General features: G+C 43.9%; 3 protein-coding genes across 6 annotated transcripts in view; 2 read left to right on the forward strand and 1 right to left on the reverse strand.

The window, feature by feature from the left end:
• Nucleotides 1–585: 585 nt before the first annotated feature.
• Nucleotides 586–30678, forward strand: EED (embryonic ectoderm development). Of its 2 annotated transcripts, XM_039520595.1 has the most exons (13): nucleotides 586–726; nucleotides 7295–7447; nucleotides 15116–15208; nucleotides 16189–16254; nucleotides 17014–17139; nucleotides 17248–17329; nucleotides 19815–19906; nucleotides 22896–23029; nucleotides 26768–26873; nucleotides 27627–27785; nucleotides 28436–28509; nucleotides 28746–28889; nucleotides 29429–30677. In XM_039520595.1, exons 1-13 carry the CDS (start codon nucleotides 610–612, stop codon nucleotides 29553–29555), a joined length of 1473 nt encoding a protein of 490 aa, XP_039376529.1. In that variant the 5' UTR covers nucleotides 586–609; the 3' UTR covers nucleotides 29556–30677. The 2 variants fall into 2 exon arrangements, with proteins under 2 accessions (XP_039376529.1, XP_039376530.1); XM_039520596.1 differs by lacking the exon at nucleotides 28746–28889 and having other exon boundaries at nucleotides 29429–30678.
• A 6167-nt stretch (nucleotides 30679–36845) lies between these two features.
• On the reverse strand, nucleotides 36846–48433 carry LOC120382990 (endogenous retrovirus group 3 member 1 Env polyprotein-like). Its single transcript, XM_039500535.1, has 2 exons — nucleotides 48195–48433; nucleotides 36846–39352 (listed from the first exon to the last, which is right to left on the reverse strand). Exon 2 carries the CDS (start codon nucleotides 38907–38909, stop codon nucleotides 37206–37208), a length of 1704 nt encoding a protein of 567 aa, XP_039356469.1. The 5' UTR covers nucleotides 38910–39352; nucleotides 48195–48433; the 3' UTR covers nucleotides 36846–37205.
• Nucleotides 48434–48660: 227 nt separating this feature from the next.
• HIKESHI (heat shock protein nuclear import factor hikeshi) overlaps nucleotides 48661–71273 on the forward strand; it is a 28730-nt gene continuing 6117 nt past the window's right edge. Inside the window, exons 1-3 of one of the 3 annotated variants that reach the window (XM_039544728.1) lie at nucleotides 48661–48818; nucleotides 50229–50466; nucleotides 61536–61687. In XM_039544728.1, the coding sequence (XP_039400662.1) occupies nucleotides 48789–48818; nucleotides 50229–50466; nucleotides 61536–61687 (420 nt within the window). In that variant the 5' untranslated portion in view covers nucleotides 48661–48788. Of the gene's footprint in view, nucleotides 48819–48934; nucleotides 49010–50228; nucleotides 50467–61535; nucleotides 61688–71273 lie in introns of those variants that run through there. The other 2 variants (XM_039544730.1, XM_039544731.1) reach the window with 2 other exon arrangements.

Consider the following 71273-nt stretch of genomic DNA (forward strand, 5'->3'; position numbering starts at 1 on the left):
CCGTGAAGGAGTGAGGAATTCCAGTTTGTGGCAGCTATAGGCCATTCAGTGAAGACTAGTATCAGAGGGGTAGCCATGTTAGTCTGGATCCGTAAAAAGCAACAATGAGTCCCGTGGCACCTTAAAGACTAACAGATGTATTGGAGCATGAGCTTTCATGGGTGAATACCCACAAAAGCTTATGGTCCCAATACATCTGTTAGTCTTTAAGGTGCCACAGGACTCAGTGAGACTGATTGGCATAAAAATGAGAAGATGGGGAGAGGGAAAAAAAAAAAAGCTTTGCCACTAAAGCCCAAACCCTAAAAGGTATTTAGGCTCCTGCAAGCCATTGAAATCAATGGATGATGAGAAACTAAAAAAGACCCCTGAGATTATCTGAGCCTGTCTACAGCACCCACCTCCCCCCCACTTCTCTCTCTCTCTCTCTCTCTCTCTTCCCCCCGCCCGCCAGCTCTAGCAGCCGCAGGGTGGCTGGATTTTTCAGCAGTGTGGCAGCTCCCGTCACTAGGCTGTCAATCTGCTTTGCGGCGTGAGGCGGACTCTTTACGGCGGTGCGTCGGCCCTGGTCCGGGCGCGCTTTACGCTCCGCGGCGGGGGGCGGGGAAGATGTCTGAGCGGGCTGATCCCGCGGCGGCGGGAGCAGGGAGCGAGATGCCGGCCAAGAAGCAGAAGCTGAGCAGCGACGAGAACAGCAACCCCGGGGACCTGTCCGGGGACGAGAACGTGAGTCGGGAGCGGGGCCCCCGGGGGAGCCCGTTACTGGGGGGTTCCCCGCCCTTAACACGGGGAAGCCCCTGCCCCTGGGGCCTTCTCCTCCCCGGGGGGATCCCCCATCCCTCCCAGCAGGCGGGGTCACCCCACTACCGGGAGTTGCCCCAATGTCTCCCCCGACCCTGGGGCCTTCTCCTTCCAGGGGGGATCCCCCATCCCTCCCAGCAGGCCGGGTCACCCCATTGCCGGGAATTGCCCCAATGTCTCCCCCGACCCTGGGGCCTTCTCCTTCCAGGGGGGATCCCCCATCCCTCCCAGCAGGCATGGCGGGGTCACCCCATTACGGGGAGTTGCCCCAATGTCTCCCCCGACCCTGGGGCCTTCTCCTTCCAGGGGGGATCCCCCATCCCTCCCAACAGGCCGGGTCACCCCATTGCCGGGAATTACCCCAATGTCCCTTCCGACCCTGGGGCCTTCTCCTTCCTGGGGGGATCTCCCATCCCTCCCAGCAGGCATGGCGGGGTCACCCCATTATGGGGAGTTGTCCCAATGTCTCTAATCCTGGGGCCTTTCCCTTCCTAGGGGGGATCTCCACATCCCTCCCAGCAGGCATGACTGGGGTCACCCCCATTAGCCTGTATCTTGGAGCCTTCCCCAAGGGGATACACACATCCCTCACAGCAGGCTGGGCGGAGAGAACCCCCTTAACTGGAAAATCTCCTCAAGTAGCTTGGGATCTTGCCCTTAACTGAAGGGCCCCACCATAATATATGGGCATGGAGAGGTGGGGGACCCTCCAGCAGTGCGGAGGTTCTGGGATTTGTGTCTTAGGCTGCATCCACTGTGGTGGTGGGGGAAGGAGAAGGCCCTACAGGGCTGTAGGACCAGAGCCCTTCTTCATCTCAAAATAGCGATGGGGAAATTTCTGTTTGATGTTCCCTCCACTCTAAATAGGGAGAAGGTATTTTAGGTCTGAGGGGGCTAATTAAGTAAGGTGAGGCTGGGAGATAGGCAGGCACCTCAGAGGTAAGGTGTGCGAGGTGTAGAGGTAGAGATTGTATCATTTTATAGTCTAAATGGTTAATCAGTTTCTAGTAAAACATCTTAAAGTGAAAAAATAAAACACTGTGTGTGTGCGCGCATGTGTGCTGTGTCTCGTTTTAAATTGTGTACTGTGAAACAATATGTTTTACAATATTCCTATGTACATGTAGTTTTTTGGTGAAAGGAGACTCTATTTGAGAATGTTTTTAAATTAAAGTTATTATAGTGGAAGAAAACTCCACTTCTGTGGCAAAAATTTATCACCAAATATGTGCCTCTAAAGAGACTGTCCTAATATAAGAACAAAACAAAAGCAAATGATTGGCTGTAACAGAACTGTTGTATAATACCAAAAGGATGTGCTTAAAATGATTATGCAAACCAATGAGGTTCATACCTAACTTGTTAGAAATTGTTTTTTTCTTTTGCTTTTGTACCATAAGTTACATTCTGGTTGGTCATTCACACAATACAGTTGGCAAGTCTTTTCTGTTACTGTTAAAATTAAATTATGAGGTCCCAGTTCTGCAATGAGCTGTGTTGTTAGATTTCTGCAGCTAAGTGTAATCCATTGCAGATAGGCTTAGTAATATAGTCTTCTAGAAATGTGAAGTCCGTATTTATTGTAACGCATATATAATATTTGTATAGTGATTTAAGTACCAACCATTAAAATCTCTGGTCATATTTATGTAGTTTAAACTCTGAAATAATAGAATACAATACTAAAAAGTCCTGTGTGTAACCCTGGTCAGTCACTTCTGCTTTGCCCCTTTTTCTCTCTACATACAGGCTCCTGCCATGTCAAAACAGTAGTTAAAATAATAAGTCATACTAAGAATATGTGGGCAGATGGCTTTGGGGAAAGTAGCAGTGAAAGACTTAAATGAAAGAGATCTTGGGGCAGAAAGAGAGAGGAATCCTTTCCAAGAGGTAGAAGCAAAGTAAGGGAAGGCAAAATTTTGTGGGAGGAAAAAAGACAAAGGGAGTAGTTGGGAGAGAAGATTGGGTGGAGCATGGGAGGCAACAAGAAATGTGGAAACAAGCAGGAGCAGAGCTAATCAGACCCCTGAAGGTAAAGATAAAGAGATTGAAACCTGAACAGATGAAGAGAATAACTGCATCAATCCCCCATCCCCCCACAAACTTCACTACTTTTCATCCACTCAGATTTCAAGCACCTTATCTTCACCTTCAGGGGTCTGAATAGCTCTGCTCCTGCTTTTGTCTTCACATTCTTGTTGCCTCCAGTGCTCCACTCAGTCCTCTATCCCAACTGCTCCCTTTGTCTTTCTCCCACCTTTGCCTACTTTTCATTCTGCTTCCAAACCAGCTTTTTAAGGGTATGTCTACACTGTCCATGTTATGGCAGCAGCAGCACTGTGAGCTGGGCAGTGTAGACATGCTTTATTGCTGGGGGAGAGCTCTCCTAGTGCTAGTGCTCTTCCCCCCCCCCCCTTGCAAACGAGCAGCGATAAAGTTTTAATGCTGAAAGTGGCAGTGTAGACACAGCCTAAATAGGCTTAGGTATGTCTGTGCTTGAACTGCGGCAGCTGACTAGCACAGTAGTAGTATAGACACTTAGGGCTTGTCTACACTGGCAATTAATAGCGCTGTGACTTTCTTGCTCGGGTGTGAAAAAACACCCCCCTGAGCGCAGCAAGTTGCAGCGCTGTAAAGCGCCAATGTAAACAGTGCCTCAAGCGCTGGGAGCTATGGCCTGGTGGAGGTGGGTTTTTTTTTGTTTTTTTTTAAGAGCACTGGGAGAGCTCTCTCCCAGCACTGCGCCACGACCACACAAGCCACATTAAAGCACTGCCGCGGCAGCACTTTAGCGTTGCCAGTGTAGACCAGCCCTTACTAAAGTGACAGAAGGGGTTTTTCCATTGCTGTACTAAATCCGCTTCCTTGTGAGGCGGTAGGTAGGTCAACAGAAGAATTCTTCCATTGACCCAGTGTTGTAGACACTGCACCTTAGGTTGGCTTTGTGTCTCAGGGGAGTGAATTTTTCACACCCCTGAGTGGCGTAGGAAGGTCAACCTATCTGTAGTTTAGGCCAGCTCTAGTTTACACTTAAAATGTAGGCTGTGTCTACACTGTGGACCTTACAGTGGCACAACTGTACCATCACAGCTGTACCGCTGTAAGGTCTCCTGTGTAGCTGCTCTATGCTGACAGGAGAGAGCTCTCCTGCTAGCATAATTAACTCACCCGCCATGAGCAGCAGTAGCTGTGCCAGCAGGAGAGTGTCTCCTGCTGACATAGCGCTGTCCACAGTGGCCCTTTTATTGGTGAAACTTATGTCAGGCAACAGTGTATTTTTTTCACACCCCTGACTGACAAACATTTTGCCGACAAAAGTACTAATGTAGACAAAGCCTTAGATTGACAAAGCTCTGGCACTCAAAAAAATCCACACTTCTGGCACCGCACTTAAGAATGGCCATACTGTGTCAGACCAGTGGTCCATCTAGCCCAGTGTCCTGTCTTCCAACAGTGGCCAATGAGAGGTGTTTCAAAGGGAATGAACAGAACAGGCAATCATCAAATGATCCATCCCCTGTTGTACTCTCCCAGCTTCTGGCAAACAGAGGCTTGGGACACTCAGAACATGGTGTTGAATTCCTGCGCATCCTGGCTAATAGCCATTGATGGTCCTATCCTCCAGGAACTTATCTAGTTCTTTTTTGAATCCTGTTAGTTTTGGCCATCATAACATTCCCTGGTGAGAAGTTCCACAGGTCGACTGTGCGCTGTATGAAGAAATACTTCCTTTTGTTTGTTCTAAATCTGCTGGCTATTAATTTCATTGGGTGACCCCTAGTTCTTGTGTTATGTGAAGGAGTAAATAACACTTACTTACTTCACACCAGTCAAGATTTTATAGACCTGTATCATATCCCACCTTAGTCGTCTCTTTTCCAAGCTGAAAAGTCCCAGACTTTTTAATCTCTCCTTAAATGGAAGCTGTTCTATACCCCTAATAATTTTTGTTGCCCTTCTCTGTACTGTAGCTGTGCTGTCTGGAAGATCAGTGGAAGAATCACTTGAGATGGAGTTCCTACAGCAATGCAAAACCCCCTTCTGTCACTGTAGTCTGTGATTTCTCTATGGGGTTATAGCAACATAGGCCGTAACTATGTTATAGCATAGATGTGGCCACAGCTTTCTCCCTTTCTGCCCCAAACCCACTTTGCTTTCTCCAAGCCCATCTGCCCACACGTTCTTAGTATGAATTAATGTTGTAATTATTTTTTTTTAAGGTCTAGAGTCAAATCTTGCAGTATCTGTTAAGTTAACTCTCACTGATTCCAGGTATCTGTATGGTTGCAGAGTGCTTCCTAGCATCAAAAAGCAGGCAGACAAAACTGACATGTAATGAAGTGCTGTTCCTCCACTGTTTTGGATATGTATTGTTTAGCAAACATTTCTCAAGTTGTTGGGGTGTGTTCTTTTCATTGATATTTTCAAAAGGAATGCCAGTCTGTAGCCTCAAGAACAGAGCCTCAGGTGTTGAAGGGTAATTGTAACTAGCTTCTGTGTTTACTTCAGAATTTTTTTGTAGTCTTTAAGGATATTGGACCTCTGCAGTAATAGGAAATTTAAAATTTGATGCTATTTGTGATACATGTTTTAAAAGTAGTATTTTCTGCAGAATCATCAGTCTGTGTGATGACATTTAAGAGATTACTGTCTGGAGTTACTGCTGGCTGTAATATCGTTTGTCTAATTACATTTGTCCTGAAATATGACTCAGAATAAATGTGCATTTAAAAAAAAAAGTGTGCTGAGAGCCTGTGTACTACAGCAAGTGAAGATGGTACTGTATCTAACTACTTCGCAGGGAGTCTTGCCTGAGTGAAGATTGTGGGATTTAGTCTCTGTAGTGTAAACTCATTGTGTGTGGGGGGGGACTTTCTTTCGTGATTGTAAAGAACCAGGTATACTACATAAATCCAATGAGAATACTAGTGAAAGCTGCGCATAAGACTATCTACATTGTCTTGACTCAGATATACTATCTTTGCTTGCTACTGTACCTTGGCTCTGAAAGCACCTGTGTGTAAGTTTTGCTTGCTTGCTTTCAGATGTTACCAGGATTATTGCGTATTACAGAAAACATCATTTTGAAGTATCTGTAAAATGTATGCTCATAAAGTCTGTTAAAATTTTAACACTTGTGTGTGAGGTATAGATGGGGGAGGAGGAAAAGCCTCCATTTAGTGTTTTTTTTTCAGTTGATCATTCAGGGAACTAGCAAGTGTGTGTTTGTTTCATACAACACATACTTTTAGTGGTTAGTTTAACAGTGTGCTGTGGTGTCAGCTTGAGGGTAAGGAATAACCTGAGGATTTGGGCCCTCTGGCTTACTGAAGAATAGGCTCACGATGGAGAAGAGAGGAGGAGACAACTTTATCCAAGAATCACAAAAGAGGCTTCTTGAGGGACCTACACTTAAAAATTGTACTGACCCAGCTCTGCCAAGTAGATTGTGATCATGTAATATTCCATAAACTATACTGGAGTAAGCATTTTTATACCGATATAACTACATCCACATCATGCTGACCAAATCCTACTAATGCAGATGAGGCCTATTTTTTTGACAAATCTACTGAAACTAGAATTTCCTTAAGTTTAGAGGGGGTAGGAAGAGAGATGGAATTAAAGACTACAAACTTCCTATGGCTCGGAGCCTGTGAGGGCTGTCAGCCTTCCCCTGGGAAGCTGTCCTTCAGTGACAGAGATTGCAAGCACATGCAGTATTTTTGGGTACCATATTGAATTTGTTAATGTTCTGTATATCTGCTGGGCCAGGGACTTTATTCAGCTCCATGGAGGGGAGGGTTACCAGGAAGTAAAAACTGTGGAGGGTGATTACTGCAGTCGCAGGGATTGTAAACAATTCAAGAGGAGTACCACTCCCTGGGTTGGCTTGTATATACTGGTTCAAATGGGTATCAGAAAACCAAAGAATTTCTGGCATAAAAGGTTGAGTTTAACCTAATATGGGTGGGGCAGGGGAGGGAGATTTCTTTCCATCTCAACAAATGGACCTGATCTTTGATCCGAGGGGGACCTGAACACTACTACATGTTGGTAAACTCCATTGAAAGGTCACTGTGCAGAGAGAGATGAAGCTCTCAGGCCTCTAGGTAAAAAAGGTGCAGTTACCCTGAAACTGTGCCCCATTCTGGGGCGGGAACATGGAGGGGAAGATTCTCTCTGACTTAGGTGATTCACTTATGATGTTTCTGTCTTTAGAAAGATGACAAGTAACGTAATATTTCCTGGAAAAAAAACTTTACTACTGCACTGGACACAACTGTCTGACCTTTCAATATCTCTACAGACGAATGCTGTTTTTATTTAGAAAATCTATAATATTATTTTTTTCCCTTTGGGAACTTTTTTTTTTAAAGTCCGTATGCAGAGAGTATTCCTATTGGTGGAAAAAAAAATGTTAAAGCAGCTAGTTTTCCATTATTTGGGTTTAAGTAAGGTACTGATATCTACCCATTTTGTATATTTTCAGGATGATGCTGTTAGTATAGAAAGTGGTACTAACACTGAACGCCCTGACACCCCAACAAACACTCCCAATGCACCAGGAAGAAAAAGCTGGGGAAAAGGAAAATGGAAATCCAAGAAGTGCAAATACTCCTTTAAATGTGTAAATAGTCTGAAGGTAAGGCACAAATAGATGAGGTTGGAAACTAGACACTAGTTGTGGTGACCACTTTGATTTAGAGACACTATCTGATATCTCAGCTTTGCTCATGCTTCAGAGGAAGGTGATCCTCTTTCTCCCTTTCTCTGTCCTTCTGAGCTAATTATGCAATATCGTGCAGATACTATCATGATGAACACCACAGAAATAACCATAAATGCTATATAGGGAGTGGAGATGTCGTTCATGATCCCTAGGGAAATAGCTTATGCCATGTAGTATGAAATATATTTTACCCATCTTTGACCTATACAAAAGTGTAACAAGACTACACTTAAGAGTGAAAAATCACCAAAACAACTTAAAGGAATGGAATTTCACGTTATCTTGTAGAGATGTGTGGAGCAGGATATTTCTACCTTCCTAGACTTGCTTTCCATTACTTTTACTGTTTTTACACATTTGCCCTCAAGGAAACCATGAAATGTGTCTATTACTCAGTGCTGTAAATTTTAAACACTGTTATGACTGAGTCTGAAAAACCACTCTAAAAATATTTTTTAAACACTTGTGTAGGAGCTCCCTTAGGTGTAGTTTAAATGCCAAGAAAACAAAAGTATAACTTTCCAAATAAAGCAAACCTTTATTTCCTGTTTTTGCGAGATATATATATGTAATATTTTTTTACAAATTAGTTGTCAAAGTCCCTTAAAAGTGAAGTAAAATGTCTTTTTTGGGGGTAACTATTTTGAGAGCTCAAATCAGTAACTGAATATGTATAGACGTAAAGGTTAAGTAGTAAATAAGTGTGTGTGCTGGGATGATTTACAGCATATAGATTTTTCTGAGAAAACAGTAGTTTCTTGATGTAAGTTGTCTGTCTGAGCTGTTTTGACACCTTGCCTTTTTAAAACAAAATAGTATATTTATTTACCTTCCAAGACCTCAGCTGAGCATTGCATGATTTTCCTTGTAAGAGTTAATATCATTGCAGATGCATTTCTGCTTTTCCTAAACTCAAATTCAGATTTGGACAGAGAGGTAAATTTTTATTTTTATTTTTTTTAAATTTTTGTTTAAATACATTGTCATGATTACAGGGCGAGCTGCACCCTCTGTCCTGGTGTCTGAATGACCTGAGTTCTCCGGTCTTGTGCCTTTAACTCCTACCTGCGTCAGAGTGGTATTTCACAGTTCTCCCACTCTTTCCCTGGGGGGATAGCTCAGCGGTTTGAGCATTGCCCTGCTAAACCCAGGGTTGTGAGTTCAATCTTTGAGGGGGGGCACTTAGGGATTTGGGGCAAAATCAGTACTTGGTCCTGGTAGGGAAGGCAGGGGGCTGGACTCAATGACCTCTCAGGGTCCCTTCCAGTTCCATGAGATAGGTATATCTCCATATATTTATTTATATTTTTTAATTTATTTCAGAAGGACCAGGGCCAAACTGCCCTGTGTGTACCATCCATTTCTCACCATGCTGAGATCTGGGCACCTATTTTCTCTCCATGGTAATCTGTGACTGGTGATATTGACCAGTAGCCTTCTTAAAAAGAGAATATTTTCTATAGCAGTTGGAGCAAAGTTTTAGAAAGAAAAAACTGATTTTAAAACAACCAGCTTTTATGCTGTATCCCATTATGGTGACCTAGGCAGGATTAACAACTTCAGAGGTGAGTTTCTGTGGAGGTCTTCGGATGTTTCTCTCTCCTCCCCCGAGAGTGTCTATTAGCCCTTTTTATTGTACCATCTTCTATTGGTGAAAGGGACAAGCTTTCGAACTACAAAAGCTCTTCAGGACCTGAGGAAGAGCTCTGTGTAGCTTTAAAACGTGTCTCCTTCACCAACAGAAGTCGGTTCAATAAAAGATAGTGCCTCACTGGGGGACCAACACTGCTACAACAAAGCTGCAAACTAAACAGTGTCAGCTTTCTTTGTTCTCCAGGAAGCTATGGCCTTGGCTACACTTGCAAATGTGCAGCGCTGCAGCAGGGTGTGAAAACACACCCTCTCCAGCGCTGCAAATTGCGGCGCTGCAAAGCGCCTGTCTGGTCAAAGCCCCAGCGCTGGGAGCACGGCTCCCAGCGCTGTCCGTTATTCCCCACAGGGAGGTGGAGTACGGACAGCGCTGGGAGAGCTCTCTCCCAGCGCTGGCGCTTTGACTACACTTAGCACTTTGAAGTGCAAGTGTAGCCAAAGCCTATTTCAAGTGTTGGTGGCCTTTGGCCTCCCCCCTTCCTCTACACTGGTCAAACCAGTTCAGGGGCTGGACTACAGTTGTCAGCACTAATTGTTCTGGTATTATCCCTTAATACCTTCCATTTGAAGGTCATGAGACGACCAGCATGACGCCTCTCTTGCCTGCCTGGGCTGTTCCAGATGGTCTCTGAACACCATGGCAGTGGCAGGCCAAAATACAGTGTTAATTAGTAAAGAGCACCCCCATGTTTGTCACCAAAAAGAAGATACTTGTATAATTACAGGCCTATCTTAGTAATATTAAAATCGTTTTTCTAACTTCTATACTACCTGTCATTGGAAGATTTTAATCCACTTTGTAAGTGCTAACTTCCTAGGCATATTGTGATCTAGGTTAGTATTGAAGTCATTTGTGGCATGGCTTAACTAAGGGTATGTCTGCACTTGCACAGTTTTTTGTGCTGTAAGTTTCACTGGTGATAGGGAACCAGTGAAAGTAAAGCACTGGTTTGTGTGCTCAATTTCTCAGGCATCAGAGAGTTCCATCACAGATGAGAGCAGCGCTCTTGGGCAGCTATCCCACGGTGTAGTGCTCTCCATTTTGACGATAGGTCTTGTGGGAAGGGGGGGAGGGGAGGAGTGGAAGGCATGCTGGGTCCCTGCTCAGTGCCCCATGATGCACTGCTTCATGTCCCAGGAGCCCTATTACTTCCTTGTCTCTTTCATGGCATTTTTTAACACTCCTGGCTGTTTGGCTGCTTTCCCTACCACATCTACAAGCAGGAATGGATCCTGCACTGCTGTCCACTACTCTGATAGCTGTCACTTGCACATCACGTGTAGCACTGAACCTGGGAGGAGGGATAGCTCAGTGGTTTGAGCATTGGCCTGCTAAGCCCACGGTTGAGAGTTCAGTCCTTGAGGGGGCCACTTAGGGATCTGGGGCAAAATCAATACTTGCTAGTGAAGGCAGGGGGTTGGACTCAGTGACCTTTCAGGGTCCCTTCCACTATGAGTTAGGTATATCTCCATATATTTTTATTATTTGGTCTTAAACTTGCAAAGAGAACTGCAGTCAGAGATGCCTGATGAGCTGCCTGAAATGGAAATAAGGCCTTGTGCTCTAACTTGCAAGTGTAGCCATTAAATCAGCCCTGGTCACCCTAATTCCTGAGGTGTCCACACTGGCAAGGCACTTAGAGTGCCTGGACTCTGCAGCTGGAGCGTTCCTGGTAATCCACCTCCACGAGAAGCATAGCGCTTGCTGTGCCCCGGCTGAAAAACTGCACTGGGATTGGCCTCTTGAAACATCCCATAATCCCTTGAAGTCAAGTGGCCACTCTTGTCATTGATATGCCCTTTCAAAGCTCTGTTTCTGACAGCAGCATGCTTTTCTGGGACAAAGCAAACAATATGAAATGCTGCTGCCTTGAGACAGGGGTGTGTGTGTGGGGGGCTAATGTCGGGGTTCCTCTGCTGCTGTCTAAACTTACAAGACAGCATGCTGACACACTCTCTGCCCCCCAAAGTATACTGTCTCTCCCCCCACATACACACAACACACTCCGTGTCAGACTCCACCACCCTACCCCCATTTGAAAAGCACGCTGCAGCCACTTGCACACTGGGATAGCTATCACAATGCACTGCTCTCTGTGGCATTGCAAGAGCTGCTAATGTGGCCATGCCACTGTGCTTGCAGCTGACAGTGTAAACACACAGTAGTGCTTTCCCTGCTGCTGTTTCCGAGGGCTGGTTTAACTCTCGGCGCTCTAAATCTGCAAGTGTAGCCACACCCTAAGTAACATTCAGTTGCTTTTGGCATTAACTGAGGAGCTGAGCACTGTGGAACGTCGTTTTTGGGGCTAGGGAAAGTAGCTCAGAGTGGTGGGATCATATTGTTATGCATGTCTGGGATGACGACCAGTGGCTTCAAAACTTTCGGATGTGGTAAGCCAACTTCATGGAACTGTGCTGAGCTTTCCCCAGACTAGTCAGTTGCGAACCAGTTTGGAGTGGGGATATCAACCATTGGTGCTGTGGTAACTCAAGTATGCAAGGCCATTAATTGGCTCCTACTGCGCAAGACCGTGCCTCTTGGTAATGTGCGTGATGTTTTGGATGGCTTTGCAGAAATGGGCTTCCCTAACTGTGGTGGGACCCACCTTGGCACCATGTACATAAATGTAAGGGGTACTTCTCCATGGTTTTGCAGGCGCTAGTGGATCACCATGGGCATTTCACTGATATTAATGCTGGATGGTCCCAGAAGGGGCATGACGCACGTATCTTTAAAAACACTGGCATTTACAGAAAGCTGCAAGTAGGGACTTGCTTTCCAGGCCAACGGATCACCATTGGGGAAGTGGAAATGCCCATTGAGACCCAGCTTGCCCATTGATGCCATGACTCATGAAGCCATGCACTGGAAACCTAGATGTCAGTAAGGAACATTTCAACAACAGGCTGAGTAGGTGCAGAATGGCTGTGGAATGTGCTGTTAGAGGGCTTATTCCTTCACCCATTCACTTCCCTGGTCCTTCTCACATGGACAGAAAGCAACAATACCTGAAGTCCGAAGGTGCAAACAATTAGATGTTTATTGGGGTGAACTTCCAGCAAACAATGATTTCAATTTCCTTCCTTAGTGTCCCCTTCCCAGCTCTGACACCGCAGAGCCTTGCCTTTGTCCCTGTTCCCATTCCCCCCTCCCTTACTTTCTGATTGACTGCAGACTAGATAGTAAAACTTGAAGTCTGCTTAGCTATACCTTAACCAATCATTTTACTGAAATTTTACTAACCAATCCTAACATTGTAACATGATTATCTAACCAATTATATCCCACCACCTTAATTGGTTTGCACCCAACAAAATTAATTATACAGCAGACAGAAACCATCACAAAACCAGACAGGGAAATGAGGACTACAGTAATTGAACAACAAAGAAATGAGGATTTCACATCCCAGCTATTGATAAGTGAGTTCTTGCCAGACAGGATGCTACCAAACTAAGTTTCCTTTAAATCTTCTAGGCACTTCCCTTTCTCTGGAGGTGAAAGATGTTATCAGGACTGGATTGTATTCCTAACAGCCCAATACCACCTTATTTCAATGTGACTAGTTTTGAATGTAAGGATGTGACCATACTCTTCCCAGCTTATGGCTGCCTCTGCTGCTTAGCCAGAGGCCTTACCCTAAGAACAGGGCTTCAGACTGTCACAGTAAGAGAAGGCCCTTACATTGGCAGACCGTGATTTTGATTCTTTCTTTTATACCTCTATAACTAGCTAAGTGATAAGAATACACCTACATTCTTAAAGTATAGGCCTTTGCAAACAGGCCTGAATATCTATATCCTAACGTGCATTTGGCCATTTGAAAGCACGCTGGAGATGTTTGTACAGTAGACTGGAAATGAGTGAGGAAAATATTCCCATGATTATTGTGGCGTGCTGTACTGTACATAACATTTGTGAGGGGAAGGGCGAAAGGTTTACTCGTATGTGGAGTGGAGGCTGAATGCCTGGCTGCTGAGTTTCAGCAGCCAGATACCAGGGCTATTAGAGGGGCACAACGTGTGGCAGTTAGGATCCGGGATGCCTTGAGGGAAAAGTTTTTGAAAATGAAAATCATTAAACTTTGCTGCTGGGCTTGGGAAAGGAAGTGTTAACAGCATGTGCTGTGCAACATGGTGGCTCTGTCTGTAATTTCAGTGAAGTTGTCTTGTAGCTGTGATGACATGTACAGAAACATGAACACACAAATAAAGCTTGCTTCTTTTTGAAAATTTTGTGCTTTTATTTTTAAAAAAGAAAACATCACATATATCCATCCTCAATAATGGTGGGGGGGCTGGTATACCTCACAGCTGTATATAACTCCAGCTGTTTGACAAGCTGTCCTGGGGCTTTACAGGGGGAGGGGCAGACATTCATTTATCTGGCATCAGAACAGTGGAGGTGCTGGCCAGAGTGGTCACATTTGGCACTGCGGGATATCCTCCAGAGGCCAAAAGGCGTTTACACAGGAAGAATGTCTTCTCTTTCACATCACCGCAAAAAGAACAGCGGTAAGAATTGTTTGCCTCTTGTGAAGGTGGTTTTCTTTTTACGGTGAAACTTCTGAGTTTCATCACAAAAAGTCATTAACAAGTATAGATGCTCCTGCGGATTTTGTGCAAAAAAGGGGACATTTTCCGCTTTAAATGGCAAATGTAGACATGCCCATAGGCTTTATTTTAGAGCAGTGGTTCCCAAACTTTAACAACCCGCAAACCCCTTTCACAAAAATATCAACTCTTGTGAACCCCCTCTTAAAAATGAATATTTCTAGGGATTTTCTCCCTTACCTGAGCATAAATGATAGAAGCAGTGATCTTGGAAATATATTTTTTTAATGACACTATTATTCCATTATTATTTATCATTACATTATTAATGTTATTACTTTATGAAAATGGCAACACTCTTCCAAGATTTCACCTCTGTAGCTCATATCACTTCGATTAAGCCGCCTACATGTTTCATCAAGGAGTACCAGACGTGAAACAGCAGGACGGCTCAAATAAAGAGTTCCTCCCACAAGCATTTGGGTCTTGAGCATTCCAGGCAAAAAATACACGACTACAACAAAGCTTAAACTTGTTGTGCCAGAAAGTCATGGTTACTGGGCTTGGGCTGCTGGCCTCTGTGCCCCACAGGGCTTCTGCTGCCAGACCCCACAGGGGTTGGGATCCCTAGGGATGGCTCTGTCTACCATTACATTGGAGGTTCTCAGAAAAGACTTCTGTATTTCACGAACCCCAGTTTGGGAACCACTGCACTAACGTAGAGGAATAAGAGAGTTGTACCACCTTAACTATACTTGTCTAGTTAACGTGGTAACACTCTGTGCCCCCCCCCCCCCCCCGCCCAAGTCGCCGTCGCCAATATGGACACAGTTATTCCAGGGCTTTTTGTCTATCTCCATAAGGAATAAGGTATGCTGATAAGGCCCTTTATACTGATATAACTGTATGCCAACTAGGGGTTATATTAGGATAACTATTGTGATTTTTTTTAAAAAAAAATCACACCCCTAACTGAAATAGTTTATACTGGTACAAAATGTGTGTGGACCAGCCTTTAGACCCAGAGGTTACCTTGTCCAGGATCACAAAACAAGCAAGTAGTCAAGCTGCGAATAGAACCAGTACATAAGAGGTGGTGTTTTTTTCACTTCGCCTTTAAAGCTTTGAGCAGAGGAACACATTTTTATCTCCCTGAAGATGAACAAGTTAATGTGCTGTGCTACTCTTTTTTTTTTTTTTTTTAAGAGCGAATATATTGTGTCAGAATATATAAATGGCTATAAATGCAGTGCCCTTTTATATGGGAAGAGGTTGTACAAAAATAGGCCCCTTTTGCCACAAATCATGAGTTTCTGAGAAATAATGTCCGGTCTCCTTTCTCTCACGTGTTTCCTTGACCTTGTTTTTCCTTTACAGGAGGACCACAGTCAGCCATTGTTTGGAGTCCAGTTTAACTGGCACAGTAAGGAAGGAGATCCATTAGTGTTTGCCACTGTAGGCAGCAACAGAGTGAGTAATATGCTCAGTTTTTGTCTAATCATGTTGTCGCTAAACGTGGTTCTGTGTCTGTGTGCCAGTTTCTTCCTCCTCCAATCCGGTTACCAGTGTTCAATATTTACAGTACTGTGGTGGTGGTTTGTATTCCATTTTTCAAGGCTGTAGATGCCTGCAATTTTAAGATGAGTGAATCCAGTGCATTGTAGTGTGATGGTACGCTTCAGCGGTTTGAGAATAAGGCTCATATTTTACTAAAATTCCTTCAGTTGTGTAGAAGTTGGAATATCTATGAAAGGGAGACACTAAAATTCTTTTCAGGTAAAGTGTTGGTTCTCAGATATAACATGTTTAAAGGGCTAAGTGATGAACAACGGGATGAAAGAAGCATCTTTATTGGTGTCAATGTGCCAAGTACTGATAGTAAGTAAAGATTAGTGGCCTATGAGATGAGTTGATGATTCTTGGTGAACAGACCTTCACTTACCAGCAGCCTTAAGAAATAGTTAGCAGAGAGCATTCAGAGCAACCCATGCAGTATCTGTTTTATGAATAAATAAGAGAACTTCATTTTCTCCAAGGTTGTCAGCTTTTCCAAGGTTATCACAAGCACTAACTAATGTAGAGGAATAAGTAACAAGGGCCATGGTTCTTTGCAAAGAAATTAATACAATTAGCACAAACCTAACTTGTTACTTCTATTCAATATTGACAAGCCATTCTATTGTCTGCTTTAATTTCAGGGTATGGTATAGCCTGTCAGCAGCTTTCATACCTGGGAAGTGCCACCATTAGGAATGTTTAAATAAGTCATTAGTCTGATAAGACACATGAATGCTTTTGCATCGAACCACTTACACATTCAGCTAAGGAACAGATAGTAGATGGGACTTGTGTAGTAAAAGAACAAGACACCCTTCAATTTGCACAGATGAATGTGAAAATCATATGCCATATTGCCTGAAACTAATAATCCATTAAACCTTTTTTTCCAGGTTACTTTATATGAGTGTCATTCCCAAGGAGAAATCCGTTTATTGCAGTCTTACGTGGATGCTGATGTATCCTTCTAAAGCAGCTGGTCATAAAATGTTGGTTTTTTTTTAAATAGGACTAATATGAGAAACATTTGTTTACTCTCTTGATGTGTAACAATTGAATTACTGTCTGTGATAAAATACTGTAAACACCTGTTGATAAGGAACATTCTTCACTTCAGATCCAAACTCCTGCCTCTATCCCACAAATTTTAGCTTTACTTTTCTAATATTACAAATGCAGAATCACGAAACATGTTAAAATGATTCTACATAATCTTATGCCTCCCAGCACTAACACCTATATAACAGGTTTCATGTTTGTAGCTTCTACAGTCTTCTAGCACCCCTATGTAGTAGGTAGCATTCCTATTTTACTGCTGAGGCCAGGATTGGAAATGGGAATTCCTGGCTCCCAGTCCTGAGCTTAGACCACTTACGTGGTTAATAAATTATTGTTTCACCTTCATTTTAGTCATTTAGTCCCACCATTTGAGTCCTTTTGAAGAAGAAGAAAGAGCTGATAGATCAGAGAGCATTTCAGGTGTATGGTGCAGCTTGAGGAAGCAAAAAGAGCAGCGAGGAGAGAAACAAGCACAGGGAAGGGAGTGGAGTTGTAGAAAGCTTAGAAATCAGAATAAAAATCTGCTTATCTTTGGTCATAACATTAGTGAGCTCTTTTACAAAACGGCAACTGTGCTTCTAAACAAATGTATGAATACCGTATTCTCTTGAAGGAAACTCTGCAGCTGCTTCTGTAGTCCTTAACGTGGCACCTATTAGGCAGATGAGAACTTTTATACTTGTGCATGGACCTATGATAGCAATACAAGTCACCCTCTTCTGGCTGTGGCTGGGTCAAGGGGTATTATTAGGATAATTAATCCCATTACAATGCAGTGCATAAAGGTAAGTGGTCACCGCTTCGAACTGCAGATTGCAGTTCTCTGTAAAATACTTTGTAAATTATCTCAATGTGAGAGGGGGAAATAATTTTATGTTTGAAATCTGTTCTAGCACTATGTGGGTCATGGAAATGCAATCAACGAACTGAAATTTCATCCAAGGGATCCAAATCTTCTCTTGTCTGTAAGCAAAGGTATGAAAGTTTAGCTTATTTTTTAGTTTAGGAACCATCTACTTAATTTTTCTTTTTTAAATACCATGCAGGTGGTCTTGGGTGTGAATGAGTAGCTAAACCTCATCAGAACACAAAGATTAACATATGACACTTTAAGAATTGAGGTGGACAGGGTGGGTGAGGTAATATCTTTTATTGGATCAGTTTCTGTTGGTGGAAGGGACAAGCTTTTGAGCTTCACAAAGCTATTCTTCAAGTCTGGAAGAGGTAACCAGAGTGTGTCAGCTCTTTTTCCAGACCTGAAGAAGAGCTCTGTGAAGCGCGAAAGCTTGTCCCTTCCACCAATAGAAGTTGATCCAATAAAAGATGTTACCTCACCCACTTTGTGTCTCTCATATCCTGAAACCAACTTTAAGTATTGAAACTCTAGAACAAATTTACTCTGTTAATTTGGATTTGTGTGGATGAAATCCACTGCCTGTATTAGACATAATTGCATCCATTGGTGCCAAAGGACTGCAAACGGTGTCTCTAGATAGAAAGAAAACATCCATGGTTAAGTGTGACAGTTGTGCAAACCATTGGGCATTGATGGAGCTTTGTGATTTATCATTTAAACTTGTTTTTATATGTTGAGTTGTCCTGCCACCTAATGGTGGTGGTTACATGGTGCACACTACTTTCAGTATGGAAAAAAATTCTGAGCTTGATTCTTCTGTCACTTACGAGTATAAATTAGGAGGAAGTGAAAGGAGAGAGAGTTTGTATGGTCTTGATTAGACTATCCAACCACTCATAACCTCTTAAACTTGACTGACTAACTTTAAAGCAAGACTGTGTGCTCACAAGAGTGAAGTTTTTCAAGTGCTAGAGTTAAAAACTTATTTTGTTCTAAATACAGAACACCCTACAGTTGTGCAGATTTGTGGATGAGACTTCACAAGAACAAGAACAGGAATCTAGATTCCTGCAGCTTTGTGTATAGTGTGATGTAGCTGTGCAAACCAAACCATAATTTTCTGAGTTTATTTTACTTTAAAGAAGGGAAAATCATGCAGTTGCGCTATTGTATGATCGTTGGATCAAATTTTGCCTCCCAGAAAATGATTTGACAGTGGTAGCGATGGAGGGCCAAGAACTCTCAGCCACTTCCAATATAGATAAGGAGAGAATCGGGGGGAGAAAGAGGAAACACAATGCAAATAGTCTGACACATCCATCTTATATTGTACAGTACTTCAGTGGAACCATAAAATCTTCTTTCGGTTCTTTCTAAACCTGATGTTTTTAAATGTCAGTGGCTCTTCATTGAAAATTGGCACCAAATTCTGTCTTATGAAATAGCTAGACATGTCCTGCTGACTTCAGTGGAAGTTGTACGTAATTTATGGCCCATTCCTGCCCTCAGTCCACAGTGTATTAAAAAACTTTTTTTGGCTTATAAGAGCACAAAATAATAGCTGAATACTTTAACGAGTGAAAAGCACCCTTTTTCCTGCATACTTGGATAACTCAAATGACTGAAGGGATTTTTAGCACACTCTCCAAAATATAAAATCATCATTGAGCTGAGAATGAATGAGACATTAACTTTTGACTGAAATGTATGTTTCCTTTCCCTCCCCCGGGAAATGACTTAAGGTAGGGCTGGGAAAACTATTTGGCTCCAGGGCCACATCGGGGTTGCGAAACTGTATGGAGGGCTGGGTAAGGAAGGTTGTGCCTCCCCAAACAGCCTGCCCCCCGACTGTCTCCCCGCCCCCGACTCATCCAACCCCCTTGCTCCTTGTCCCCTGACTGCCCCTTCCTGGGACCCCCTGGACCTAACCATGCCCTGGGGCCCCACCCCCTATCTAACCTCCCCCCCCCCCGTCCCCTGACTGCCCTGACCCCTACCCACACCCCCGCCCCCTGACAGGCCCCTCGGGACTCCCATGCCTATTTAATCCCCCTGCCTATCCAACCACCCCTCTGTCCCCTGACCGACCCCCCCCCCCCACCTCTGCCCCATCCAACCGTTTCCTGTCCCCTGACTGCCCCCCAGGACACCCTGCTCCTTATCCAATCCCCTCACTCCCCACCCCCTTACCATGCCACTCAGAGCAGCAGGAGCTTGCAGCCTGGCCAGAGCCAGCCACATTGCCCAGCAGGAGTGACGCTGGCGGCGCGGCGAACTGAGGCTGCAGGGGAGGGGGAACGGCCTCTCTGGCCAGGAGCTCAAGGGCCGGGTTTGCCCACCTCTGACTTAAGACCTGAAAATAGGCTTGGTAGGAATTCATCATTAGAATGAAAACTTTCTCAACCGTGCCTAGAGTAGTGTTAAAATGATTGTAACATTCAACTGAAAACAATTTTTTCTTATAGTAATGGAAGAACATACTTTTCATGCATTATAAATGCTACCGTGGGATTCCTGTTCTTGAAAGAGGTGGCTACGTTAACGTTATTCAGGTACAAATGGATGATAAAAGTTAACCTGTCAGCTTCTGTGTTTTTATTCTAGATCATGCACTGAGACTGTGGAACATCCAAACAGATACATTGGTTGCAATATTTGGAGGAGTAGAAGGGCACAGGGATGAGGTCTTAAGTGCAGTAAGTGGAAAATCATAGGGGCAGTGCCTTCAGCCTTATGTATGGGAATCCCAATATCTCTCTTTTTGAATCATGTTTAGGCTTAAATATTGTGTCTAGCAAACCCAAAGTACATGAATTGAACACTTTTAAAACACATTTAGGCTAATATAATTCTAAGATTACACAACATCAGCACTAAAATACTTGCAAGTCCATAAGAACTGGACACCTGCGTCACTCAAACGCTAGAGAAACTGGATATTTTTCAACATATCCTGAAGGTAAATAAACTAGGACTCTGTGGGATTGAAGAGTGGTGCTGGAGGGAAATGGGAAGGAACTGTTCAGAGCCCTTCACTATGAACACCTTGTTCTAATGAATGCCTCTAGGAACTGTAAGTATCCCAGTTTGCCTCACCCTGTGATGAGTTCTCTCAGCTAAGAGAAACGGGTCAATTGCTACGCTAATGTTTAAAAGGTTTAGTTTTAGTAGGTGGTTGGATGAAACAACCAAAGTTTAAAATAGCTTTATCCTTCAGTTTTTGCATTTATAACTTATAGCTTAAAGTGTGAAAGATTGCATAGCTTTTCGTGGAATAAAGACGCAATCCCTACCCTGAAGAGCTTGCAGTCTAAGGCCCTTATCCTACCTGTGTTTAATTTTACAGATGTGAGTGATTCCTTTTGGCTTCTGGTGGTAGGCAGGATACAAATATCTTAAGTAGGCTGAAGATGAAAGAAAAACAAACATGCCATAGTGCCAATTAAATATTTTAAATCTCTAAAATATTTAAATGTTTTCTGTAAATTTGCAACCATATTTAGAATAGACTTCCCACCATCTTATAGTTTAACAGTGGATAAAATTGATTATATAAAAATGTAATTAATTTTTAAGCTATTTAAAACTTGAAATTATTACATGTTTTAAGGCCTAAATGTAGTATAATCTATTAAAAAAGGATTAATATTAAGCAATACATGTTTGCAGCTGCAGCTTTAAAGAAAGTCATAGCCAGTGACTTCCACCAGTTCAGCGCTAAGCACCTAGAACCGGAATTTGTTGAAGTACTACACCAGCTTTTGACAGCAGTAGCTTTTTCAGGTGTAGAGAGCATGTTTTCTTCATGTCAATTTGTTCAGCTAATGCAAAACATGTTTTGTTTTGAAAAACTTTTATTCTTGTGTAACCAGAACATTTAAGGTAGTTTTATTTAATTAACAGAAATCATTTTGAAATGTTCTTTCATGCATTTAATTTGAATTTTAACTTCCATCCAAATAGAACTTGACACAATTCACAAGTAAAACTTAATCATCTTCTAGTAAATAAGAAATGCATTATTTATCATTTCTTATTATTTATTTATTTATTTATTTATTTAAGAAACATAATACCTTAAATAAATGTGTGTAGATTCACCATATCTTTCCGGTCAACAAAAAGCACCAAATTTAGTGTAAAGGCTAAATTTAGTTGTGAATCAATGTTTTAACAGTTACAAACAGTGAAAATCAACCCTTCTCTACGAAAATCACTAAAAAGTACAAATGCAAAATGAGATTAAAATCAATTATTTAAATTGCTTTGATTTTAAAGCAATCCCTCCTGGGTCTCTTTTTTTTTTTTTTTTGACACTTGTTTAGAATGGCTTACAGTACACACTCTCCCGTAGATTCACCACTAAAGTGATGCAGTTATTGCTTCATGCCACCAAAACCTATATACCTATTTCTGTCTTGTATTTTTGGTGTATACAAATAACCTATCTTTGATTACATAAATGTTTCTTGGACACTTGTACAAACTTTTATTTGGGAGACCTAACAAACTTTGCATAATCCAAGCGTCGCATAACTGTGGAGTTTACTTGTCTGTCTATAAAACAACTTTCAAAGGTGACTTAGTGTTGAAAGACTTTGCACAAGTGAGCTTTAAGGATGACTAGAACAAAAAACCTGGTGCTTTCATCCACAAGAGAATATAGTCACACTTACCTCAATTCTTGTTTCGGCCTACAGTTGTATACAATTAATTCAGTACTATTTCTTTAGCAATTAAGGACTTGACACAAATTTCACATTCAACATGGTTTACATCTAAGATGAGCTTTCAGTACTGCCCTGGCCTCATATATCTTAGTCAAATTGTACACACAACACAAAGGAAAGCAACAAAAAATATGAAGGGAGAGGAATGGATAAGGAAGGAAAAGCTTTACATTAATAAGGGAAACAGTGACTTCAGTTTGTTATGCCTTATTGTTTATGGCTCTGTTTATGTACAGATATTCAAATTTTATTGGTATGTAACAAATACCTAGATAGAATATTTGTGGTAGAAACAATCATTTGTCTTTGGTCTTTCTTCACATAGAAACATCCGTAATGCCATAATGAATCAGATAAGCGGTTCTTCTAGCCCAGAAATGTTGCTGATATTGGCCAATACTAGATACTTCGGAAGATGATGCGAGAAACCACGTAGTGGACAATTAAGGAATAATCTGCCCATATAAAAACATTTTCTTAACGCCTGCCACTTGCTGGCTTATGCTGTGAAGTATAAGGGTTTATATCCTCTTAAAATAGCTTTTTGTTCTGTATATTGTAATGGTGGATGACCCTAATTTGTGTCCAATCCTTTTCCAAATTCTACTATAGTCTTTGCCTCAATTAAATCACGTGGCAGTGAATTTCACAGGTTCTATTTTGGGGAAAATACTAGTCTTCAATTTGTTGTCTTTCAGCTTCATTGAATGTTCTCTTGTTTTTGCATTCAAGAGAGTAAAATAGGCGTGCCAAGATATATCTTTTACAGGAAGCAGGCTTAAGTTATATTTAATACTTTTCTAACTTGAAATATACTTATTTAGCTTGCTCTCTAGACTGAAAATACGACTTGAACATATTATGTGCCTAGTGTAAATAAAGAAGAAAATAGAATCAGTGTGTTAGTATGCTGAAACTTAACATTGAGAGCTTAAAGCGGACTCTTTTTGTGTAGGATTATGACCTTCTTGGTGAGAAAATAATGTCCTGTGGTATGGATCACTCTCTGAAACTCTGGAGAATCAATTCAAAGAGAATGATGAATGCCATTAAGGAGTCTTATGAGTACAATCCAAACAAAACCAACAGGTAAACACAATCTTGATATCTATTCTTGGATATATCTACTAAATCTGCATCTTCTCACCAAGGGCGCATATCAGCTCCTGCTGTAATGAGGGAGTTTTTCCGTTGACTTGGGAATTGTGGGTCCCTAAATTGCTCTGGAAGAAGGCTTCTCTACGGATATGTGGTGGCAATAGTGTTCTGTTTAATTACAGGTCCTGAAACTTTATTTAAATAGTCTGACTTCTTCCATTTATGTGTAACTATAAGGTGTTTGGAATTGGTATTTTAATACAGTTCTAATTTCTGAAGCATCTATATAAATATATATCAGCAGCCTTCCCTGTCCCCTCAAAGGTTCATAGTAGGGTAACAAATACACATCAGAATTGACTAGATCATAGTAAATAGTTCCTTAAATTCTAAAAGTGAAAATAATACAAGTTATTGTAATCAGTAGTTTATTTAGGGGATATAGGGGAAAAAATGCTTACACAGTTAGAATGACACTTGACATTTTCAATTCTTCAGTGATCCAATCTCTCAGAAATACGTTGATTTGAAAAGACAGTTACCTTTCAGTTACACTGCTAGCAAAATTTGTCCTTAATTTTAAGGGAAACCAATTCATGTAATTACCTGTTTGTACCAATCCTAGAGTTGAGTAGCCTCGAATTTGTGAAATAAAATGAGAAGGATCTAAAACATACTAAACACATTTTACAATGGGACTAATGTTAGAAATGTGCCTACTTCTTAATGTTACCAAATCTTAAATGGCACTTCAGACAAAACAAGATGCTTAGTGTGTTCTTACACATACCTTGTCAAAACATTTTAGATTTTGCTTGAAGAGTGTTGGGGGGCTGAAGGAATCCCAGAAGTTGCTTCTGTTTTAACACGACTTGAAGTGTTTGACAAAGGGATTGCTGAATTCCTTCAGAGCTAACGTTTTGTCTTTCCAGTGCCTCCAGCCCTTCCTCTCCCTTCCCACCTCCCCACACATATGTTGGGACCTCAACTATTTCACTGATGATAGTCTTGTGGTATTTACCTGTAACTTTAGCGCTCTTGTGGCCAAGATGGAGTCTGCTCTGCAGGCAGCTCTGGACAAGAGAAGGCGCGCACGGGAATGCAGCAGGAAAAATCCCTTCCACCCCAGGGGCACCTGTTCCAACCCCCCCAGAGGGAACACACCCACCCACAGGAAAAGTACAGTGGATATAAGAAAAGGGAAATATTTATTTATGGAGGGATGAGAGGAGAAAAACAACAAGGGGAAGTATGGGGGAGGGGGGCAGTAAAACAGGGCTGCATCCAAACCAAGGCCCCACAGGCCCAGTGGTAGCACAGTCTGGAAGGGCAGACACTGATCAATGTGTCTGCACACACAGTTCAGGAGTCCTGAGCAAAGTTCCAGTCCAGTGCTGATCTTGGGGGCTCCTGGTCGTCTTCGGCACCAGTGAACTTTCATAAGAACACAAGAACGGCCGTACCGGATCAGACTAAAGGTCCATCTTGCCCAGTATCCCGTCTTATTCTCTATCCCCTTTTTAATGATTCCTAACATCTTGTTTGCTTTTTTGACCGCACACTGCGTGGACATCTTCAGAGAACTATCCACGATGACTCCAAGATCTTTTTCCTGACTCGTTGTAGCTAAATTAGCCCCCATCATATTGTATGTATAGTTGGGGTTATTTTTTCCAATGTGCATTACTTTACATTTATCCACATTAAATTTCATTTGCCATTTTATTGCCCAATCACTTAGTTTTGTGAGATCTTTTTGAAGTTCTTCACAGTCTGCTTTGGTCTTAACTATCTTGAGCAGTTTAGTATCAAACTTTGCCACTTCACTGTTTACTCCTTTCTCCAGATCATTTATGAATAAGTTGAATAGGATTGGTCCTAGGACTGACCCTTGGGGAACACCGCTAATTACCCCTCTCCATTCTGAGAATTTACCATCAATTCCTACCCTTTGTTCCTTGTCTTTTAACCAGTTCTCAATCAATGAAAGGACCTTCCCTTTTATCCCATGACAACTTAATTTACGTAAGAACCTTTGCTGAGGGACCTTGTCAAAGGCTTTCTGGAAATCTAAGTACACTATGTCCACTGGCTCCCCCTTGTCCACATGTTTGTTGACCCCTTCAAAGAACTCTAATAGATTAGTAAGACACAATTTCCCTTTAAAGAAACCATGTTAACTTTTCCAGTTGTTGGGTACAGAAGCTGATTTAAAGGACAGGTTACAAACCCTAGTTAATAGTTTGCAGTTTAACATTTGAGTTCTTTCAGAACTCTTGGGTGAATGCGATCTGGTGTTGGTAACGTGTTAATGTTAAGTTTATCAATTAATTCCAAAACCACCTCTAGTGACACTTCAATCTGTAACAGTTCCTCAGATTTGTCACCTACAAAAACCGGCTCAGGTTTGGGAATTTCCCTAACATCCTCAGCCGCGAAGACTGAAGCAAAGACTCCATTTAGTTTCTCCGCAATGACTTTATCGTCTTTAAGCGCTCCTTTTGTATCTTGATCGTCAAGGGGCCCCACTGGTTGTTTAGCAGGCTTCCTGCTTCTGATGTACTGAAAAAACATTTTATTATTACCTTTGGAGTTTTTGGCTAGCCGTTCTTCAAACTCCTCTTTGGCTTTTCTTATTACATTTTTACGCTTAATTTGGCAGTGTTTATGCTCCTTTCTATTTACCTCGCTAGGATTTGACTTCCACTTTTTAAAGGAAGTATTTTATCTCTCACTGCTTCTTTTATATGGTTGTTAAGCCACGGTGACTCTTTTTTACTTCTTTTACCGTGTTTCTTAATTTGAGGTATACATTGAAGTTGGGCCTCTATTATGGTGTCTTTAAAAAGCATCCATGCAGCTTTCAGGGATTTCACTTTAGTCACTGTACCTTTTAATTTCTGTTTAACTAACCCTCTCATTTTTGCATAGTTCCCCCTTTTGAAATTAAATGCCACAGTGTTGGGCTGTTGAGGTGTTCTTCCCACCACAGGGATGTTAAATGTTGTTATATTATGGTCACTATTTCCAAGCGGTCTTGTTATTATTACCTCTTGGACCAGCTCCTGCGCTCCACTCAGGACTAAATCTAGAGTTGCCTCTCCCCTTGTGGGTTCCCGTACCAGCTGCTCCAAGAAACCCCTCCGGTGCCCTCTTCTGCCACTCTCTGCAAAGCCACACAGAACAACCACCTCCCCACTTAACTAGCTAGCAGCCTCCCTCCTTGTTCCCAATGCAGTCACAAGCCCCAGTACTCTCAGCCCCATGCAGCTCTGGGTAGTAGTGATACTGGGTCCAGCTCCGGCCTATCCTCGGGCGATTCCTCCCAGGCACCATGCTCCTCCTGGCTCCTGCCCTGGGGTGTTCCCGAATGGCTGCCCTGCCCTTCCCAGGCTTCAGGCAGGTTCTCTCTGCTTCCTTTGCAAGGGCCTGCCCACTACCTCTCTCTCTCCCTGGAGATCCAGTGCTGCCCCCTGGAGTTTCCCTCCTTTTTTCTTACTCTCCCCCTCCCCCCTAGGAAAAAGATTTAAAGGGGCCATGCTCTCTAAACCCCAAAGGGGTTACATACCTTACAGATAAGTTTCTGAAATGTACGCCTCAAAGTATTAGACACAATAGAAAAAGGTTCTACTGACAGTTATAAATTAACATTTTAGCGTGTTAAATTTTTTTTCCCCAAGTTCCTCTTTTTGCCCTTCTTGATATGACTGATTGGTTTTTATCCCACAGGCCTTTTATTTCTCAGAAAATTCACTTTCCCGACTTTTCCACCAGAGATATACATAGGAACTATGTTGACTGTGTACGATGGTTAGGAGATCTAATACTTTCCAAGGTAAAGTGTCTACTGTTTAGCCATATTGTTCAAGGCTATTTGCTTACATTCAGGGCCTTAAACAATAGTTTTTGGGTGAGAGTGGAGTAGAATGGGGTGTCTTTTGCTGCTTTGATTAATTGGCCGGAAAATTAACTTATTGTGCCATGCAGGGTGATTTTTTTTCTGAGTAGATTGTGAGTTTAACTAATTGGGTTTGGGTATATAAGCATCTTACATTAAAAATCTATATACATTCTTCTAGCAATCAAAGCTCTAGTAAAAGTATATCAGAACTGAAAAGCCAGGATTCGGGTGGAATGTTCATTAGAGGAAAAAAGCAAGACTGTTCATTTCTGGGAGTTCACATAGATCTTGCAACAAAAAGTAGAAATGAAATAGGTGCACTACACTGGAAAGTCTACATCATGGAATGACTTTGATTTGTGTTGAAACATTGATAATGTTTGCTCAGCAAACATTGGGCTAAGACCCTGTCTATTCTGAGACTTAGCTCATTTCTAGCAAGAAACGTGTTTGGAACATGACTAAAATTCTTCAAATTTGCATGACAGAACTAAACCTCCCTTTTATGTTTGAATTGTCCAAGTGCACTTATTCTTTTTCTTTTTTATGTACTTGAGGGTAATTGTACGAGGAGAAGTTTGGATAAAATTATAGTTGAAAAAAGCGTGGGTGGTGTTTATGGGGTTTTTTTGGTTTTTTTTGTTTTTTTCCCCCCCAAGTAAGTGATTTTTCTTTCTCTTCCCATAGTCTTGTGAAAATGCTATTGTGTGCTGGAAACCTGGCAAAATGGAGGATGATATAGATAAAATCAAGCCCAGTGAGTCAAATGTGACTATACTAGGGCGATTTGATTACAGTCAGTGTGATATCTGGTATATGAGGTTTTCAATGGACTTCTGGCAAAAGGTAAGAGTGAGCTTTGCACTTTCTGCTGTATTTGAAGAAGATCTCAGTTTTGGAAACTGAAACTCTTCCCCAGCTACATATTTAGATGCCTTAAGGGTATAGGAAGAAAAGTTTTCAGCTTGCATGAGCTGATGTGATGGGAGGCAACATGGTCTGGAGCAAGGAGCTTCGTATTGGCAGTCAGGAACACTAGACTTCAATCCTGACTCTCCAATGGTGGCATTGGGGAAAAATATTCAATCTTTTATCTCCATTTAACTGAGGAGGAAACTGAGGCAAATACATAAGACACAGGAGAGTAGCGCGGCTTATTGGTTTTATAGTGATTTGAGTATGTGAAGTGCTATCTGTGTGTACGTATACAGGTCTGTTGTATCTTGCACGCATTTAACATGCGCGATTTCAGCTTTACGCGGTCGGCAAAAACAAAAAAGAGGAAAAATAACAATTTTAATACTGTACCTGTAGTGCAGGCGTTTCCGCCCACCATTCAACACAATGTAATTTTGACTATACGTGGTTTTCGCTTTATACGCTAACCGTGGAACCCCTGTGTAAGATGAGACCTGCCTGTATATGTTAAATGTTATCAGTCGGCTTCTGTTCTTTGATACTATATTTTAAAGTATCTATATTCTCTCGTTTCAAAGATGCTTGCATTGGGCAATCAAGTTGGCAAACTTTATGTTTGGGATTTGGAAATAGAAGATCCTCATAAGGCTAAGTGAGTATATCTAAGTTTCTAAACTCCCCTAGATTCCTCTGTGATACTGAGACATGGAGTTGGGGCACTTTCCTTCTTTACACGACTCATACTCTTCAATGGTGGTAGGGCACTTTCCTTTTTACTTTCCCCATAACACAAACTCTTGAGTGGTGGTAGCCACACCTTCAATTCTAACTTGTATGGTGAATGAGCATTTTGACCCTGTAAAGTTAACATTATTATTTGTATTACAGTAGCGCCCAGAGGCCCCAGTCGGGTTGGGGCCGCATTGTGCTGGGCACTGTACGTAGATACAGTAAAAGAAAGTCCGTGCCTCGAAGAGCTTACAGAGTAATTAGGAGGAAAGTTTACAAAGTAATTGAGAGGAGACTTACCAGGTGGGTGTGGCGCACAATGGAAGGGGGAGGGGAAAGGACTAGGGTAATAGTAGTAGAAATATAGTTACATAGGCTAGCTACGTGCATAATTTGGAGGGGCTTGTACTATGACTTTCCAGTTGACCACCTGTGCCTGGCCAGGTGACCTACTGAACAGTCGTATATGAGGTCTTCCTGGAGATCTTGCTATCTTTCATCACCCAATTACAATGTTGTATTCCTAAGTAAAAATTACTTGCGTTTATTACAATAACCTACCTAAGATGATCCACTTTCAGTAGAGCTTTATGAAAATTGACCTTGGGTGGAGGAAGAAATTGCAAAGAGAGAGAATTTAATTTCCTGTGGGTTCCAACGGCTAAACGAGGAGTACAGAATACACTAAGGGCCCAGCCTTGCCAACCTTTCCTTTGTGAATGGGGTTCCACTGGCGTCAGTCAGATAACATGTTAAAGTTCTGATCCAGTAAAGCCCTTACTCACAAGTATAATAGCAAATGCAGACTTAACATTGCAACTAAATTATTTCTTTATTTGTAGATGTACGACACTTACCCATCCTAAGTGTGCTGCTGCCATTCGACAAACCAGTTTTAGCAGGGATAGCAGTATCCTTATAGCTGTTTGTGATGATGCCAGTATCTGGCGCTGGGACCGACAACGATAAATTACTTTTTTTAATTAAAAGTAGAAAATACATTGTTGGTTTACAGTATAACCTGTTAACTAGCCTCTACTGTAGTTGCATTTAGAATAGTTTTTCCCACTGTTCAGTTGGCCAGAGCTGAACTTAGTGATGTTTACATTCTTTGTACTGTTGTCCTGCTCAGACTCTGCTGCTTTCATTAATAAAAAATATTTTTGTAAAGCTTTATGCATTGTCCACTTAAATTATTTACCCAAAATGAATTTCATGATTTAACTGTGACCTGTAATGTTTTACATTGTGTATAGATAGTACATATCACATGCATGTTAGCCGTGTGGTAGGAATTGAGTATACATGAGATTGCAGTCTTGCATGTGGGCTTTTTTTTTTGTAAATAAGTGTGTGTTTTATTATTTTTTTAAAAAAGGAGCGTAATGTAGCTACAGAAATATTTCTTAGGGTTCACAATAATTTAAATTACATTCATCTGTATAACGAGTTCCTTAAAGCATAATATAAGAGAAATGTGGCTGTGCTAAAAATATTTTGCACCTGTTCATCTTCCTACGTTACTGTCAGTGTAGAGTATTATTATTAAAACTGAAGGAATTTTAAAACCCAAATGTGCTTTTCACCCCTTAGCATAAATGGCAAAATACTACGTTTGTTTACTTTTTGCATTTTAATGTTGGCTAGTGGAAAAACAAGATAAGCCCTTCTGGCTTCCTGATTCTTATTTACTAGCTCAGTGCTGTAATGTTCAGATTTTGACTGCTGTAGGGGAATACTTTCATCCTAGCTATTGTTACTGACACTTTAAAATAGCGTATTTAGATTTTATAAAACATTCCTTTTCCCAAATACAACCTAAATTTTGGGTCTTCTATGGGGTCTCATCAAAGGTTTAGTTGTAAGAGCAAATAAACTATATAATGATTATTGTTACTATTTTTAATATTTTTATTAGAACTTAAAATGTGTACAATTAACCAAGAATGAGGAGAGAAACTAGAACAAGATATTACTTTTAATGAAGTGTCTAATGTTTTGGCAAAACACATTTGTGTGTTCTGTTTTTGTCACTGTATAGTTCCAAATCCAGTAGTGTGCAGGTGATCTAAGACCATGCAAAATAGTCATCTGACTATTTTAAATAAATACATAAATCAGAATTTGCTGTCTGGAACCAATTTATCTCCATTCTTTTCACTTGCCCTCTTCTGACTCTATAAACATGCACAAGCCAGGAAGAATGTACTATGGTAATATAGAAACAAACACGCCATCCCTAATAATGCATCAGGCGCTCTTTTTTTTTGGGGGGGGGTCTGTAAAGCTAGCTCAAAGGCTGTCCTCCATAGCACCAATTTGAGGTATGTCTGGCTCTTCCTGTTAGAAAAAGCCAATTCAGCTATTTCTTAACTAATCCTGCAAGTTTGTAAATGTTTCACTTTCACGGGATCACCTGTCCAGTCAGTGAGTAATATGACCAACACTCATGTTAGAATTTGCTTAGCAATGTCTTCTAATATCTGCAGGCTCTCAAGAAGAATAGATCTAAAGCTGAAAGGCAGCTCGTAAGTGTTCAGTATTTGAGATTCCGAGTTTTAAAAAATACAACTTGTTTGCACATAAAGCATCACTGGAGTTGGAGAAACTATACATCCCATTCCCATGCAAGTCTGCCTGAGCATCTCTACTGAAGTTTCCTGGGTTTTGGACCAGCGGTTCTCAAACGGTGGATCGGGACCCCATTTTAATGGGGTCGCCAGGGCTGGCGTTAGACTTTCTGGGGCCAAAGCCCGAGCCCCACCGCCTGGGACTGAAGCCCAAGATCTTCAGTCCTGGGTGGCTGGGCTCAGGTTACAGGCCCCCCGGCCAGGGCCAAAGCCCTTGGGCTTCAGCTTTGACAGTCTTGCCCACCTGGGGTGGTGGAGGTCAGGCTTTGGCCCCCCTTGCTTGGTTAGACTCAGGCTTCCGTCCCCCCTCCTGGGGTCACATAATTTTTTTTTATTAGAAGGGGGTTGTGATGCAATGAAGTTTGAGAACCCCTGTTCTAGACTATCTGACTGTTCTGCTTTTCATTTTTGACATGTCCAGCAAACTAGTCGGTTCATCCCTCTTGCAGTATGCGTTTCAGCTCAAAGTGAGGGAGGGGATTAGACAGAGATCTAAGGAAATAATCCTTCATCTTCTTCTCTGCTTTATACATGTTATGTCACCATGAGATTTGTCATGGTTAATGCTGTGAAAAGTCACAGAACGATGGCACAAGCCAGGAAAATCTTGGCAAAAACCCTGAAACAGCCAGGGTGGCCTTATCCCCAACCTTACTAGCCACTGCGGTGGAACCCTTGGCTGCACACTAGGGCAAATCCCCAGTTATAAAAGGATTCAAAGAGATTTTTAGTCAAACTTTCTAAGATCTATAACAAACCACTACGGTACGCTGAGAGCTCCCACTCCCATTGAGTTTACCAGCAGAAAAACAAAAGATCCTCTCCCCCCCCAACACACATGCCTTCATCTTCCTCTTGTACCTAAGGTTATAAAGCACAGAGCTTTCAAAATCCTCCTCTCAGGCTGCTTTTATATACATTATAAAGAATCAAAAAGAGCATAATCATGTTCTTCCCAATCTTTCCCTACCCTCTTCAAGCCACCTTTAATTCTGTGTTCAGCTCTTTGCCAAAGTGCATAATTCACTGTCTCTCTTCTTGTCTCTGGGTTTGCTGGAAGTGGGATAGGTAGGGTCATGGCCCCTCTTCCTCCCCACCTTTCTCTGCCCCTCATAGGATGGTTTGTGGGCCAAGGAGGAAGTTGTTTCAGGAGGCTGTAAATTACAAATGTGCCCCATTCGAAGCGGCTGTACGTTGTGGAAGTTCTTGTAGCCTTAGTTCCACTGCACCCACACTTTGTGCTCCCACTTATAGGTTGGCCACACTCGGTCTCCTTGTTGACTCTAATACTTTTCCATTGGCTTCCTGTGGAACATTTGAAAGTGCCTATCATGGTTTCCTCATTACAGGTACAAGCTCATAGTACGTCATCCACTTTTATGGAGGGCTCCTCCTTGAAATCGAGTTCTACTTAAAAAGGGGATGGTAGGCTGTAATCTCTACTTTATCAATTCCAGTTTATCTTAATGGATGTAGAACATTGCTTAACTTCAGTGCTATTATAAATTTGCAAACATCCCTTCATTTATATGCTTTGTGTTAGCATTCATCATGACCCTGGCCCTAAGTTTCTTTGTGTCAGAAAATCATTGTGCCTGACATTAAGGGCTTGGCTACACTAGAGAGTTGCAGCGCTGGTGGTGGCTTTACAGCGCTGCAACTCACTCACCATCCACACTTGCAAGGCACGTACAGCGCTGTATCTCCCTGGCTACAGCGCTGGTTGTACTCCACTTTGACCTGGGGAATAACGACTATAGCGCTGCTGATGCAGCACTGCTCCGCCAGTGTGGCCACCAAAGTGCTGTTATTGGCCTCCAGAGGTATTCGGAGTTATCCCAGAATGCCTGTTCAGCCACTCTGCTCATCAGTTCGAACTCTACTGCCCTGGCCTCAGGTGACCAAGTGTCAGACCCGCCCTTTAAATGCCCCGGGAATTTAAAAAATCCCCTTCCTGTTTGCTCAGCCAGGTGTGGAGTGCAATCAGTGAATCTTGCCAGGTGACCATGGCTCCACGTGGCAAACGAGCCCCAGCATGGAGCAATGGCGAGTTGCTGGACCTCATCAGTGTTTGGGGGGGAGGAAGCTGTGCAGTCCCAGCTGCGCTCCAGCCGTAGGAATTACGATACCTATGGGCAGATAGCAAGGGCCATGCTGGAAAGGGGCCATGACCGGGACACGCTGCAGTGCAGGGTTAAAGTGAAGGAGCTGCGGAGTGCCTACTGCAAAGCCCGCGAGGGAAACCGCTGCTCTGGTGCTGCCCCCACAACCTGCCGTTTTTACAAAGAGCTGGACGCGATACTTGGGGGTGACCCCACCTCCACTCCGAGGACCACGATGGACACTTCAGAATGGGGGGAGGAGGAAAGCGAGAGTGAGGGTATTGGGGTGGGGGGAGACACCCCGGAGTCCCTGGAGCATGCAGCCAGGAGCTCTTCTCAAGCCAGGAGGAAGGTAGCCAGTTGCAGCAGCCGGTACTTGGTGGAGGACAAACAGAGGAGCGGGTTCCCAGTAAGCGGCTTTTATTTTCAGGATTGAAATTTTTCGGGAGTGGAGGGAGGGTTAGGGCTGCATGCATGCCTAGATGCGGAACAGCGCATTGATGTGGTTTATCACGTCACGGTAATCGGCCTCGGTGATCTCTTCAAAAGTTTCAGCCAGAGCGTGGGCAATGCGCTTGCGCAGGTTTCTTGGGAGAGCCACTGTGGTCCTTGTCCCAGTCAGGCTAACGCGTCCGCGCCACGAGGGGTGGGGGGACCATTGCAAGGCAGGCAAGCTGCATAGGGGCCAGGGCGGAATCCGCAATGCAGTAGAAGACCCTCTCGTGCTTCCCAGGTGACCCGCAGCAGCGAGATATCTTCCAGGATAAACTCGTGTGGAAAATGTTGGGATAGTGTTCAGTGTAGGTGCCTCCTGCAGCTGGTTGCTTTCCGCAACGCACAGAAACCCCGAGGACAGTACAGCCCTGAAACAATCACTCCCCCTTACCATTTCGGGGCTCCCGTGGATTATGTGCGCTCTTTTTGGGATGGGAAAATTATGCTATTGTGAAGACTGTTACCCTTCTTAACTGCGGGGGAATAACTGTCTGGTATAAACGATGCTGCCTCTGTTAAGTGTAAAAGCAGCAAAGAATCCTGTGGCACCTTATAGACTGATGTTTTGGAGCATGAGCTTTCGTGGGTGAATACCCACTTCCGACGTATTCACCCACGAAAGCTCATGCTCCAAAACGTCTGTTAGTCTATAAGGTGCCACAGGATTCTTAGTCTGGATCTGTAAAAGCAGCGCAAACGGCTACCCCTCTGATACTTGTCTGTTAAGTGTTGCATTTTTGCCTTTACAGATGCAACCTTGAGATCTTGGCTGCCCGTGTTATCAACGGCTGAGAGACTACAAAACCTCCGGAAGAAGCTGCGAAAAAGCAAAGAAGACATGCTGCAAGCAGTTATGCAGCACTCTGTCACAGAGAATCAAAAAGTGCAGGACTGGAGGGAAAGGGAAAGCAGGATCTGCCAGAGAAATGCAGCGGACAGGAAGAAAAGCACAAAGCAGCTGATAAGCATCCTGAAGCGCTAAGCAGACTCTATCTGGGCGCTCGTAGCCATGCAGGCGGAGCACTAGCGTACCTGCCCCCCCCCCCCCGCCACCCTTGTCCCAAAGCTCTTTCCCTTGTGTCCCTATGTTAGCTCAAAACCCCCTTCCCCAGCATCCAGGTTCCTACTACCACCACCACCAGCTGCCTCCAACAGCTGTACGTTCACCAAGCAGCCCTGAGAACTACGACCCTTACCCTCTGCACTCAACCCCCCTCATGCAGTATATGCACCCTGAAGTGCAGCAGTCATTGCACAGCACTCCAGACAGGACATATTCAAACCTGTGACTGTACAGTTTCCCCACCCCATCCCCCTGCCCTTTTAGGTTCCCAGAAACTTGTGTGTCTGTCAATAAAGTTATTTTCTTTTCAATAAATGAATTCTTGGCTTTGAAAAGAATCTTTATTATTGCAGAAAGTTAAAGATACCTTAGCCCAGGAAAGAAACAGGCACTGCAAATCAGCTTAGCAAATACAAATTCCTACTAACATTGTAACCACTGCACTTCACTCACGTGCAAGGCACCAAACATAACTGTTGGTTTTCAGCCTCAAATTCCTCCCTCAAGGCATCCCTAATCCCTGCAGCCCTGTGCTGGGCCTTTCTAGTAGCCCTGCTCTCTGGCTGTGCAAATTCAGCATCCAGGCATTGAACCTCGGAGGTCCATGCCTGACTGAATCTTTCACCCTTCCCTTCACAAATATTATGGAGGGTACAGCACACGGATATAACCGTGGGGATGCTGCTTTCCCCCAAGTCCAGCTTCCCATACAGAGATTGCCAGCGTCCCTTTAAACGGCCAAAAGCACACTCCAGTCATTCGGTACGGGCTCAGCCTGTAGTTGAACCGTTCCTTGCTGCTGTCAAGGTTCCCTGTGTACGGTTTCATGAGCCACGGCATTAACGGGTAAGCAGGGTCTCCGAGGATCACAATGGGCATTTCAACGTCCCCTACTGTGATCTTCCGGTCTAGGAAAAAAAGTCCCGGCCTGCATCTTCCTGAACAGGCCAGTGTTCCGAAAGATGCGTGCATCATGCACCTTTCCAGACCAACCTGTGTTAATGTCAATGAAACGCCCACGGTGATCCACAAGCGCCTGGAGAACCATGGAGAAATACCCCTTCCGATTAACGTACTCGGATGCTAGGTGGGGTAGTGCCAGAATAGGAATATGCGTCCCATCTATCGCCCTCCACAGTTAGAGAAACCCATTTGGGCAAAGCCATCCACAATGTCCTGCACGTTCCCTAGAGTCACGGTTCTTCTTAGCAGGATGCGATTAATGGCCCTGCAAACTTGCAACAACACGATTCCAACGGGTCGACTTTCCCGCTCCAAACTGGTTCCTGACCGATCGGTAGCTGTCTGGAGTTGCCAGCTTCTCCACGGGTAGGGCAGCTCTCAATCTCGTGTCCTTACGCCGCAGGGTGGGGGGCGAGCTCAGCACACAGTCCCATGAAAGTGGCTTTTCTCATCCGAAAGTTCTGCAGCTACTGCTCGTCATCCCGGACTTCCATGACGATATGATCCCACCACTCAGTGCTTGTTTCCCGAGCCCAAAAGCGGCGTTCCACGGTGCTGAGCATGTCCGTGAATGCCACAAGCAATTTTGTGTCGGATGCATTATGCGACTCGCTATCATCGTCGGACTCCTCACTGTCACTTTGGATCTTAAGGAATAGCTCAACTGCCAAACGTGATGTGCTGGTGAGACTCATCAGCATACTCCTCAGCAGTTCAGGCTCCATTTCCCACAGAAATTGCGCTGCACAGAAACCGTTGAAAGAGGCAAGATGGTGCCAAACATGGACGGAAATACAGGGATTGCTGGGATGTGAAGCGATGCATCACGGGGCGTTGGGACAGGAAGCAGAATGACCCGCCCCCTTCCCACAACTCACGGCGCCAGAATGGGAAGAGGTGTGTTAGCCAAAAGGGCTCGTTCTCCCCGGAGCTAGTCAATTACCCCAAGGAGGCACAGAGACCAAGATAGAGTATAAACAGATAGCAGCCCTTTATTAATTGATCAGCTGAGCGGGTGCCCCCCTCGATTCATACCAGAGGAGTGACACCCCGATACAGAGCAGTGAGTACATATATATACCATTTTTGAGGTCATATCAGACCACACTGACAAAGCAAATTTTCAGGATTTTGCAGACGTGGGGTACATAGGTTTATTTACTTGTACTCTACCCATTCCACGTTTGTCCCCTTGACCATGGTACTGTTCAATATTTATTATTCGTTATGCAAGCAGGTCATAGGATCATTTAGCTATAGCATCGTTTCCTAGAACAAACAACTGAGCACATTCCCAGAACAAACAGCTAAGCACAAATCATGTTATCTATCAATCCCCCCTTTTTATGAAAGCATTTTAAGAGCTTTAGTATCCCCAATCTTCAGCTTTTACTGGTTGGAGTAACACCATGACTCGTTGATTTATAGTTTGGTTGATCAATCGTCGGATTAGTGTCACCAAACAGGGGGTAAGGCAAGCTAAAGCTAATAGGGCTATGATAATACATACAACAAAAAGGAAGCTTTGGCGTATCCATTCTTTTTGTGGCAACCATGAAGTAAGCCAATCTGTGTCCCACCCCTTCCAGGTTTGCACTGGGACGTGGGTTAGCTTCCTCATTTCTTTTGTTAATCGTTTAACTGCTTTTCCATTATCGTCTATTTGTAAGCAACAATTTGATTCATTCAGTTTTGCACACAATCCTCCTTCTTCTGCTAGCAGATAATCAAGAGCTATACGATGTTGATAAATTGCGGTTCTCATTTGAGTAGCCTGATCAGCTAAGAGATCGAGTGCTGTGGCTGTTTGGTTTGTTACTATTTCCAAAACAGCCTGCAATCTGATTATTCGATTCAGGTTATAAATTGGTTCCCTAGCTCCTGTTACGAGCTCATCGGGGTTCCACGTGGCTGGTCCATAATGTTCTATGATTCTTTCAGGAGGCCACTCCTGTGTACCCCATTTTTGGGAACTTCCAGCTGTTAAAGTGGAATCAATAGATCGCTGTTCCCTAATAAGATCATCATATACTTTGACTCCTAAGGTTTTTCCCTGTAGGAGAGGTAGTAGGAAGAATAGAGGCCTAATATATCCTACATAACATACCCCGGACCAATTGGGTGGTAGCCGACGGTAAGCGTATTGACCACAAATCCAATAGTGGCCTTTTAGGGCCCATGTCCCATTAGCAAAGGGTCCATCCCAGGGGTCGGGAGTAGTTGTATCAGGTGACAGGGACCAATTATTATTTTTATACTTGGGCATTTCAAAATACAAATGATCGCCACGTCCTAACGGTCCTCCCCCCATAACTGATTCGCCTTTAGAATTACAATGTTCACGTTTCCAGGCTCCTGCTCCCATTTTCCATATACAATTGCAACCCCCTCCTTTAGGCTGAGTAGTGCTTGACCAAAATTGCCTAAAGTGGGTTGTTCGGGTCCCATTATAGTGTTGCCACGCCCAGAGATAGATTCGTATCACGTGATCCTTGGCTGTGGTATTATCTCGCTGGCAACGTAAAAACAGATAATCATCAAAAAATGTATCCTGTTGTATTGCGTTGCAACTGCTGCTACTGGCGAAATCATTATTATCATAAAGTTGATAGGAGCAGGCTATCCAGCTGCCATTAGTCAGCTGTACATGGGTTTGATTCCATCGCCCCTGATATTTAGAGCAATTGTATGGTAAACAATTAGGATCCCAGCAATCAAATCCTGGGGATAAGGTCCATTCACATTGACTTTCCCCTACGTATACTCCTTTTGGTTTTGTTCTATTAAGGCATAGTATACCCATCCCAGAGGAATAGAGTCGCCATGGGCTACTATCCTGGGCCCATAGTTCTGTTCCGTTACGGACCATGCTTAAATTACTGACCCACCATTTGGGCTGTACTGGTTGGGCTACCCATGGCCATTCGTTTAAGTCTCCTGGTCCTCCACATACCCAACAATTACTGAGATTAAAGGACTTTGCTATTGTTTCTCCTAGTTCCAGGAAGGTATTTTCCCAACCATTACAATGAAGAAGGTATACACCTAAAATTAACAGTGTTATTCGCATTATGATTTCTTAAACAAACCCTTAAGTCCGTCCAGGGGCTCGTAAGTCCAGTCCGAAGCTTCTCCTGTGCTCCCTCGGGCTTCCGGTGCCGAGGTAGGCAGAGGGTCGATCCAGTTGCCTGAGGCTTCGCCTGTGCCTCCCCGGGCCTCCGGTGCTGGGGTGGACAGAGGGCTGGAGTCCTCCTCTGGTGGTTTGGCTCTCTTGTCAGGAGTGAGAAACCGTTTTACTCTTGTGTGATGAGTCCACTTGTCACTCCCAAGAAGCTTAACTGCAGCGTGGCTGATGAGGGAGACGGTGTGTGGACCTTCCCACCGTGGTGTAAGGGGGTCACGTTTCCACTTCTTGACGAGGACCTGGTCACCAATTTGAAATGGATGGACAGGCCGGTCGAGGGGCAGGGATTGGAAAGATGCTGCGTATTGATGTAGCTGGGATAAAACAGTCTGTAGGAAAGAAACTTGTTTCCATAAGGTATCTTTTCCCACTTCCCAGGTCACATCTTCCCGGAATTCTGAAATAGGAATTCGGGGAGGAAATCCGAATACTAGTTCAAAGGGTGACAATTTTAATCCTCGTCTTGGGGCCCTTCGCAGGCGAGTTAGCGCTAGGGGCAAGGCATCAAGCCATTTCAATCCTGACTCCATGCATATTTTAGTAAGAGTCTCTTTTAGTGTTCTATTCATTCTTTCCACTTGGCCTGAACTTTGGGGGCGCCATGCTGTATGAAAGTTTCATTGGATGCCTAAGGCTTGAGATACTTCTTGTGTCACCTTTGAAATAAAGTGACTACCCTGATCAGAATTAATAACCTCTGGTACGTGGTATCGGGGGATTATTTCTTGTATCAAGGCCTTAGCAACAGCCCGGGCTTGGCAATGTCTGGTGGGGAAACACTCCACCCACCCAGTTAGTTGGTCAACAAAAACAAGTAAATATTTGTAGCCCCTGCATGGGGGCACTTCGGCAAAATCAACCTGCCATCTCTGAAATGGATATGTGGCCCAGGGTTGACCTCCCATTGGGGCTGGAGGTTCTCGGCCCTTTTGATTTGTTTGTTGGCAAATGGGGCAAGTGTTAACAATCCGTTGGGCCTCCATATGCATCCTTAATCCTTTAAGGGTTCGGGTAGCTAAGTCTACCATAGCTGCTGATCCCATATGCCCTTCCTTATGTAAACGTCGAAGGGTTTCCTTTAAAATTGGCTGAGGCACAAAAATTTCTCCTCCAGGTAATTTCCACCATCCCGAGGGGAGCAAACGGGCCCCTATGCTTTGGGCATACTGTGTTTCTTCAGTAGTATACTGTGGGGTTGGGACTTTACATTCAGTATCTTTTACTATCAAAAGCCACGCAACCCCTTCTTGTGCTGCCTCTCGTGCTGCCTTATCAGCTAATTGATTGTATTTTCGCTACTCCCCTTGAGGAGTTTTGCCATGAGCACGCACGTGGATTACAGCAACTTGTAGCGGGAGCATTAGAGCCTCTAGTAGGGATTTAATAAGGCCTCCATGTGCTATCTTTTGGCCTGAGGCTGTAATGAATCCTCTTTCCTTCCATAGGGTACCGTGAGCATGCACCACCATATAAGCATAACGACTGTCTGTATATAAATTAAGAATCTTTCCTGTGCCCATTCGGAGGGCCTCAATGAGAGCCACCAATTCTGCTGCCTGGGCTGACCAATGTGGGTTTAATTTAAAATTTATAGATCTTGTCATTCTTAATTACCACTGCTGCCCCGGTATATCGTTTGCCATTAATTACGTAGCTAGATCCATCTACGTATCCCTCGATGTCAGGGTTAGGCCACGGTACGTCAGAGAGGTCTGAGCGTGGTTTAGTTTCTTGCTACAGGACCTCAACACAATCGTGTATGGGTCCGGGCTTACGGGGGTCCCCAGGGTCAGGCAACAAGGTGGCTGGATTAAGGGAACTGATGGGTCGAAAGGTCAGGTTAGGAGCTAACAGGAGTCCTACTTCGTATCGTGAGTGTTGACTGGGATTTAAATGCCTAGCTCCGGCTCCTGTTCCTAATATTTGGGGTACTCCATGTGGGACTATGACCTCAGTACCTCCACCCAGGGTCAATTTTTCAGCTTCCTGCACAAGAAGGGCGGTAGCTGCTATGGCACGCAAGCAAGCAGGCCAGCCTCTGGCGACAGGGTCCAAAACCTTTGAATAATAACCAATAGGTCGCCAGGTTGGTCCCGATCGCTGGCACAGGAGTCCAGCCGCTACCCCCTTTCGCTTGTGGACATATAGGGTAAATGGTTTCCGTGGGTCCGGGAGAGCCAAGACAGGGGGTTGAATTAGTGCAGCTTTAAGCTCTTGAAATGCTTTCTCCATCTCCCTAGTCCACGTCCAGTGTAGCAACCCATCTTTAGTCAATGATTCATACAGGGGTTTAGCTTTCCCTCCATAGTCAGGGATCCAGAGCCGACAAAATCCGGTTAGGCCTAAGAAGGCCCTCAATTCACGCGGATTTTGTGGTTGGGGACTCTCAAGTATAGCTTGGATTCGTTCCTTACCCAAGCTGCGACTGCCCTTCGTTATTTGATACCCAAGAAAAGTAACTTGCTGTTTTACTAGTTGGATTTTGCTTTTTGAGACTTTGTACCCCTGTTTGCCAAGATAATTCAGGAGTTCTACAGTTTGCTTTCTACATGCTGTTTTTGTTTCAGTACTTAACAACAAATCATCACAGTACTGAACTATAGTACATGAGGGATATTTAACTAGGAATGGGGCCAGGTCTCTTTTTAGCTGGCTGCCAAAAATCTCGGGAGCACAGGTCAGTCCCTGTGGAAGAACAGTCCACAGATACTGAGCTTTATAATGTGTATCTGGATCTTCCCATTCAAAAGCGAACAATTTCTGGGATTCGGTGTCAAGAGGTATTGAAAAGAAAGCATCTTTCAGATCTATTACCGAAAACCAGGTATGTTCTTTGGGAATCTGACTGAGGATTGTGTGTGGGTTCGGGACAACTGGATAGGGGGCCTCTACAATTTTATTAACTTGTCGCAAATCCTGTACTAAACGGTATTGTCCATCAGGTTTGGGGATTCCCATTATTGGAGTATTGTATGGGGAGGTACCTTCCTTTAACCATCCACATCGTATGAACTTTAGAATAAGCGGTTTTAGTCCAATTTGTGTGGTTAGTTTCAGGGGATATTGTCGGACACGAACCGGCCTGCTGCCCTCTTTTAATTGGATCTGTATCGGGGAAGCATTACGAGCTCGCGCCACGCCTCCTGTTTCTGCCCAGACCTCAGGATTAACCCTTGATATCAAATCCCCTTCAGTCCCCTGGCTGTCCGAGTAAAGGATCCTATTACCCATTAGAGCCATTATATAGTTGGAAGTTTGTTGTTTAGGCAGGCGTACTTCTATGGTCCCATTATTAAACGAGATCTCCGCTTGCAGTTTAGTAAGGATGTCTCGTCCCAACAATGCAATGGGGCAGGAGGGGTGACAAACAAACTGGTGTACGATATGATGGTCACCCACTTTCACTAAAAGGGGAAGGGTTTTTGCTACTACTACATTTTGTCCTTCAAGTCCTTGGACAATAGTATGCCCTGAGGGTTTGCCTGGTGGCGCTGACTTAAGGGGAAGTACACTCAGGGCAGCCCCAGTGTCAATCAGGGCTTCAATTTGGCGGCCCCCTACCTTAATTTCTACCGTGGGATCCAATCTAGCAGGTTGTGCTGCTAAGAGGGGCCGCTGGGTCCCTCGGCCTCTTCATTGGGGTGACTCGCTATCCGAGCCTCCTGCATTGTAAAGGATTGGGGGTGGGATTGTTTCAGTCCTGCGTCCCTGTCGTATCATGTGCCTCTTAGGACACTCATTCTTCCAATGTCCTTCCTGTCTGCACAGAGCACATTGATTTCATCCTAAGCGGGGACGTCGGGGCTTTCCTCTATCCCCTATAAAAACATACTCATTTCTCCTATTCTGTTTCTCATCCTTGTCCTGTCCTTGCCTCAAAGCCATAATGAGAGCCTTCGTTCCTTTCTTCCTTTCCTCCTCGTCCCGTCTATCATACACCTTTAAAGCAATCTCTAACAGTTCTTCTATATTCTTCCCTGATGCACCTTCCACCTTTTGTAATTTCTTTCTAATATCTTCATAAGATTGACCAATAAAGAGGGGAGTTAGCACTGTTTTCCCATTCTGACTCCCCGGGTCCAAATCCGTGTACCTTCTACAGGCTTCACATAGGCGCTCATAAAAGGCTGCTGGATTTTCTTTCTGTTCTTGCCTTATATTATACAATTTGGCCCAAATAGGGGTTTTCTGAATACACTGTTTCATACCCTGCACTATAGCAGTGGCATATCTCTGATGGGCTTGTAGGTCCTTCTCATTATGCTGCCAAGTGGGTTCCTTTTCGGGCATTATATCACCTACAATTTCGTAAGTACCTTTGTTTTTTTCTACCCACTCACGGGCCTTTGCTAAGACCATACGCCTTTCGTCCGGTGTTAGCAAAACATTTAATACTACTTGCATGTCCCCCCATGTTGGATTATGTGCTGTTATAAGCATTTCAAAAATTGCTGTCAAGGGGGCCGGGTCCTCTGAAAATGGGGGATTTTGCAGTTTCCAATTATATAAATCACTTGTGGCAAAGGGGACATATACCATGGCAGGCTTTCCCCCTTGTCCTATTGTTTCGCGGAGAGGCAGTGTCTTATGCACTGTGGTTTCATCTGTGTTGCTCCTTAGGTGTCTATATACACCGTCCTCAGTCTCGTCCTCATTCTCCTGTGGGAACGTATGTTGAATCCCTATGTCAGTGGGGCTTATTTCTTTTACTACAGCGGGAGGCTGCTCTACAGTGGGAGGCTGCTTATGGCCCTTACCTGCCGTTATTTGTTTATCCAGGGCTTGGAAACTGGGATATAATGGCAGCGGGAGTACATACTCTGGGGCCTGAGGAATTACAGGGGGTGGACACGGTTTTAAGGGAGGGCATGGCTTTTTCATAGACATGCGGGATTGTTTTTTCATTTGGACCCGGGCCATCAATATTTGTAAAGTGTTCTGTCTACATTTTTGTAGCCAAGGCGGGGAATCGGACACCAGATCCTGCCAAATATTAATATACGGATATTGGTCCCAATGCCCGTCTCGGGTTACGATATTGTGTACGGCTTGTATTACATCTGGTTTCAATGAACCCCCATCTGGCCAATCTACTCCGAATGTTGGCCATTCTATTGTACAAAATTTTATGAGATTGTCTTTACTTAACGGGACACCAAAGTCTGATTGGCGTCTAATCGCTTGCCAATTGTCTAGCATACAGCCAAGGGGTGTCCCTGCGTAATAACTCTGAGTGGATCCCATCTTATTATATGGTCTTAATCATAAAGCACACACACTCATGCACAAGACACACTTATAAGAAAGAGACCTTCAGACAGTTGGCTGACCCCCCTTGCAATCAAGATATCCTGGTCATTGAGTTTCCTCTAGCAGGAGTCTTGGGGCGGCTGAGGTCAGTCTAAGTCTTAACAGTCCCTATAATTCTAACACTTCTCTAACATACACACATTCTCTGGTACAAAGTAAAAAGGAAAAACATGAACATACTGAACAAAAGTACTAAGCCTAAAACATGAATAACCCACAGACTAGTTGAATCCCACTGTGCATGCATACTAACATATAAGTTAAAACAACATACTCACAATATACCTTCCTGTATACAGGCAGCCTCCTAAGTTCCCCTTTGTCCTCCCACACTTCGGGGGCGTTACTCCTCAAACCCTAGAGGTAAATGCAGTTACCGCCCGGAGTGGCCGCGTCCGGCTCTGGGGACTTGGAACAGGGCAAATTTAAGATCTCTGTGTCCTCGTGGACCCTCTCTAAAGAGGACACCGCCGCCCCGGTCGGCCGAGGTGATCCGAGAGCACGAGCCGCACAATCAGCTCGAGGTGGCCACTTCTCTCGGTACCAGCTCACTAGCCCCCAGTAGCGATAGCGCCCTCTACAGGGAGGGTCCCGGCGGAGTCGCCAAATTGTTAGCCAAAAGGGCTCGTTCTCCCCGGAGCTAGTCAATTACCCCAAGGAGGCACAGAGACCAAGATAGAGTATAAACAGATAGCAGCCCTTTATTAATCGATCAGCTGAGCGGGTGCCCCCCTCGATTCATACCAGAGGAGTGACACCCCGATACAGAGCACTGAGTACATATATATACCATTTTTGAGGTCATATCAGACCACACTGACAAAGCAAATTTTCAGGATTTTGCAGACGTGGGGTACATAGGGCTATTTACTTGTACTCTAAACATTCCACGTGTTTCCCCTTGACCATGGTACTGTTCAATATTTATTATTGGTTATGCAAGCAGGTCATGGATCATTTAGCTATAGCATCGTTTCCTAGAACAAACAACTAAGCACATTCCTAGAACAAACAACTAAGCACAAATCATATTATCTATCAGGTGCTCTGTGGGATAGCTTCCCATAATGCACCACTCCCAACACCGCTGCAAATGCTGCAAATATGGCCACACTGCAGCGCTGGTAGCTGTCAGTGCGGCCACACTGCAGTGCTTTCCCTACACAGCTGTACGAAGACAGCTGTAACTCCCAGCGCTGCACACCTGCAAGTGTAGACAAACCCTGAGTTTTGAGTGGAGTAGATGAATCAATACTAAAGCAATGCAGAATCGAAACTTAGTACTGGTTTACAATATATTATAAGTAAGGCTAAGCTTTTGTTATGGTAATTTTTAGTAAGTCATAGGTCATGGGCAATAAACAAAAATTCACAGAAGCCAATGACCTGTCTGACTTTTACTAAAAAATAACCTTGACAAAATGAGGAGTGGAGGGTTCAGCACCCACCACGGCTGCCGTTCGCAGCGGCTGGGAGCTGCCTGTGGAGGCTCGGAACTCCAGGACTCGCGGCTGGGAGTTGCTGGAGTCCCCCCAGTTCAGAGCTCTGGCGTCCCCCTGCCATTGCTCGGTGCTCTGGGGTCCTCCTGCCAGCGTGGCTGGGAGCTCTGGGGGCCACTTGCTGCTTGCAATGCTGGGAGCTCCGGGGACCACCTGTGGCATCTTGGACCTGCATGGCTCAGCTCTGGTGGCTTGGAGCTCCGGGCAGGCATCTGGCAGGCTCTCCACTGCCTGCAGGGGCTGGGAGCTGTGTGTGTGTGGCCCCACTACAGCTCAGAGCTCCAGGGCTGGCAGCTGCGGGGTTCCTGTAGCTGAGAGCTCTCTCCCCCACCGGCTAACAGCTCCAGCCTTGGGGCTGAAGCAGAAAATGTCACGGAGGTCTCTGGAAGTTACGGATGCTGTAGCCTTAATTATAAGTGTGGTTGGTAGAAGCGCCTACAATTATGGTAGCCCAACACTTCCCATTATAAGACTTTTCAGTTACTTGGACTTACGTTTGGGATGAAATTTTCTATGTCAGGTGCCTTCCCCAGGCTGTTTTTTTCTTTTTTCAATTTCAGTCAAAACCGTTCAGCCACTTCCAAGAATGAGGCTATGGAAATGCACGTTTTGTCCATGTTTAAATTCTAGAGGCTTTTTGAATGGCTCTAGGCCCTGTGCTTTGGAGCAGGAACTTGAAATGTGTGTGAGGGAAGTGCCTCTTGTTGTTCCCACTCCTCCCGCCCAAATCTCCTCCCATTTGCAAGCCTTTGAAAAATCTCAGTTCGTACTTGCTCACTAGAAGCTTCTTAGATTTCACTAGCTATAATTCGGGCCCTACCAAATTCACAGTCCATTTTCATAAATGTCGTGGTTAGCATTTTAAAACTTGAATTTCACAATTTCAGATATTTAAATCTAAAACTTCAGAGTGGTAACAAAGCATGAATAGTTATTGAAAAATTGCAAAATACAAACATATAAAGCCCTATAATTAGTGGTCCAGACTGGGGTGGGGCTGGGCACCAGCTAAGAGCACAGAACCTGTCTTCTGTGCTCTTAATGACACCCCCCCCCTCCGTTTTTGGCATCCAAGCACTGGAGAGGAAGAAGTTGCCTAGCTCAAGCAGAAGGAACAAGAGCTGGACTGTGGGGAGGGAAAGGAGTAGAACAGGTGGGATAAAGAGCCCAGTGAGATGGTACTCTGAAAAATCAGGTCCTAGAGCTCTCGTAATGGGCACCCCAAATTAGTGGACAATTTTTATCTTAATATTTGTGCCTCCACTCCTCTCTTAGGATAACAAAGTGAAGGTTATGGGGTGATTTGATAAGTCTATAACAGGGGTTCTCTCAAACTGGGGGTTGCGACCTCTCAGGGGATTTCGAGGTTATTACATGAGGGTCACGAGCTGTTAGCTTCCACCCCAAACTCTGCTTTGCTTCCAGTATTTATAATGGTGTTAAATATATAAAAAGGTGTCTTTAATTTAGAAGAGGGGTTGCACTCAGAGGCTTGCTATATGAAAGGGGTCACCAGCACAAAAGTTGGGAGAACCACTGGTCTATAATTACCGTAGTGAGCAAAAAAAAAGGGATAATGGGCTGTTCAATCCAGCAGACAAATGTAGAACAAGATTAAATGGCTGGAAGTTGAAGCTAGAGAAATTCTGGAATTGCACATTTTTAACAGTGAGGGTAATAAACCTTTGGAACAATTTGCAAAGGGTCATGGTGGATTCTCCATCTCTGGCAATTTTTAAATCAAGAGTGGATGTTTTAGTTCAAATAGGAATTAATTCAGGGAAGTCCTGTGGCCTGTGTTATACAGGAGGTCAGTTTAGAGCACTACTATGGCCCCTTCTAGTCTTGTTTATGATTCTGTAAAATGGTGATACTACCCCGTTATAAGGTCATTGGCTCTTTAAGGGATGGTAGGTCCAGCCCCACTTGAGAGAGATTTAGCTCACATCCTCAAGTGGAGAAAATAAGCAACGTCACACAACAGTAGGGTGACCAGATGTCCTGATTTTATAGGGACAGTCCTGATTTTTGAGTCTTTTTCTTATATAGGCTCCTATTACCCCCCCATCCCGTCCCGATTTTTCACACTTGCTGTCTGGTCACTCTACACGACAGCAGGTCATGGCTTATTCATAGCTGTGCCTTGTGCCTTCACAAATACTAGTTTTAGGTGCCAGGAGAGAGCATGTTGAAGGAATTGCAAGAGATGAAGATAAACTGCTGGAGAACTGTGCTTCACAAGCTCTAGTTTGTATGTGTATTTGTTATTCCATCTGTCTCTTGCCAGCAAAGCCTGTGCAAATTTAATGGCTTCTGAAACACGTTAAAGGCAGTACAAGGCCCCCAGAACCTGTTGCATTACCTTGATGAATAGATGCAATGCGAATTTGTGTCCTTGCAGCCTGCCCCCATGATCACAATGCGGTATGGTGCTTTGCTCTGGTATGTCAGGGTACCAGTCATCTACCTCAAATCTTCCCTGAAGGACCTTCTTGACAGCTAGATACAGGTCCAGAATGCAGCAGGCACCACCAGCTCTCCGCTCTGATAGAGATATGGCCACCCCCATAAATTCAGAGGCCCTAGCACGCTCTAATGTATAACCCAGTAGGGACCAGACTGACAATGAATATCCCAGCATGCATTGCTCCACAGCTATGGGGGGGGGGGCGTTAGGTGACAGACTACATGTCCCAGCATGCACTTCCCTATCCACCCGCGGCGCAGCCTGGGACTACAAGTCCCGGGATGCATCGCCGATAGCGCGGTGCATACTGGGATGTGTAGGCCTCAGCACGAGCGTAGACGAAGTCCCGCCCCTTCCCCGGAAGTAGTTCCGTAACCAGGGGGTCACAGGCAGGGGCTGTTTCCGGGGGGGACCAGGCATTATGTAGGCTGCGGAGTGGTCGGCTGTTTCGCGAAGCTTCTGCGGCTGTAGGGCTCCGCGGCTGCCGCCATGTTCGGCTGTTTGGTGGCGGGTAGGCTGGTGAGCGGTTCCCCGGGGCCTGGCCGGGCGGCGCTTCCGGAGGGGAGGGGCCTTGGCGCGCTGGGTGGAGCCTCTGGAGAGACTAGTGTGGGGGAGGGGCCCATGGAGCGGGGCCATTGGGAGGCGGCTGGAGGGGCCGTGCGGGAGGCCTCGGACCGTTCTGGGGCAGCCTGGCTTGGAGGCCGCTGGGGGTGGGGTTCTGGGGAGTGAGCTCGGGCGGGTCCTGTGGGTGGGGGTGTTTCTGGGGGAGGACACGAGTCGGGGGTTCAGCCGATGGAGTAAGGGGTGTCTCTGGGGGAGGATCCTGAGGAGTGGGGGCGGGGCTCAGCCTATGGAGTGCGGGGGGTGTCTGGGGGGGGGATCCTGTGTGTGTGTGGGGAAAGTTGGGGGCTCAGCCTATGGAGGGTATTTCTGGGGGAGGATCTGGAGGAGTGGGGGGTTTAGCAGCCTGTGGAGTGTGGGGTGTGTGTGTATGTGTGTCTGGGGGAGGATCCTGAGGAGTGTGCTGGGCTCAGTTTAGGGAGGGGTGTCTCTTGGGGTGTGGGCTATGCCTGGTGATAGCGTTGGTTGTGAGGGGCCATACTGTGGAGGGCAGGTTCCAAGCTGGGGTGGCTCTGATTTTTATCTTCCATTGTTGCTTTTTGGGAGCAGCGCCTGCATAAATGAACTGTGTCACTGTGTCTTCCTCCCTGTCCAGATGTTCAAGTTCTGTGCAGACCCTATCCCAGTGTGCCTTCCTTCCCCTCATACAGGGTGGCACCCAAATTTTATTGGCTAAGGGATGGGTAATGTCACCTTGCTAGTAGGTTGCCCCAAGTTGCAGCAGACTGCAGCCGTGTTTGGTAATACAGATTTTTGGGCATATGGGTGGCAATAGACAGGGCCAAGCATTTTTGAGTTATGGCTTGTTCTGAGTAGGAGCCACTTACGTCAAGATGCACGCACTGTTGTATCATGTACGTGAACTTGGTAATAAAGACAAGGGTGGCTCTGTGACCTGACCTTTAGCCATCCTTGAACTAAATGCATAAAGTCATATCTTACCTCTTACTTAAGGAGGTTTCCATGATTAGGGTTCTGCTAGCCATGTGGTTGACAGCCACTGCTTTATAGACTTGGTGACTTCTTCTGCACCATATTTTACCACTCTCCACATGGGGAGCTAAGGTACTCTGATACTACAGCCCTAGGTGTGATATAAAGCCTCTAGCTAGAACAAGGACTGTGAATCCTTGTTAGCCTATTGCACAGTTCCCATGTGGTTGTGTTTGCTATGCTGTCTGTTTATAAACTAAAACTGGCATGTGCCTCACTTCCCCTTCTTTCAAACAATAGATGGATTTCTGAAAAGAAGGCTCACAGATTGTCAAAATTAAGATTTCTAAACTAAAACTTGGTTTTATATTCTAGGTGCAAGCAGTGGCACAACAGGTGGCCCAGGATAAGTTTGTATTTGACTTGCCTGACTATGAAAACATCAACCATGTGGTGGTCTTTATGCTGGGAACTATCCCATTTCCAGAGGGCATGGGAGGATCTGTCTACTTCTGCTTTCCTGACCAGAGTGGGATGGCAGTGTGGCAACTCCTGGGGTTTGTCACCAATGAGAAGCCAAGTGCCATCTTCAAAATTTCTGGTTTAAAATCTGGTAAGAGCAGTGAAATATAGCAGTTAAACAACAAAGCAGTTAGACAATGAAGTGGATGTTTAGTCTCTAATGAATAAATGTAGTAAGATCTTGGAACGTATTGTGGCTTTTTTTTAATTTTTATTTGTATTATGTAGCTCCTAGGAACCCTTTTTACTACTTCACACAATGCACAGTCAACTTGTGGAACTCATTGCCGGGGATGTTGTGAAGGCCAAAATTATAACTGGGTTCAACAAAAGAATTAAATAAATTCATGGAGGATAGGTCCATCACTAGCTGTTAGCCAAGATGGTCAAGGATGTAGCCCCATGCTCTGAGTGTCCCTAACTATCTGACTGCCAGACTGGACTAGTCAACAGGGGATGGATCATTCAATAATTGCCCTGTTCTTTCTCTTTGAAGGATCTGACACTGTCCACTGTTGGAAGACAGGATACTGGGCTAGATAGACCATTGGTCTGAACCAATATACCCATTTTTACGTTCTTATTCATAAACCAGGATCCCATCGTGTGACATGCTATACACTGCAATGCTACTTGAAAAGATACATATATTTGGCTTTTCAAGTGGCTCTTCGTAGACCTAGCACTTATATTCTAAACCAGGGGTAGGCAACCTATGGCACGTGTGCCGAGGGCAGCATGTGAGCTGACTTTCAGTGGCACTCACACTGCCAGGTCCTGGCCACTGGTCTGGGGGACTCTGCGTTTTAATTTAATTTTAAATGAAGCTTCTTAAACATTATTTACTTTAACTACACTGTTGTTGTATGTATATATTAGACTCATAGACTTTAAGGTCAGAAGGGACCATTATGATCATCTAGTCTGACCTCCTGCACAACGCAGGCCACAGAATCTCACCCATCCACTTCTATAACAAACCCCTAGCCTATGTCTGAGTTATTGAAGTCCCCAAATTGCGGTTTGAAGACCTCAAGCTGCAGAGAATCCTCCAGCAAGTGACCCATGCCCCATGCTGCAGAGGAAGGCAAAAAACCTCCAGGGCCTCTGCCAATCTGCCCTGGAGGAAAATTCCTTCCCGACCCCAAATATGGCGATCAGTTAAATCCTGAGCATGTGGGCAAGACTCACCAGCCAGCACCCAGGAAAGAATTCTCTGTAGTAACTCAGATCCCAACCCATCTAACATCCCATCACAGACCACTGGACATACTTACCTGCTGATAATCAAAGATCAAATTAATTGCCAAAATTAGGCTATCCCATCATACCATCCCCTCCATAAATTTATCAAGCTTAGTCTTAAAGCCAGATATGTCTTTTGCCCCCACTACTCCCCTTGGAAGGCTGTTCCAGAACTTCACTCCTCTAATGGTTAGAAACCTTCATCTAATTTCAAGTCTAAACTTCCTAGTGTCCAGTTTATATCCATTTGTTCTTGTGTCCACATTGTTACTAAGCTTAAATAATTCCTCTCCCTCCCTAATATTAATCCCTCTTATATATTTATAAAGAGCAATCATATCCCCCCATAACCTTCTTTTGGTTAGGCTAAACAAGCCAAGCTCTTTCAGTCTCCTTTCATAAGATAGGTTTTCCGTTCCTCAGATCATCCTAGTAGCCCGTCTCTGAACCTGTTCCAGTTTGAATTCATCCTTCTTAAACATGGGAGACCAGAACTGCACACAGTATTCCAGATGAGGTCTCACCAGTGCCTTATACTAACACCTCCTTATCTTTGCTGGAAATTCCTCGCCTGATGCATCCTAAAACCGCATTAGCTTTTTTCATGGCCATATCACATTGGCGGCTCATAGTCATCCTGTGATCAACCAATACTCCGAGGTCCTTCTCCTCCTCTTTTACTTCCAATTGATGTGTCCCTAATTTATAACTAAAATTCTTGTTATTAGTCCCTAAATGCATGACCTTGCACTTTTCACTATTAAATTTCATTCTATTACTATTACTCCAGTTTACAAGGTCATCCAGATCTTCCTGTATGATATCCCGGTCCTTCTTTGTGTTAGCAATACCTCCCAGCTTTGTGTCATATTTATTATAGACCTTCTAAAAATGTTAAAAAGGTATTACTGGCACACAAAACCTTAAATTAGAGTGAATAAATGAAGACTTGGCACACCAGTTCTGAAAGGTTGCCAACCCCTGTTCTAAACAAAGTGACAGAGTCTTGTGACACCTTGTAGACTAAGAGATGTTTTGGAGCATAAGCTTTTGTGGGTGAATACTCACTTTGTCAGATGCATGTAGTGGAAATTTCCAGAGGCAGGTATAAATATGCAGGCAAGAATCAGTCTATATTCTAAACAGTTCATCAAAACTGGCTGTTGTAGTATCTGATTGTAAATGAATGCTTGTGGCAGTGTGGTTTTTCACCCTTCAGAGTTTGCAGGCAGTTTTCACGTGGAAACTTTGAAAACTAGAAAATTAACATGGCACACGTTAAATGGATTAAAAACTAGCTACTTGATAGATTTTAAAATGTAAATGGGGAATCATTGAGCAGGTGTGTTTCAAAAGGCCAAGAAGTAATCCTTACACTATTTGTGAGAAAAGCAAAATAGTCACTGATAAAGTTTATGGATGATCCAAAAATTGGGCGAGTGGTAAACAGTGAAGAGGACAGGCAGCTGATACAGAGAGCTCTAGAGCACTTAGTAAAATAAGTTTAAGCAAACTGTTTTAATTCAGCTAAATGCAAATGCAGCAAAGCATGTACCTCATATTTAAAGGATAAGGGACTCTATCCTGGGGAGCAAACACTCTGAAAAAGATGTGGAGGTGGCTAATCAGCTGAACACAAGCATGGTTCTGTGGCCAAATGGACTAATGTGATACTGGGATGCATAAATGGAAATCTTGAATAGGAGTAAAGAGGTTATTGTACCTCTATATTTGGCACTGGTTTGACTGCTGCTAGAATACTGTGTCCAGTTCTGCTGTCCACAATTCAAGAAGGATGTTGCTAAATTAGGGAAGGTTCAGAGAAGAGCCACCAGAATGATTCAAGGGTTAGAAAACCTGCCTTGTAGTGAGAGACTCAAGGAGCTTAATCTATTTAGCTTTATGAAGAGAAGGTTAAGGGATGACTTGATTACAGTCTAGAAGTACCTGCATGGGAAACAAATCATGGCTCTTCAGTCTAGTAGAGAAAGGTAGATGTGATCCAATGGCTGGAGATTGAAGCTAGACAAATTCAGACTGGAAATAAGGTTTAAATTTGTAACAGTGAGGGTAACTAATGATTGGAAAAACGTATACTTGTACACTTTGAGGCAAGGGGAGACCATCATGATTAAGTAGTCTGACCTCTTGCACATTGCAGGCCGCAGAACCTTGCCCACCCGCTCCTGTAATAGACCTGTGACCTCTGGCTGGGTTACCGAAGTCCTCAAATCATGATTTAAAAGCTTCAAGTTACAGAGAATCTACCATTTACACTAGTTTAAACCTGCAAGTGACGTGTGCCCCATGCTGCAGAGGAAGGTGAAAACCCCCCAGGGTCTCTGCCAATATGATCCGGATGAAAATTCCTTCCCAACCCCAAATATGGCAATCAGTTAGACCCTAAGCATGTGGGCAAGACCCAACAGTGGGACACTAGATCTGTTCTGTGTCTATTTAGTCATATCTCTCACTTTATTGAGTAAAATATGTTTTTACTACTCTTAGTGCTGCAGAGCCAACTTAAATTTGGCGGAGCAAATTGGAGTCTTAGTTTTCTTGAATATCATCAGTACAATTGTTAACTAAGTTTCAGTTGTAGAATCTTTATTGTTGAAGTCAGTCAAAAAACCAAACCTTGACTGTGGGCTCTACAGCTGAGTTTGCAAGGCTTGCAGTTATACTGTTCCTTCTTGTAAACTGGGTAAGATACCTGTTGTTGTTGAGATAAATGCTACCCCACAAGTCCATGCTTAGAATAGAACCACACTTTACTTTGACACTACTTCCTCTACCCCCATCCTATCCCCAAGAATCCCAACACATAGCAATCCCCAAAATGATAACTTGTGCTCAGTGCCATAAAGATACAAAATTAATGACATCATCCATGGTATAAATGCAGAGGGATAAATCCTACTGAGGGCTAGGAGAACCCTTCATCTAATCTCACAATTTCTGATACCTTAACCAGTTGGAGGCATGGTCACCTGACCAGTTATAAGTAACACGATTCAGCTTGTATTTATACAGCAGCTTTACTGTCACAACTGAGTTAGTGCACCTGCAGTTACCAGTCTGCCTTTTGGGTTTCTATTGGTGCACTTTGGGAAAATCTAGACAGCTATCCTGCGTTGCCTCAACAGGAGATAAGGTGCTCAGGGAGGTACCCAGAGAGCAGGGCCAGTCACAGGAAGACTGGTGATGCACTTTGAAATGTCCCACTGTGCATGGAGCTGAGAGGAAAGATTACTGGCCAGACTGGCACATTTGGGAGTCTTGTCCGTGCTGTAGAAAACCTAAACACCTGCTGAACTGGGTACAGGAAGGCAGTCATGTGCCAGCCTAGCTCTCTGACAGAGGCAAAATCCAGTAACAAGGCAACTAAACATTTGTAACCATGTGTTGTGCAAATGCAGCTTGTGTTTAAAGCTAACTGTGCCAGTAACTGGTTATAAAATCTGCTCAGTTGTGACTTGGACTGGGTTTTTACTTGCCTAATGGCCATGGGGTAGCAAAAAAAAATGACTGAAGTGGATGGGAGTGGTAAAAGTTAAATGTGTTTAAGGCCAAGCAGTACAGCTGTGAGAGAGAAAATTCAAAATCGCCTACCTGCCGCATCTTAAGATCACACTTAAGCATAAAGTCAGGGAACATAGAAGTTAGCTTTCACAAGGTAACTAACTTGCCGAAATTGCACATAATTATGATGACTAGTTGGACTATTAAATGCGTACATTAATATAGTGTATGCAATTGTGTTACTGTTATGGGAGCTTCACTAATGCATTTTTGACTCTTTGTATATACACTAAAATTGCATTGACAAAGATTTCTCTTTAGTTTCCAAGGAGAGAGAGCAAAACTGCCCATGCATGTGAATATTTTCCTTCCAATTAAGCTTTAAAGTTCACACCTCACAGAGGTGAAGGCAGGATGACATTTTTGTAAAGGTGGGTCAAAAAGGTAACAGCACATCAGAGAAAGTAATGAGGACAGCAGTAGGAAGAGAGGAAATTAGTTCTTGATCCTGCAGTCCCAACTATGATTGGTTACAGTTCCCAATTAAACCAATGGGAGTCTTGTCTGAGTAAAAGATTGCAGGAATGGACCTCTAATTTGAACCTCTTGGATGATGCAGCTGTGTTTCAATGAGACACTTGCAATTTTTCTCCGGCAGACTGGTCCAGCAGCAGCCCTCTCAGGCTGTGCAGAGAAACTATACATTTCAATGTCCACTTAAAATCTTAGATGTTTGAGTACGCTCAAAATTACATTATTTTTTTCTATTGTTTAATGTTCTAATTTTTAAACTTCTCAATGATAGTAGATTTTCTGGGACTACTCTAAACTAGTTGCATGACAATTTGAGAATCTTTGTACAGCCGTTTGTATTATTGATGAGTTAAAAGTCTTGATGTGGAAAGTATCTGTTTTTGCACTCCAGTAAGTCAAGCAGGCGAAAGAATTTTTCTGTTTCTTAAAAAAAAAAAAAAAAAAAATCACTTTGAAACCAATCATGACAAGAAAAGCACTTCAGAAAGGTATGAGTGTGATGTTAGAATTGGAAGTCCTGAAAGAACCTTTAACTAATCTCTTGCTACCAGGTGATTGTGAAGTCTAGACTACAAGCCACAATATCAAAATAAGTTATTGGTAGATTTAATTACAGAAATTATCCTACTTTGTCAATTAGAAGGACTTAAAAAAAACCCAAAACCTTAGTTATATAGATGTAATCGCTCTTAATAAACCTGGACTTCCTATCTCTTTACCTTCTTTGTTCCTTCTTTTTTTGAGATTTAGTTAACATGAATGCTGACAATCATTGTAATAATGATAAAATCTAAATCTTTTTCTTTTCAGTTTGGCTGGAAACAAGGCAACCATATTTGACTTCAAATCAGAAGTCCCTCAATAAAGAAATTATCTATCTTCTGTAGGCCTAAGTGGCTCTAGCAATGTCTTGAAAAACATGAATGCAGTGACCATGGTAATGAGTCACCTGCTTTTCCGAGATTGCTGTGATCAATTTTTATCCCCATGTTACCAAAAGACACTAATTAGGGGAATATTTCTGGCTTCTCCCTACAGGATTTTCAGGTAACCTGAGTAGATCAGAATTTTTAATAGGAAATCAAAAGGTCTCTCTGCTTAATGCTACATTTGTATTTTTTCCCTTTTGATCCCTCTATCAAACCTACAGATAGGTTCTTAGTCCTTTTCAATAACATGAAGGAAATGTTTCATATTAAATGCAGTCCATTTGCAGTACTAAATGTGTATATGTCCACTTAACCAATGGCTATGGGAGTGAGCAGCTGGCAGCTGTTTAGTCTGAAGCAGGGGGTAGTTGGGCTGAAAGAGCAGGCTTCTTCTCTGGATCTCAGAAGTAAAACAGGGTCATCCACTTCTCCAGGTCCCTTTCCTGCAGCCTAATAAAGGTGCTGAAAAATTGAACATATTGCTCTGACCACTGCTGATGTAACATATGCATTGGATCTCAAAAGTTAGAGAAAATGGTGGTATACTCTGTTTTTACTTTGTTCAATGTCATCTTAGGAATGCTTTGTGTTTCATCAACTCAGTTCATATAAAAGTTTTGATTGCTACCAAGCCTGTAAACTACAGGGATTTGACAGTCAATCTGTTGCTCTTCTGGGATCCTGCATCTTCACCAGTTGTAAGGATTCTGCAGTGGGGAGTGATCTAACTGCCAGAGTAGAAACTTCCTCACATTGCCAAAGCTTTATTGCCTCTGCAACACAAACAGGAGTAAAAAGAAAATAAATGTACATTTTTGGGAAAAATGAGCAGATAGGATAGAAATACACAGGAGCTGATCTTTTTAGTAATGGTAAATTTTACTCTCTTTCTGATCAAATCTACCGTTTAAGTGCTTTTAGTAACAAAGGCTCTGAGTACCAGTTCTGGTACAATAAGCACCCAGTAGAGTTAAGTGCCCTTAGCTTTGAATTAGGCACTTAAATATCCTTGTCATGCCTAATTGAACTGATGCTGGGTCTTATCACTTAAATCTTCAGAAGGTGTCCTCTGCTTTTAAGCTCATTGCAGCGTTTGACTTTTTCTGCTTGATACTGTGATCCCCTTTTAGGATTTGCTTATTCTCCAGTAGCAAAACTGGGATAAGATCAATTTTGACTATGTTCCTAGCTGAGTTTAGAATCTTTGAAATGATTCTTGTGGATACTTGTACTGGGTTCCAATGATGTATCATTGTCCAGCACTGCTGTGCCAAGAAGTTCTAAGGTCTGAATGCTTCCTTTCCTCCTAGCCATGTGTCCAGAGGTCAGGAACTTGTCTAGCAAGTCTTCAAGATTATCTTTGCTATGCTGTTTTGGTGGCCTTTTTTTTGTCAAGTAGGAATGCCATAAGGAAAAGGTGCAGACCAAAAGCAGTAAATTTAAATGAGAACAAAATGGCACTGATGAAAGATGCTACCTCTCAGGTCAGTTGTAGCCAGCCACTAGATCTTTAGAGCAGAAGCAGCTGGTAACACTATAGCAAGTGCAGCTGCTTGCAGCTGTCTGCTCACTTTATGTGCCAGCTTCCAAATCTCCCTTTAAACCGTGACTAACTTAGACAAATTACATTTGACTCTCACCAGGAAAGAGTGTAAAGATGATGCTTTCCTCATGAAGTGGGGAAGCTTGCTTTTATTTATTTTTTGCTGTGCCTAAAAGTGCTAAGCACTTTGCTGTGAAAGAGGAAAAATGTGCTCTTGGCACCAAAGAACTACAATCTGATTGTAGACATGAGATGACAAATGGGGGTAATATTTAGAGGTATAGGTCACCATTTTGCTCCCTCTAACTTTGTGCTATCTGGTGCTGTGGTGGTTTAGTCTCTCCCTCCCAAAACTTGTGGTATAAAACCATGTCTGCGTTTGATTAATGGAAATGGCTAGAGAATAAATACACAATTTCTGTTTTACCCAAACTAATTTCAAAGCCAGAAAGTGCTCTGAAATGGCTGAGTACTGTGGCTAAAAGTTGGATAAAGGGAGAGAAGTGGGAGATCAGTATGAAGAGCCTATCCCTGCTTGCTCTTTTCCTGAAATGTTGGGATCTTTTGCAGCATTGCTGTTGAGGGCAAAATTGTGAATGCAAAAATATTTAATAGTCTGTATCTTGAGAAATATTTTGAAATACTGCATGTTCCTTAGAATTTATGATTTATATGTTGTGAATAGAAGAGCAAGGCACTCAAAACACACCTATTATTTTATAGGGGTTGTGATGGTAGACTATAATCCACATGCAGAAGAGGATAACTTTATTTTATCCTCACAAGTGGACAAATCTTGAGTATCTGTTCTGTGCTGTGTTCAACACTAACAATGTGTGCATGCTGGAGCATTGCACAGAGGAGCCGGCAATCCAAAGAGGGTCTGGACTTGCATATGAAGTGGGAGGATGGGTACGCTTTTTGGTTTAAAGTACACTGATGGCCTCTGATTATTTTGAGCACTGGTATATTTCTAAAGTTGTTGGATAGTTTTATACAGATGAAAAGCTGATTTGTTCAAAGGAAAGGGAATTGTAAATTTAACATCCTGATCATAAAGATATGGAGAATTCTACCAACTTCATTGCTATCAGCATTTTTAATCACAGAAAACTGGATAGAGTTGGAATTTGAATATGATCTTCAGTTAGTCTGGTTTCCAATGGCTTTATTTTCTCCTGTAGAGCCTAATTATATAAAGGAAAGGGCTGTGATGTCTCCCTGCAGCACAGGCTGACTTTAAGTAAATATGCTACGCAAAGCATTTCTAAGTAGTGGGTTAAAGCACCATGTCTGATTGTTACTTGCCTTGTGCTAAATTTGTGTATTGAAGGACCAGTATGTGCTTTTCTCATGGGAGACTTTACATTACAGATTTTAATATTCAGTTATGGAGTCTGTATGAGATCTGAAGGTGTGCATGTATGTGTCAAACAGATCTCAGTTGAGGAGGCGATGCTTGAGGCGACTAGGAAAGAGGAGGGCAACAGCGTGTGGGTGGGTTAGACCACCAAGAGGTAGTGAGAGGGCTCAGACAGCTGCCTTTTTTGGTGCTGAGACATTTGTGGTATGTTTGGATTGGGTTAAACTAAGAAGGTCTCTTGTGAGTCGGACCATCTCCTCTTGAGCTCAGTAGCTACTATTTGGCAAAACAAATCTAGATGTAGTATACAATAGAGGTGGCGGATAATGTAACTGCTAGACTTACTTCATTGCAGATTGCAGTGCTACATGGAAAATTAACAGACTCTTAATTGAGTTTCTACATAGGCTATGCTCTCCCCTGCTTTTTCAGAAGTGGGTGATAATGAAGAGTTTTGGATGTGCTTCCCTAAGGAAGGACAGGGTACCTGCTTCCTACATACTAATGATTTAGGCCTTTGCTGAAGAATTAACTGTCTTCTGGAGTCTTCAGATTTCCTTGATTCCTTTGAGTTGGGGCAGGGCAGAGACTTGTGCTAGTCTCACTGGCAGAGATTTTAGCAATTGAGCTAGGTCACGTGGTGGTGTAGTCTTCTTTTAGCTCAGTCAGCAGCTTGTGATACCACTTATTGGCGTGTGGACTATGGCATAGCTCTTGAATGGCTCTGCTCTTCCCTGCTAAGATGATCCAGAGGCTGGTACTGAGCAGTTGCTTCTTTATTGGGAGGATGTTCTTCTGCAACATTTACTTGAACTTATGTGCAGCTGTGTGTCTCGTTCACATCTAATGGCATTTCAGGCATTCTCTGTGTCTTCCCATACATGTTGAACAGGAGGGAGTGACAGATTTCAGTGAATTTAGATGATTCTGTATTTTTGGTGAGCCCCAGAGGCTTGGGTTTAGAACTGATTAAAGCTCAGTTTAGAAGAGTCAGAAGTGATGCTGGAGCTCTGGGATGATGCCTGCACAAAAGGTTTGCTATTTATTAATGCTTTTCAGCCGGATTGTTAATGGATTCTCTAATGGCTTTTGTGACCAGCAGGGCCTCTTTATTTTGCAACCATTTCTTTCTGATGTGGACCTTGATACAGTCATTGGTGGCTTTATAGTGCTGAGATTGGATTACTCCAGTGCATGCTACATGAGATAGCTTTGAAGATCCCTCAAACAGCTGCCTACGTGCATAGTGCAGTGTGAACCACTGGAGTGAACCATTATACCAACTCTCACAAGTGTTCACTTACCTTTTTTTTTTTTTTGCTACTAGGTGCTGTTCAAGATGGTGGTTTATTTACGTTCATTTAAAAATTCATTCAGCATCCAGAGACCATGATGAGGGGCTGTCTAAAAATAAATGCATAATAGTTGTGTAATCCAAGGCATAAATACAATGCATGAATGAACCAAAGGACTGTGCATCAGTACTTGTTAGTTCTGGGTTTTTTTGTAAACATTTCTGTGCATATTAAGGATGGGGTAGTACTATAAAATCATATTCCTGAGCTTAAAAAAAAATAAAAAAATAAAAAATCATACTCCCTGTTGTACTGGAAAAGTCAGTAATAGCAAGAGGTTCAAACACTTCTGAATCTTGTAAAAATCTTGTAAAAACCCAGCTGGTTCAATGGGGAGGTTAGTTTACTTCTTAGGGGATTTTAAAAACTGATTAACTCTTCCTTACAAAACTCCTTCCCTGTAAGGGTCTGTTAGGGATTATCTCTCTATTCCTCAGTTATTAGTAAGATTAAAGATTATTTTTATATTTTAAATTTATCCATTGCGTTTTTTCACACACTTAGTATATGAGCTATACACAATTTTTCATAATTCTGTATGTAAAGAGAACTTTGTTTGGCAAGTAACAAGAAACCTCACACACAAGAAATCTTGGTGACTTAAACTTAATATAATAGTTGTGCTGATGCCAAGTTTGACATTTCTGCTACTTGTGCTATTTCTTTCAGGGAAAGGCAGCCAACACCCCTTTGGAGCAATGAACATCCCTCAGACACCATCTGTAGCCCAGATTGGGATCTCAGTGGAATTGCTGGAACATTTGGCCCAGCAGACTCCTGTAGCAAGTGCTGCTGTATCATCAGTAGACTCATTCACTCAGGTAATTTAAAAACATTGTTTCCAGCAGTCTTTCGCTCATTAGCGTATGAGCCAGTTAAGAATCAAGTTCTCTGTGAGGGCAGGTGTGAAAAATTGGCACAAATAGTTCCAAAACTACAGCCCCCAATTGTATGTTATCAAGCTAACCATGATCTGGTAGTCTGTTCATTCAGCAGAATACTTCAGATGAGATTTTTTCCTTAGGAAAATATAGACATGTATTTTTTGCCATTGCCATGGTCTGCATACTTACTGTTGCGTAAAATGCTGGTATATTTCCCTCTTCAGTCAAGTAGTTCTATGTACATGATTTATAATTCAAATAAAATTTCTTTAAAATAATATTTTAAGCCTTTCCATCATAGGACCTGAAACTGAAGCTTTGGTGCATTAAGAAGATAGCTAAAGTAGGGCTCTCCAGGCTTCCAGCTGTTGGGGGACCTTAAATACAGTGCCTAGACTTGGGGAATGGGAAACACTTGGGGTGGAATACCAGCTCAAATAGTAAGCTAAGTCTTTTGTCACAGAGTTTCAGGGCTAGCTTGCACCTCTGTCCCTTTCCTGGTGTCTCCAACTTCACTTGCCTTAGGCCTTGTGCCTTTACCAATTTCAGGGCAAAAGTTTGCAATTCCCTCACTTTTACACCAGGTACTGCGGGTGTGACTGAGTTTATGCACCTGTGGTTCTTCCCTTGGGAGTCTGACCAGTCGTGTACAGTGATCAGACAGTTTTCTTAAAACAAAAGTAGTATTTTGTTTAGTAATAGGCCCAAAGCACTAGAGTGGGGGAAAAGATTTTAACAGTCTAATACATGTGTGTCTAGAGTCTTCTGGCAGGCCTACACTACAGGACCTATATCGGTATAACTATGTCGCTCAGGGGTATGAAAAACCACACCGCTGAGTGACATAGTTATACTGACTTAATCTCCCCTGTATAGACAGTGCTGTGTTGATGGGAGAGGTTCTGCTGTCAACATAGCTACCATCTCTCAAGGAGGTGGATTAACTATGACAATGGGAGATGCTCTCCCATCTCAGCATAGGAGCGTCTTTTCTTAAGCACTACAACAGCACAGCTGCATTGGTGAAACTGCACTGATGCAGCAATTTAAGGGTAGACCTCCCCTTACTGTCCCCTGATGTAGCCTAGGTAGATCTATCGTCTTCAGGCACCCCCACTAGGTCCCAGGCTGTTTCTCCACTAGAAAGACTATACTGACATAGCCCCCTGGTGCAGCCTACACCAACAGGAGTTTTTGCATCATTATAGGCACACCAAACAATATGCTGTGTTGACAGAGTCACTCTTCCATTGACATCACCACTTTTGCATGGGAGTTTTGCTGGCATAACTATGTTGAGGGGGGTATTTTTTTCCCCACACTCCTGACTAAAATAGCTATGCCGATAGTACGTTTCAGTGTAAATCAAGCCTCAGTCTGGTTCCCCTGAACACTTACTGCTTCTCTTCTGAGAAGAGGGTCCCTTTTAAACCCTGCTATAGTTTTTTTTTCTTTTTTTCTTCTTTTTTTCCTTCTGTTTCCCCAAGGTTTGACTTTCCTGTTTAAAACCAATTCTGTAGCTACAGCAGGATAATGAGCCAGTGATTCTGGCATTGTCCTTTAACAGCTCAAGTGTTTGCTGAGGAATGGCTTATCTTGAGCCATTTTCTTTCCTGCCTGTTTTTCCAGACACTCTTGTCAGTTTAAACCAATGTAGTCATATAATATTCCAGTATTCCAGTAACCAACATGCATTATTTATAATTATTACTGAGTAGCTCCAAATCTGTCACCACCATACTCTGAAGAAATTTACTCTTGATACAAGACTCTGCTGCACATTGAAGCTAAGGGCTGTTACTTGGGGAACAAAGGGAATGGCCAAAGCAGTTGGACTGGGCTTGAGGCAGATATTGTGATATCTCCATCAGCAGGCTTATGCTGCTGCCTTAGCTGGCTAGATCCTCCTGCTTCTTGCCGTTGTGATTTGTTATGCACAGCTTTGCTGCTGGTGCAGGGACCCTGATCTACTCCATGCTCAACTGGATATATATTCCCTTTGCCACAACCACCCTTTCTTCCTGCTCCAGCACCTCTGAGCAGTACCTCTGGTCCATTCTCTCCTCCCAGTCTCCTGACCATTCAGTGAAAAGGTACCTTTGAAAGCCCCCCCCCCTTCTCTAGGGAAACTGCCCTGTACACTGAGGACTGCCATATTTTGGGCCTAGATTTAAGCAATGTCCCACCTCCCCAGGCTTATCTCAGACAGAGAGGGAGGTAAATGGGTTTTTGATGTTCACCTGGGCAGTTGAACAGAGAAAGGGGAGGAGTGTGCAGAACCACAGGAAATTTATGCCAGTTGCAGCTGCTTGGGATAGACCCTGCTTTTGGCTTCTTGATCCAGACAATAAATTGTTGCTTCAGTTCTGCAGAAACTTTTCAGGCATTTATGATCAACTTCACTGCAAATAATTAATGGTTGTGGTGTGATAGGATCAATGACCCCTAAAGAACTGTAATTGAGCACTTGAGAAGCCTAACTTGTTAGCAGTGTTAATCACACTGTTCACTGCTGCTCACAGTTGCCAACTTTCACGTGGTAAATAAGCACCCTGACTTTCACAATAAGCCAAAAATCAAGCTAATTCCATTTCAACACAAGGCCAAAACAAGCCAATCCCTAAGAACCCCAACACTTTGTGACTAGATGACCCCCGACGTGCAGTCTGGGACTGTGATGGGCCCGCTATGCACCACTGACTCCCTTCTCCACCCCCTCACCCCTGCTTTCCGGGAGCCAATTAAAAAAAAAAACCTACAAGCCAAAAACTAGCCAACAATCAACTCACCAGCCAATTAAGCCAAAAACAAACCCAATTTCTGCAGGTTTTTTTGTGAGTTTGGCATATCTGCTGCGGCTTCCTCCAAATAAAGGTATAATGCAGTCTGCCATCACAACTAACTGTGGAGGTGCGATGAACTTCAGAGTGACTTTCAAGTGAGGCGTACTCAACAGGCGTAACTGGCACACCTAAACAAATCCCGTTTTTATGTAAATATACTAAGCATGCATGGGGAGGGAGAGGAGAAAAACAGGATGGTTTCTGAGCAGTATTTCTCTGAAGCACCAAATCTTCCATTACTGTTTGTTGCACCACTAAGATAATTGACAAAGCAGCTAATGCCTTTTGTTGGTAGTTTCAGGCCTGGTCTACACTACGCGTTTAAACCAAATTTAGCAGCGTTAAACCGATTTAACCGTGCATCCGTCCACACAACGAGGCCCTTTATATCGATATAAAGGGCTCTTTAAACCGATTTCTGTACTCCTCCCCGATGAGAGGAGTAGCGCTGAAATCGGTATTGCCATGTTGGATTAGGGTTAGTGTGGCTGCAAATCGACGGTATTGGCCTCCGGGCGGTATCCCACAGTGCACCATTGTGACCGCTCTGGAAAGCAATCTGAACTCAGATGCACTGGCCAGGTAGACAGGAAAAGCCCCGCAAACTTTTGAATTTCATTTCCTGTTTGGCCAGCATGGAACGCTCACTAGCATAGGTGACCACGCAGAGCTCATCAGCACAGGTAACAATGCAGTCTCCTGAGAATTGAAAAAGAGCTCCAGCATGGACCGCACGGGAGGTACTGGATCTGATCGCTGTATGGGGAGAGGATTCCGTGCTAACAGAACTCCGTTCCAAAAGACGAAATGAAAAAACATTTGAAAAAATTTCCAAGGCCATGATGCAGAGAGGCCACATCAGGAACTCAGTACAGTGCTGTGTGAAAGTTAAGGAGCTCAGACAAGCCTACCAGAAAACCAAAGAAGCAAACGGAAGGTCCGGGGCAGGGCCGAAAACATGCCGCTTCTATGCTGAGCTGCATGCAATTCTAGGGGGGTCCGCCACCAGTACTCCACCCCTGTCTGTGGATTCCGAGGTGGGGGTGGTAATCTCAGCCAGGGCTGAGGATTCTGCGGACGGGGAAGATGAGGAGGAGGAGGAGGAGGAAGAGGACGAGCTTGCAGAGAGCACACAGCACTCCGTTCTCCCCAACAGCCAGGAGCTTTTTCTCACCCTGACGGAATTACCCTCCCAGCCCTCCCAAGCCACTATCCCACACAATGAAGCCATGGAAGGGACCTCTGGTGAGTGTACCTTTGTAAATATAAAACATGGTTTAAAAGCAAGCGTTTTTAATGATTAATTTGCCCTGAGGACTTGAGACGCATTTGCGGCCAGTACAGTTATTAGAAAAGTCTGTTAACATGTCTGGGGATGGAGTGGAAATCCTCCAGGGAGATCTCCGTGAAGCTCTTCTAGAGGTACTCCAAAAGCCTTTGTAGAAGGTTTCTGGACAGGGCAGCCTTATTCCGTCCTCTATGGTAGAACACTTGACCCGCCATGCATGTAGCAAGTAATCTGGTATCATTGCATGACAAAAAGCCTAGCTGTGTATGGTCCTGGTGATTGCTGGCATTCAAGCAACATCTGCTCTTTATCTCACTGTTTATCCTCAGGAGAGTGATATCGTTCATGGTAACCTGGTTGAAATTCAGGAATTTAAGGGGACAGAGATGGCCATTCCTACCAGGCTGTTTGCCTGTTGCTTAAAAGAAATCCTTCCTTGCAGGTAGCCAAGCAGGGGGAAGGGAGGTGGTGATTGGCGCTGAGCTTTTTTGCGTTTGGCTAGCAGGGATCTTCCCTGCTACCAGCCACGCGGTGGGGGGAGGGGTAAAGCGATTATTCCAGAGAATTGGATGGGGAGGTGGTTTCTGCTGCCACATGTTAACAGGAAAGAAGCAGCACTGAACGGGCTTTGCTTTGTATTTGGGAAAGGAGGGCACTGTGTATATGAAGGCTGCAGAAGCCGAAAGACAATGGCTTATCATGGCCGCATGCAAGTTGAATTCTGCTGCCCGGACCTGCGTCTGTGAGATCTCTAACACCAGAGCCGCAGGCACTCAATATTAAGATGCAAAGTGCGACCTTGTAGTGAAATCACATGTGCTATGTAAGGTGAATAGTGTTGTTCACTGTGAAAGAGTATAACCATTGTTCTGTAAAATGTATCTTTTAAAATACTTCTCTCCCTTTTTTTTCCCCCTCCCTCATGCAGCTGCAAATTTTTGAAGGCTCCCTACTCCATCCCGAAGGCTATCTCAGATAAGGCGGCAGAAAAAAAAGAGACAAGACGAAATGTTCTCGGAAATCATGGAAGTGACCTGCAATGAAAGAGCTCATCTGAATGAGTGGAAGGACGTGGAAATTACAGGAAAGATGCCAGTGAACGTGAGGACAGGAGGGACGCTCGAGATGAGAGGTGGCGGCAGGAAGATCAGAGGAGGCATGATGCAACGCTGGGGCTGCTGCATGATCAAACTGACATGCTCCGGCGTCTGGTGGAGCTTCAGGAACAGCAGCAGGATCACAGAGTGCCGCTGCAGCCCCTATATAACCACCCTCACCATGTTCCATATCCTCCTCATCCAGATGTGTAAGAACGCGTGGGGGGAGGCTCTGTGCACCCGCCCACTCCACCCCCTGTGGACAGCCCAACCAAAAGGCTGTCATTATTTTGAAATTTTTTTAGTGGCCTTTTCCTTCCCTCCTATCCGCCTCCCAAACCACACCCGGGCTACCTTGTCAGTTCTCTCCCTCTTTTTATAATGAATTAATAAAGAATACATGATTTTTAAACGATAGTGACTTTATTTCCTTAAGCAAGCTGTAATTGAAGGGAGAGGGTGGGTTGCTTACAGGGAATGAGTCAATCAAGGGGTGGGGGTGTTCATCAAGGGGAAACAAACACAGCAGTCACACCCTACCCTGGCCAGTGATGAAGCTCGTTTTCAAAGCTTCTCTGATGCGTACCGCTTCCTGGTGTGCTCTTCTAATCGCCCTGGTGTCTGGCTGCACGTAATCAGCGGCCAGGTGATTTGCCTCAGCCTCCCACCCCGCCATAAAGGTCTCCCCCTTACTCTCACAGAGATTGTGGAGCACACAGCAAGCAGCAATAACAAAGGGGACATTGGTTTGGCTGAGGTCTGAGCGAGTCAGTAATGTGCGCCAGCACGCCTTTAAATGGCCAAATGCACATTCTATCACCATTCTGCACTTGCTCAGCCTGTAGTTGAACAACTCTTGACTACTGTCCAGGCTGCTTGTGCATGGCTTCATGAGCCATGGCATCAAGGGGTAGGCTGTGCCCCCCAGGATAACTACAGGCATTTCAACATCCCCAACTGTTGTTTTCTGGTCTGGGAAGTAATTCCCTTGCTGCAGCTGTTTAAACAGAGTAGTGTTCCTGAAGACGCGAGAGTCATGAACCCTTCCCGGCCATCCCACGTGGATGTTGGTGAAACGCCCCTTGTGATCCACCAGTGCTTGCAGCACCATGGAAAAGTACCCCTTGCGGTTTATGTACTGGGTGCCCTGGTGCTCCAGTGCCAAGATAGGGATATGGGTTCCATCTATCGCCCCACCACAGTTAGGGAATCCCATTGCAGCAAAGCCATCCATTATGACCTGCACATTTCCCAGAGTCACAACCTTTCGTAGCAGCAGCTTAGTGATTGCTTTGGCTACTTGCTATCATTTTGGCTACTTGCAATCAATTTTCCCACTCCAAATTGATTCCCGACTGACTGGTAGCTGTCTGGCGTTGCAAGCTTCCAGAGGGCTATTGCCACTCGCTTCTCAACTGTGAGGGCTGCTCTCATCTTGGTATTCTGGCGTTTCAGGGCAGGGGAAAGCAAGTCACAAAGTTCCATGAAAGTGCCCTTACGCGTGCGAAAGTTTCGCAGCCACTGGGAATCGTCCCAAACCCGCAAAACTATGCGGTCCCACCAGTCTGTGCTTGTTTCCCGGGCCCAAAATCGGCGTTCAATGGCTAGAACCTGCCCCATTACCATCAGGATCTCCAAAGCGCAGGGGCCCGCGGTTTGAGAGAATTCTGTGTCCATGTCCTCATCACTCTCGTTGCCGCGCTGCCGTAGCCGCCGCCGCCTCCTCGCCTGGTTTTGCAGGTCCTGGTTCAGCATAGACTGCACGATAATGCAAGAGGTGTTTACAACGTCCATGATTGCTGTCTTGAGCTGAGCAGGGTCCATGCTTGCTGTGCTATGGTGTTTGCACAGTTCACCCAGGAAAAAAGGCGCGAAACGGTTGTCTGCTGCTTTCACGGAGGGAGGGGTGAGGCTGTACCCAGAACCACCCGCGACAATGTTTTTTGCCCCATCAGGCACTGGGATCTCAACCCAGAATTCCAAGGGGCGGGGGAGACTGTGGGAACTATGGGATAGCTATGGGATAGCTACCCACAGTGCAATGCTCCGGAAATCGACACTAGCCTCGATACATGGACGCACACCGCTGAATTAATGTGCTTAGTGTGGCCGCGTGCACTCGACTTCATACAATCTGTTTTAAAAAAATGGTTTCTGTAAAATCAGAATAATCCCGTAGTGTAGATATACCCACAGTTAAGGGAGAGGTTTCAGAGTGGTAGCAACGTTAGTCTGTATCAGCAAAAACAACAAGGAGTCCTTGTGGCACCTTAGAGACTAACAAATTTATTTGGGCATAAGCTGTATGCCCAAGTAAATTTGTTAGTCTCTAAGGTGCTACAAGGACTTCTCGTTTTTTTGTTACGGGAGAAGCATTTGATATTTGCAAGTTACTTTTTACAAATATATTCCAAGTTATAAAAAATGTAAAAATGTGCTTCAGACTTAGTCTGCACTACAAAGTTTTGCCAGCATAGCTGTCGGCTAGAAGTATGGGGGGAAAATCACACCTCCTAGCCAACACAGCAATGCTGATACCTCCCCTCCCCCATGCAGATCCAACTACATTGACAGCAGAGTAGTTCTGTTGGCTTAGTTAATGTTGTTCAGGGAGGTGTTTTAACTATGCTGTCAGAACTCCTGTCATCTCCCACTATATCTCCACTAGGTGGCTCTGCTGGCACAGCTATACTGGCAAAGGCTCATACCGTTTCTCTGGAATAGGGTTGCTCTAACACTAGGGATTATGACTAGGATGAATTACAGGCAGTCCTTGAATTTATGACATAATTTTCAGGAGCCAATTGTGTTGTAAGTTGAAATGTTGTAATTTGGAAACACAGTACGCTCCATTGCGGGACCGAGCATCGTAAAGTTGAAACCAATTGTTGTAAGTCGAATCAGGGTATCAATTCAGAAACATTTGTAAGTGATGTTCGTCGTAAGTTGAACGTCGTGAAGTCGAGGACTTGCTATACTAGTTAAAGACTAGTTTGCAAAAGGAACAGTTGCAACTGGCCTGTAATTTAAAAAAAAAAAAGTGTGTGTGTGAGATATGATTGGAAACATAGTTTTTATGAGGTGGTTGTTCCATTTTATATTTAATCTTCATTTATATCAAACTAAAATTAAGTTGAATTATCTTGCATTGAACTTGGATTGTTCTTCTTCAAGAGATGGTCCCTATCGTATTCCACTGTGGATTACACATACACCCTATGTGCCTGGAGTTGGAGAATTTGAAAGTAGTGTCCGTTGGTCTGTGTATGCACCCTAGCTTGCCTCGTGCTTCCGACCAAGGTGATAAAGGGCAAGGCAGACTGACCACCTCCTTAGTCCCTACTCACCACGGCATGGAGAGGGTCAGAATCTTTAGCATCCTCCACCCCATCCTTCCCCATATTCCATTTGACTACCAGACTTATGCCCAGTACTCTGGGCTTCAAACTCTGCACCTTCTGCCCACAATCCTTCTCAGTCAGCGATGACCATCAATGCTGCCTCTAATGTTTCAGAGAGGCCCACATTGCAGCTCAGTACAGTATTTGTCTGTCCTTCACCAGCTGTACCCGAGAAGGACAGGCACTTTGCCTCTGTAAGTACCTCATGGAATTGACCATGAGGCCTCAATCGGACCCAGCCTGGGGACATCCTACCCCCTCACACCCACCCGCCTTGGGTACCTGGGCCTGAATCAGCAAGGATTGCACCTCCTGCTGCAAAGTGTGACTTCAGTGCTGGAGGATCTGACCCCATAGCAGGCCCTAGTTGGGAGATAAGGAAGCATAGGACTAAATCTTCATCTAAATCCATTCCACCGATACCGGACGTGCCTAGAAGCAAACCCACCAACTCGTCTCATGAGGATATCTTATGTCCAGATACCATTATCATCGCTGCCACCAATTGCCTGTACAGTAGGAGTCCCTCTTACACTGGGGAGATCTGGATCCATGGTTGCACCATAGGATGTTTTTTTCTGTCCTGGACCCAGAATCCCTCCTTCCATTGGGATTCTCCATTTTTAGGGAGCTTACATCACCCCCGAGAGGCCTGCCACTGGGGTGGAATTTATCACTCCCACTTATATAAAATGTACACCTCTCAATCAGCACCGACAGTACCACCATCAGAACCCGAGTCAACCGTTTCTTCCTCAGAAAACTTGGAACCATCAGAGGAACCACTTTTCCTGTACTGCCATTCCCCACAAGGCCCACATGACCCTAGGACCAACCACCACCTCCCTTGACTCGGTTTTACTGGTACCTGATTCCACCACTTGTCCACCTCAC

The sequence above is a fragment of the Mauremys reevesii genome, linkage group 1 (genome assembly GCF_016161935.1).
Source record: "Mauremys reevesii isolate NIE-2019 linkage group 1, ASM1616193v1, whole genome shotgun sequence".
Lineage (NCBI taxonomy): Eukaryota > Metazoa > Chordata > Testudines > Geoemydidae > Mauremys > Mauremys reevesii.

Excerpts from the sequence above, each read along its gene's own strand:
- EED (XM_039520595.1), top strand. The coding sequence starts at position 610 with ATGTCTGAGCGGGCTGATCCCGCGGCGGCGGGAGCAGGGAGCGAGATG. Across the intron at positions 7,448-15,115 it reads AATGTGTAAATAGTCTGAAG|GAGGACCACAGTCAGCCATT; the intron begins GTAAGGCACAAA and ends TTTCCTTTACAG. Across the intron at positions 17,330-19,814 it reads TCTCTTGTCTGTAAGCAAAG|ATCATGCACTGAGACTGTGG; the intron begins GTATGAAAGTTT and ends TTTTTATTCTAG.
- LOC120382990 (XM_039500535.1), bottom strand. The coding sequence starts at position 38,909 with ATGCGAATAACACTGTTAATTTTAGGTGTATACCTTCTTCATTGTAAT.